Source organism: Rhinopithecus roxellana, chromosome 5 (assembly GCF_007565055.1).
Source record: "Rhinopithecus roxellana isolate Shanxi Qingling chromosome 5, ASM756505v1, whole genome shotgun sequence".
In the NCBI taxonomy this organism is placed as follows: Eukaryota; Metazoa; Chordata; class Mammalia; order Primates; family Cercopithecidae; genus Rhinopithecus; species Rhinopithecus roxellana.
In genome coordinates this window covers 88,427,004-88,498,719 of record NC_044553.1, presented here as the reverse complement: position 1 = coordinate 88,498,719, position 71,716 = coordinate 88,427,004, and the positions used below count along the sequence as shown (strand labels likewise).

The 71,716-nt window shown below is 43.2% G+C and overlaps 2 protein-coding genes and 1 pseudogene across 3 annotated transcripts; all 3 read left to right on the top strand.

The window, feature by feature from the left end:
• Nucleotides 1–2,732: 2,732 nt before the first annotated feature.
• Nucleotides 2,733–5,509, top strand: HSPA2 (heat shock protein family A (Hsp70) member 2). The gene has a single exon (XM_010383699.2). It carries the CDS (start codon nt 3,111–3,113, stop codon nt 5,028–5,030), a length of 1,920 nt encoding a protein of 639 aa, XP_010382001.1. The 5' UTR covers nt 2,733–3,110; the 3' UTR covers nt 5,031–5,509.
• A 5,944-nt stretch (nt 5,510–11,453) lies between these two features.
• PPP1R36 (protein phosphatase 1 regulatory subunit 36) lies at nt 11,454–55,715 on the top strand. Its single transcript, XM_010383700.2, has 12 exons — nt 11,454–11,612; nt 12,476–12,540; nt 14,359–14,406; nt 27,837–27,923; nt 28,443–28,540; nt 28,726–28,792; nt 32,027–32,125; nt 38,825–38,959; nt 53,152–53,194; nt 53,510–53,688; nt 54,429–54,620; nt 55,469–55,715. Exons 1-12 carry the CDS (start codon nt 11,544–11,546, stop codon nt 55,653–55,655), a joined length of 1,269 nt encoding a protein of 422 aa, XP_010382002.1. The 5' UTR covers nt 11,454–11,543; the 3' UTR covers nt 55,656–55,715.
• Nucleotides 22,070–22,665, top strand: LOC115897403 (annotated as a pseudogene). Its single transcript, XR_004057190.1, has one exon. The product of XR_004057190.1 is annotated as a thymosin beta-4 pseudogene (transcript).
• Nucleotides 55,716–71,716: the final 16,001 nt, after the last annotated feature.

The window sequence follows — 71,716 nt, the reverse complement described above, 5'->3', positions numbered from 1 at the left end:
GTCTTGCTCTGTTGCCCAGGCTGGAGTGCAGTGGTGTGATCTCAGCTCACTGGAACCTCCACCTCCCGGGTTCAAGCAATTCTCTGCCTCAGCCTCCCAAGTAGCTGGGATTACAGGTGCCCGCCACCATGCCTGGCTAATTTTTGTATTTTTAGTAGAGACAGGGTTTCACCATGTTGGCCAGGTTGGTCTTGAACTCCTGACCTCGTGATCCACCCACCTCGGCCTCCCAAAGTGCTGGGATTACAGGCATGAGCCACCGTGCCCGGCCTTCCTAGTATTTTCTTTAAAAGGTTTCCTTTTTTGAAATTTTTTCAAATTCATGAAAAGAGGATAGGAATTACGGTTAAAACTAGTACTAACTGATGACACTAACCAATTAATAGCAAATTATGTTCTTAAAAACTGCAAATGATATACACCACTACATAAAATAATCTTAAATGTTCATTGACTGACTTTATAGAATTCTGTCAACGTTACTTTTTGGTCACAGATAACTTCTGGGTTGACAAAAGCTTTTCTTGAGCGCCATTTCATACAGCTTTTACATGGCTGCACATCACTAGCCTGCTTTAAAGGATGGTGGTCCCAGCCCAAAGCCTCAGGAAAAAGGCCATGGCCCAAAAAACTCTGAGATGTATCCTATCCACCCGAAAAGCCTATTGCTTGCCTGTATCCCTCCCTTCTAGTGACACTAATTTTCTGTACAGAAATCCTAGTTCCCCAGCAAACACTGCTCTCATCTTCGCCCATACACAATCTATGTAAAGAATGACTTTCCTACTCTTTGCTGGCGAACTTCAGCTCCCGGCTCAGGCATGCCACCTCTTCCAGGTCGCCCTCAGCAACGCACTTTTCCCTCAGCCTGGTTGTGCTCCCTGTGTTCCCATGGCGCTTTGCTTTCAGCGCTTCTCCTAAATTATGTTTACCGCTTTATTAGACTCTCTACCTCTGAAGACCAGGCCATGTCATTTGGCTTTTTACTGCCATGTAGTAGGTACCCGTTCAGGCTTGATGGAGGAACATCCCCAGCCTCCCCACAAATATTATGTAAAGTGATCGCTGTCTTTGCATCCTCCTGGAGACCATTTATTTTATTTTATTTTTTTGAGACGAAATCTCGTTCTGTCGCCCAGGCTGGTGTGCAGTGGCGCGATCTCGACTCACCGCCTCCCAAGTAGCTGGGACTACAGGGCGCGTGCCACCACGCCCAGCTAATTTGTGTATTTTTAGTAGAGACGGGGTTTCGCCATGTTGGCCAGGCTGGCCTCGGAACTCCTGACATCAAGTGATCCACCTGCCGCGGCCTTTTAAAGTGCTGAAACTACAGGCATGAGCCTCCGGGCCCGTCCAGGAGCCCATTTATATGGAAGCCTGCTTCTACAGATTATCACCTGGTACCGGGGTATTTTCCAGACCTGTCCTCACATTCGTGTTAAACAGGAGGAAGTGAATCGCGCTCCTTTTCACCTATCTTCTCGGAGGGTTTATGCTTTCAATAGTAACCTCAGCACAGCCAAAGAAAATCATTCCATTCCATTGAGCGGAGTCAGAAACATGACTAGGTCACGATCACAACTGCCTGTGTGCCAGGGTGACCGAGACTGACTGACTTTATGGTGTTTCAACGTGTGGGTTTTGACTGATTATATTACAGGTTTTCCAGTCAAGAACTCAAAGCAGTGGATAAAGCACTTGCGACCTAAAATAAGCAATGGAACGAACAGGAAGGCGAAACCAGAGTTCAAAGCGGCAGGACAAACAGGAAAAAGGAAGAGTGAGGCAGGAAGGGTTTAAATGCAGGCTCCTCGGAGGACGAGTCGCCGCCACACCCGTCTGCCGTCCCTCCAGCCGCCCTCAGGCGGCGCGGGAAAACGGTCGGCCTCGCCCTGGGCTCAGGTTCTCTCCGCCCGCCAGGCAGTGGGGCTTTTGTTTGTTTGTTTTATTGTTGTTGTTGTTTTTGAGACGGAGTCTTGCTCAGTCACCCAGGCTGGAGTGTAGTGGCGCGATCTCGGCTCACTGCAACCTCCGCCTCCCGGGTTCCAGCGATTCTCCTGCCTCAGCCTCCCGAGTAGCTGAGACTACAGGCACGTGCCACCACGCCCAGCTAATTTTTGTATTTTCAGTAGAGACGGGTTTCACCATGTTAGCCAGGATGGTCTCGATCTCTTAACCTTGTGATGCGCCCGCCTAGGCCTCCCAAAGTCTAGGATTACAGCCGTGAGTCACCGCGCCCGGCCCCAGCCAGGCAGTTTTAATCGAGTGCTCACAACCACTGAGACTCAGCGAAGCACGCACCGTAAAACCCCAGGAGGCCGACCGCTGGTTCAAACTTTGTCTTTTATCCCCGTCCAAGGGATCCGCCCTCACCCCCCACCCCAGCCACGCCAAATCCCTATTCCCTCCCCTTGGACGGCGCGGGGGAAAACAAGCTGCTGGAGCCGTATTTCTTCGGTGCAACCAACTCAGAATGAGTTCCTCCGCCCCTGCGTGCTCAGCGAGTCGGCACCCTAGCACTGAACTGCATTTAAAGTCTCAGGAATTGAGCGAACCCTCCCGGGGGCTTTCCTCACCCGGCTCCCCTTCCACGCCTCCTCCCCGTGCCACGCCTCAGTCCGCGCTGCTCATTGGTCGCGTGCCCTGCCATCCGATGCCCATCGGCTAGGGCAAACACAGCGAAAAAGCGCGTACACCTGGCTCTGGGAGCGCGCGCCTAACGCCCGCCAGCAGCAGGAGGCGCGCGAGGCGCCGTGGCCAGGCGGCCGAGAGTCAGGGAGGAACCTCATTTACATAACGGCCGCCCCTCCGTCTCCTGGCTGGGGCCGGAGTCCCGCCTCTCGTCCAACTTGAAATCTGTTGGGCCACGGGCCAGTCACTCCGACCCAGGCAAGCCTGTGGTGGAGCTGGAAGAGTTTGTGAGGGCGGTCCCGGGAGCGGATTGGGTCTGGGAGCTCCCAGAGGCGGCTATAAGAACCGGGAACTGGGCGCGGGGTGCTGAGAGTTGCTGGTAGTGCCCGTGGTGTCTGGTGGGAGGTGACCGTTAGTTAACTCCGCGGAGTTCATCTCCCTGGTTTCCCCATCCTAACGTCGTTCGCCTTTCAGTCAGGATGTCTGCCCGTGGCCCGGCTATCGGCATCGACCTGGGCACCACCTACTCGTGCGTGGGGGTCTTCCAACATGGCAAGGTGGAGATCATCGCCAACGACCAGGGCAACCGCACCACCCCTAGCTACGTGGCCTTCACGGACACCGAACGCCTCATCGGCGACGCCGCCAAGAACCAGGTGGCCATGAACCCCACCAACACCATCTTCGACGCCAAGAGGCTTATTGGACGGAAGTTCGAGGATGCCACAGTGCAGTCGGACATGAAACACTGGCCATTCCGGGTGGTGAGCGAGGGAGGCAAGCCCAAAGTGCAAGTGGAGTACAAGGGGGAGACCAAGACCTTCTTCCCAGAGGAGATATCCTCCATGGTCCTCACGAAGATGAAGGAGATCGCAGAAGCCTACCTGGGGGGCAAGGTGCACAGCGCGGTCATAACGGTCCCCGCCTATTTCAACGACTCGCAGCGCCAGGCCACCAAGGACGCTGGCACCATCACGGGGCTCAATGTGCTGCGCATCATCAACGAGCCCACGGCGGCGGCCATCGCCTACGGCCTGGACAAGAAGGGCTGTGCGGGCGGCGAGAAGAACGTGCTCATCTTTGACCTGGGCGGTGGCACCTTCGACGTGTCCATCCTGACCATCGAGGACGGCATCTTCGAGGTGAAGTCCACGGCCGGCGACACTCACCTGGGCGGTGAGGACTTCGACAACCGCATGGTGAGCCACCTGGCGGAGGAGTTCAAGCGCAAGCACAAGAAGGACATTGGGCCTAACAAGCGCGCCGTGAGGCGGCTGCGCACCGCCTGTGAGCGCGCCAAGCGCACCCTGAGCTCGTCCACGCAGGCGAGCATCGAGATCGACTCGCTCTACGAGGGCGTGGACTTCTATACGTCCATCACCCGCGCCCGCTTCGAGGAGCTCAATGCCGACCTCTTTCGCGGGACCCTGGAGCCGGTGGAGAAGGCGCTGCGCGACGCCAAGCTGGACAAGGGCCAGATCCAGGAGATCGTGCTGGTGGGCGGCTCCACTCGTATCCCCAAGATCCAGAAGCTGCTGCAGGATTTCTTCAACGGCAAGGAGCTGAACAAGAGCATCAACCCCGACGAGGCAGTGGCCTATGGCGCCGCGGTGCAGGCGGCCATCCTCATCGGCGACAAATCGGAGAATGTGCAGGACCTGCTGCTACTTGACGTGACCCCGTTGTCGCTGGGCATCGAGACAGCTGGCGGTGTCATGACCCCACTCATCAAGAGGAACACCACGATCCCCACCAAGCAGACGCAGACCTTCACCACCTACTCGGACAACCAGAGCAGCGTGCTGGTGCAGGTATACGAGGGCGAACGGGCCATGACCAAGGACAATAACCTGTTGGGCAAGTTCGACCTGACCGGGATTCCCCCTGCACCTCGCGGGGTCCCCCAGATCGAGGTCACCTTCGACATTGACGCCAATGGCATCCTTAACGTTACCGCCGCCGACAAGAGCACCGGTAAGGAAAACAAAATCACCATCACCAACGACAAAGGTCGTCTGAGCAAGGACGACATTGACCGAATGGTGCAGGAGGCGGAGCGGTACAAATCGGAAGATGAGGCGAATCGCGACCGAGTTGCGGCCAAAAACGCCCTGGAGTCCTATACCTACAACATCAAGCAGACAGTGGAAGACGAGAAACTGAGGGGCAAGATTAGCGAGCAGGACAAAAACAAGATCCTCGACAAGTGTCAGGAGGTGATCAACTGGCTCGACCGAAACCAGATGGCAGAGAAAGATGAGTATGAACACAAGCAGAAAGAGCTCGAAAGAGTTTGCAACCCCATCATCAGCAAACTTTACCAAGGTGGTCCTGGCGGCGGCAGCGGCGGCGGCGGTTCAGGAGCCTCCGGGGGACCGACCATCGAAGAAGTGGACTAAGCTTGAACTCAAGTCAGCGTAAACCTCTTTGCCTTTCTCTCTCTTTTTTTTTTTTTTTTTTTGTTTGTTTGTTTCTTTGAAATGTCCTTGTGCCAAGTACGAGATCTATTGTTGGAAGTCTTTGGTATATGCAAATGAAAGGAGAGGTGCAACAACTTAGTTTAATTATAAAAGGTTAGTTCCAAAGTTTATTTTTTAAAAACATTATTTGAGGTTTCTCTTTAATGCATTTTGCGTGTTTGCTGACTTGAGCATTTTTGATTAGTTTATGCATGGAGATTCGTTTGAGATGAGAAACCTGAAGTTTGCACACTTGTTCTATAGAAGCTTGGAAACAAAATAAATAGGAGCTTAAATTGTTTATTTTTATGTACTACTTTAAAACTAAACTGAACATTGCAGTACTGTTAAGGACAGGTATACTTTTTGCAAACAAATGCATAAATGCAATGTAAAGTAAAGCTGAAATTGATCTCAAAGTTACTGTCTTGGAGTTTTCAATTTTCCTTCCTTTATATTTTACCCATATTAGTCTTTTAAGATATTAGTATGATGTGAAATTTATCTGACCAATCTTGTTTAATTCCCAGATGAGGGTGCTGCCTTGAATTCCAACAACTTAAGGGGGAAAGAATCTGGGTAAACTTCACCCACCCTTAAATACGGAAACCTGACTGGGGGTCTTCCTAGTGTACCCAAACTCCTACAACTTAAGTGTCTAAATGAAAATTCACCTGAATATTCCAGGAAAATATGAGCTATATTCTGGGGTTAAATGTAAAATGAGCCTTTAACAAAAGCTGGGCAGAAGTTGTCTTATAATTGCCAAAGAAAGTATGGAAACAAGTTAATTTTGTGACATACAGAAGCCTGAAACAAAAGACAGCAGGCAAACTTTCAAGTGATTTAGTAGTGAGTATAAATTTAGTCAAACTTGTTTAATTTTCTAGTAAAACAGCTCAACTTCTGAGCTAATGGCAAATTCTAATAACATGTTTCCTGCAGTTAGAATTACTTGGGTAGGGAAACACAGATTATTATTTTTTTTTTTTTTCTGGTTTGGGGATCATAATGCTTTTGCAATACTTGCCTTAAATCACTACAATAGATTTCTTTTTTAAAAGGCAAACTGTACTAGATAGTCTTGTATTTTGTTAATATACAACTTGTCCATTTTCCTCCATATCCAATTTGAGATTGTTATAGATAGGAATATTGCAACCCTTTGGTGATCCACTATCCTGGACTTAATCTTTAAAATTCACATCCTTCAGAGAAAGGAACTCATTTTTATTTTTTAGTGAAATGACATGACTACTCTTTTCTTACTTTCTTTAAGGAGAACTTGGGAGACACTCAGTAAAACCAATAGGAAAATGCTTAGTTAACCTAATGTTTTTACTGCACATAGACATTTTGATATCTTTCCAAATGATATAGGTTTGCTTCATGTTGCTCATAAGACAAGTTATGAAAGCTTTATCTTCAATTTAGTAGTGGACCCATCTATGTCATTCAGAGAGATTAATTTTATGAATAATGGAATGAGTAATAATTCCATCGCGGGGTCCCCCAGATCGAGGTCACCTTCGACATTGACGCCAATGGCATCCTTAACGTTACCGCTTAAAACTAGGTAAGAAGTTAGCCTAAGAATACTGGCCTTTGGTAATGGCCCTTTCATATAAGAGTTGACTCTTAAGTACAGATAAGGTTTTTTTTTTGTTTTTTATTTTCCTTTTTAGCAAGCTTCATTTGGGTAGAGGGGAGGAAGATAAATAGCCAACAGTGAAATTGCTTCAAAATAAACTTAAAAACCTTTTTTTTTTTTTTTTAAAGGAAACTGCTTTTTATACTGTGAAAAGCTAAAGGTAACTCCAATTTATCAGTGCTGGTGCCACATTGGTGGAAATTTTTCAGCAACGAGCATTATGGTGTTTCATGGACTACAGGCATAAATATGTGACAAACTACTATGGTACTACAAAATCAGGTTAATTGTAGCTTTAGAGTGACGTTTACTGTGAGTTTTACCAAGTACCCCTTCTGTCACCCTTTTATTAGTCCTTTATTTGTTGAAAGTGTTCATTCCTTACTCTAACTTCAAAATATAATGGAGTCCTTCTGTAAATGTAGTTTGGTATGACTCACTTTAGACCTCACTTAAGAGATTGGTTTCTAAAGTATCAGAAAATGACCGTTGGTAGTTTTTGATCCTACGGCCTGGCCTCCGGTAACTTGCTATAATACTAACATCAATCTGGGCAGATACTTCATTTTCTATTTTGAAAAGTAATTTGTAAAACTCCTGGCATTCTTGAGAGTGTTTCTTATTTAATTCTCTCTTTTAAAATTTACCTAGATTTGCATATTACTAAGATAAAGCCACCAAAGTAGCCATTCACTTTCCAGGGGTCAGTTGAAACTGGTAACCTGATAACTCCTGGGAACTCCTTTGCAGATGTTAGATCAGCCATAGTCAAATAACAGTGGAAAAGTACTTGATGTTAGGATGCGGCTAAATTACAGTTTAGGGAATAACTAGTATCATTTGAACTTAAGTAGTGGGTTATGTTGGGGACTAGAGGTCATGACTAAAGCAAATTCAATATATATAGAGAGAGAGAGCGAGCGAGCGAGAGTATGTTAAGGGATGGAGGAAGTACATTTCTCCGACAGGCACTTATATAAAATTCTTTTTTTTTTCTTTGAGACAGAGTTTCACTCTTGTTGCCCAGGCTAGAGTGCAATGACTCGATCTCGGCTCACTGCAACCTTCGCCTCCTGGGTTCAAGCAATTCTCCTGCTTCAGCCTACCGAGTAGCTGGGATTACAGGCACGCACCACCACGCCCGGCTAATTTTGTATCTTTAGTAGAGATGGAGTTTCTCCATGTTTGTCAGGCTGGTCTCAAACTCCCAACCTCAGGTGATCTGCTCGCCTTAGCCTCCCCAAGTGCTGGGATTATAGGCATGAGCCACTGCACCTGGCAAAAGCCCAGTATTTATTCTTTTTTTTTGAGACAGAGTGTTGCTCTGTTGCCCAGGCTGGAGTGCAATTGTGCAATGACTCACTGCAACCTCTGCCTCCTGGGTTCAAATGATTCTCCCACCTCAGCCTCCTGAATAGCTGGGACCATGTAGTAAAGACAGGGTTTCACCATGTTGACCAGGCTGGTCTGGAGCTCCTGACCTGAAGTGATCTGCCCGCCTTGGCTTCCCAAAGTACTGGGATTACAGGCCTGACTCACCATGCCTGGCCCCAGTGTTTATTCTCGATATAGCCATTTTTTTTTTTTTTTTTTTTTTTTTTTGAGTCAGAGTCTTTTTCTGTCACCCAGACTGGAGTACAGTGGAACAATCTCTGCTTACTGCAACCTCCGCCTCCTGGGTTCAAGCAATTCAAAGCAGTTCAAACTCAGCCTCTAGAGCTGCTGGGATTACAGGCACCTGCCACCACGCCTGGCTAATTTTTGTATTTTTAGTAGAGACGGGGTTTCACCATGTTGGCCAGGCTGATCTCGAACTCCTGACCTCAGGTCATCTGCCCGCCTCAGCCTCCCAAAGTGCTGGGATTACAGGCCTGAACCACCGCACCCGGCCTTGATATAGCTTGATATAGCTTTTGAAATGGAAATATTTTAGGGTATATGCATTTCTGAAATTTAATAGGGTGATGCTTAATGTTGAAATGTCTTTCCCTTAGAATATACCAAGATGTCATAGGCCCTTTCTTCCCTGGTCTTTCAGTGTAGATTAGGTTGTCTGTTAATTGAAGGTTTAGTAAATAAACAATCAAAAATGGAGCTGCTCACCCAGCGTGGTGGCTCACCCCTATAATCCCAGCACTTTGGGAGGCCAAAGTGGGCAGATCACTTGAAGTCAGGAGTTCGAGACCAGGCTGGCCAACATGGTGAAACCTTGTCTCTACTAAAAATACAAAAATCAGCCAGGCATGGTGGCATGCCCCTGTAGTCCCAGCTACTCGAGAGGCTGAGGCAGGAGAATCACTTGAGCCTGGGAGGCGGAGGTTGCAGTGAGCGGAGATCATACTACCGTACTCCAGCCTGGGCGACAGAGTGAGACCCTGTCTCAAAACAAAACAAACGAACAAACAAAAAAACAGGAGCTGCCATCTCCAGATGTATAGTGTCAGAAAAAAAAAAAAAAATTTTTTTTAAAGGAGTTGCTAATTCAAAATTTTGCATTGCTGTTTTCTTCTGTGGAAAGTTAATTTTTAAAGGTAGAATTATAAAACCCTGTCCATTGGCTGGGCTTGGTGGCTCATGTCTGTAATCCCAGCACTTTGGGAGGCTGAGGCAGGCGAATCACGAGGTCAGGAGATCGAGACCATCCTGGCTAACATGATGAAACCCGTCTCTACTAAAAGATACAAAAAATTAGCTGGACGTGGTGGGGGTGCCTGTAGTCCCAGCTACTCAGGAGACTGAGGCAGGAGAATGGCGTGAACCCGGGAGGCAGAGCTTGCAGTGAGCTGAGATTGATTGTGCCACCTCTCTCCAACCTGGGCGACAGAGCAAGACTCTGTCTCAAAAAAAAAAAAAAAAAAAAAAAAAAAAAAAAAATTCCAATATCTTTTTTATAGAATTAGCATGTATTATATTCAGTTAATGTCTTGGACCTAAAATCTGGGACTAGCAATTTAGTTATATGCTCTTAGATAGTTATATGACCTTAAGGTTCTCTTAATTAGGCAAAAAAAAATTCCCTCACAGGACACTTGGAGTTATCAAATATTTAGAAAGTACTTTCATCCCTACTTTAAATATCATCAATTGTGTTTTTTTCTTTAAAGGGAAAATCATATTTCCAGTTTTAGTTGTTTCTAATGTCATTTAAAAGTAAACCTAACTGGTGAAAAATGTACCTTAGGAAATGGGTGGGTCACTTTTTAAAATAAGTACTGTAATGATTTAGAGATGTAAAAACAATCTTTTCTTCCTGCTTTTGTTTGGGGTAAAGTGATAGAGAAGTATAAGATTGTCCCTTCAGTGTTACTGAAACTTTCCTTTAAATATTATGTCCCTCTATCACATGCGAAATAAATTCTCCTTTAATTTTTAAGTAGATATTGTTTTGGACTCTCAACTTTTATTTTTACCTAAGTTTTGTACATTAGACATCCTAAGTTTATTCTGTGATAAGATATATAGATCTTAAGTTTTCTATCAGCACTTCTCCACATATTACTGGGATGAACTGAAGAGGTTTACTGACCATTAGTGTGGTCTTCCCGATAATGATTGTGTAGTGATTGGATGCCATCCAGATTCCTTGGTCTTTCTTCATCTTTTCTGGAGCTTTACCTCATTATTTCCCTGTCCTGTCCACCCCAAGGTATGTTCGCTACTTGGTGAAAAGCTCTCGGCATATGGGATATTCTCCTTTTCAAGCGTGTCATCATGTAGTAAGAAAGCCTTGTCTGCAGCCAGTATATAGGTGGGTTTCCACATATCTGGACCAAATGAACAGCTGCCAGAATGGACTCAAGTGAGCAGAACATGAATCTAGATGATTACTATTTAATTGCTGTAGCCAGAGACTGTGTATTACCAAGCAGTGAGACTGGGAGGGTGGGTATAGAAGAAGCAGTGGGATGCCTACTGACATAATTTAAAAGTTTATGGGAGTATATACCCACTACTTACGAGCCTCTCATGCCAATTATGCTGTGGTGATACAAAAGAATATACTAGGCATTCCCAATCATGTTGCATCATCTAGCATTGCTCACTCAGAGCTGGGAGGAAAAAAAAAACCAGAATCAGCATTATCAACTCAGTTGCAAGAAGGAATTACAAGACATATGATTTGAAAAGTGTAAATGTAAAAACATCAATTGAATACCCATTGACACTAAGCAATGTTCTTTGTTTTTGAGCAACACTAATTTTGAGTACTTAAGACTGGTGCTTTACACACACCACTCCTTAAAAATCCACATAACCCCTGATTTGGTGTTTTCAGAAGCAGGATCAGAGTAGTCTTGTCCTAGTTTCCACAGCTCGTTAAGCAGCACAACTGTTCTTATTTCCGTACCCAGGTTCTCTTCCACGAGGCTACCCTGCTTCCCCACCTCAAAGCCCTGCTCTCCCCATAAACCTAGGTCCATCCTGGATTTGAACTTAATAATAGTGCTAATCACGAAAGTTTGGAAGAAATGGATCTTTCTTCCCTTAAGACTGAATGTAGTTACTCCAATTAAAACAGTAAAGTGAATAACTTCATGAAGTTTACGGTTGGAATGCCATGAAGCATTATGCCCTGGGCGGCTTTTCAATGGATAGGCCAATAAGTCGCCACGGCTTTTAAGACTGGGAAACAGGGCACCAGGCTGGGCTTTGGAAATCGCGGGAGGAGCCTGCGTGCGGCCGCAGCCCGCGCGGCCGAGGACGGAAGCGACGCCCCGCCCCGCTCCGTGCCCCTGGCCGCCGGGTGCAGGCGCCTGCGAGCGGTATCCGCGGCGACGCCGTGTGGCGGCCAGGGCGAGGCCATGTACCGGGTGCCCGAGTTTTATGCGAGGAGGAAGCGGTTAGATGGGCAGACGCCTTACTTAATGGATGTAAGTGAGCCTTGGTCGCCCCCATACCGGGGCTGGGAGCAAGGCAGGCCCTGCTGCCCCCAACCGGCTCTCGGCGCCGCGCCCCTCGCCCTCCTCCAGAGGCGGGTCGTCGCCTTCGTCCCGGGCTGGCGGTTCTCAAAGACACCTGGCCATATTTGCCTGGAAAAAAAAAAAAAAAAAACCTCTGGTGTTTTTGACAGATGGTCAGAATTGAATTCTGGCTCCCTGCGCAGGTAGTTAGAATCTATTTACGAAATCCCACCTCACCACCTCTAATTGGTTGGCTGCAAAATAAGGATACCTACTGCGGGGGAAGCAGCCCTGCTCTGGGTAGAAAGGATGGTGGGGTGCTAGCTTCCACTGGCGAAAAGGGTGTACTTACTTTTTGCCACTGCCTGTGAAGGGCAGGCTCAGTGTTGGAGCCCGGAAGGCTCCAGAACTAGGCAGCTGAGGTTGCCCTGGGCATCAGTTTATTGTCTGAATTCCAATTAATTGGTAAATTGCTATGATGAGCTATATGTAGCCTCAATTTCCTTCCTTCCTTTTGCCCTTCCCTTCCTCCTCTTCTTCTTTCCTCTTTTCCTACTTTCCTCCCTTCCTTTCTCCCTCTCCCTCCTTCCTGCCTTTTTACTAAAACCACACCTAAAATCAAAGGGATAAAATCCTAGTTTCAAGTTTAACACTTTAGGATTCTACACTGTTATTGGAAGGGTAAAGAGGAACTAGTAGGAACCATTGTTTTTTGTTTACTTTTTATTACTTAAAAGGTGTGTTAGTAAGTAGGAATTATTGTTAAAGGTTTGTTGTGGCATGTGGATTGTAAATTGAGCTTTTAATTTTGCTGCAATCATTTCGTTTTACAGCAGTTGGGATTACGATTAGGGATGTGGTACTGGAAAGATGAAACCAGAACTCTTGAATTCAGAAGGTAAATTTTAACAACACTTTATTAAGAGTTTTTATAAAAATTTCATGTGCCTGGGGGGGAAAAAAGCAACACAGAAGAGTATAAAGGATAAATACCCAGTGAAACCTCACCATCTGGAGACAATCATTTCAGTGAACGGCCTTTCTCTGAACACTTACCAGCTGCTTCATATGGACCAGATACTGTGCTAACCAGTTTACCAACTCTTTGAAACAGCTGCCTGTTAACCAGTTTATAGATGAAGAAACTGAGGTTTCAAAGGGTTCAGCGATTTGAGGAAAATTAAGTGACTTAGCCCAATCACACAGCTCAGAGGTGACTAAGATTGTTTAAATGTAGGTCTGTTTGATTTACAGAGTCCATATTTTTAATTACTTTATAAAATTGCCTTTTTGAGTTAGAGAAATACAGTTTTATATTAATGGGACCATATTATACCTGCTGCAATAGATGGTGAATCTCACAAGATAAAATTACTAAATTAGGAAAAACTGATTCTAATCTCTGTTAAGAAGACACTGACTCTTACAAGTGTATAGCTAAACTAATACTAGACACTATCTATTGGGCACTGATTATGTGCCAGATATTTGCATATTTTTCCAATTCTTAAAACAACTGTGGAAAGTGAACATTAATGTCCTCATTTTATAGATGAAGAAACAAGGCTCAGGGAGATTAAGCAACTGAACCAAAGTCATACAGCCAGTAAGTAGCAGAACTGATAGTTTGAACCAAGATTTGTCTAATGCCAAAGCCCTTTTCATGTACTCACTGTCTCCCTCAACTAGACAGTAAGCCCCTCAGTGGCAGGAACTGTCTTATGCATCTTCACGTCTCTGGAGCCATCTACAGAACTTCTTAAGTGGGTACTCAATAAATATTTATTGAGCATGTTCAAAGAATCTGCTAGATTCAAACAGAGGAAGAATAGATGCAGGTGATCAAGTAGAAGGCCAGTTGTAGGATTACAGATAATTATATAAGTAACCAATAGCGAGAGTTAGAATTAACTCCATGTTGGTAAAAATAGAAAGGCAAAGGACTAAGAAATACTTAAGAGATAAGATTGACAGGATGTTTAGATAGGATGTGGGGACTGGATGTGAAGGGAGAGGGAAAAGCAAGTGTTTAGATTGGCTCCTAGTTGTGTCTGACTTGGGTAATCAGGTGCCTGGGATTGCCCTTCACCCATATAACAGCATTAAAGTGACAAAACTGGCGGCCGGTTTGGTGGCTCACGCTTGTAATCCCAGCACTTTGGGAGACTGAGGCGGGCAGATCACTTGAGGTCAGGAGTTTGAGACCAGCCTGGCCAACATGGTGAAACCCCACCTCTACTAAAAATACAAAAATTAGCTGGGCGTGATGGCGGGAGCCTGTAATCCCAGCTACTTGGGAGGCTGAGACAGGAGAATTGCTAGAACTGGGAAGCGGAGGTTACAGTGAGCCAAGATTGAGCCACTGCACTCCAGCCTGGGCGACAGAGAGAGACTCCATCTCAAAAATAAACAAATAAATAGCATGACAAAACTGGCCGTGTGTTTCAGGTTGCTATGACTTGTTCACATTAATATGTCTTGGGCTGTTGGACAAATGGGGCTGGAGGTCAGGAAAGGAGTTAGCTAAGCAGACATATATATTTACACTAGTAGTTTATAGTTACATTATAAATATAATGACGTAATTAAACAATAATTCAAAGGCTTAACATTTTATTACAGTCAAAATCAAAAGTTTACATTTTATAGAATATATATTTGAGTATTTCTGAGTAACCCATCACTTCAAAGCAGTAATTTCAGTTTTCTTTCTCAGGTTTGCCGCAGAAGATTCTGTCCAGTGGCTCCTGAAACATCACCCTCAGTGAGTGTGAGATAGACAGTGAGATAGCTTTGGATTAGAGAGACAAGATAGTTACAGGAGTCAAAATACATGTTAAAGCACAAGAGAATGTGTATATAAATATTAAATGCCAATTTTTTTTTTTTTTGAGATAGAGTCTCACTCTTGTTGTCCAGGCTGGTGGACAGTGGCATGATCTTGGCTCACTATAGCCTCGACTTCCCAGGCTTAGGTGATTCTCCCATCTCAGCCTAGTCCCCATACGACCATGCCAGGCTTGTTTTTTGTATTTTTAGTAGAGACAGGTTTTCACCATGCTGCCCAGGCTGGTCTCGAACTCCTGGGCCCAAGTGATCCACCCTCCTAAGCCTCCCAAAGTGCTGGGACTACAGGCGTGAGCCACTGCACTGGCTGACAGTATTTTTCAAACTAATTTTCAGTGCTAATCTGACGACCCACCCCAAATGGTGCTATTTCATATTTGAGCCTACTAATAAGTTCGCGGCTATCAGTTTCATATCATCTTTCATATCTGTAAAATATTCATATTCATAAACTAAAGTTTCTTTTTGTTTGTTACCAAATTGTTCTTAAACTGTGGCTTGATTTGATTTCCACTAATTTTGGAGAATAGCTACGTGATGTTATGATTTAAAATGTAGGTTATATGACAAAATATAAAAACATGAGCAAAAGAGGCCAGACCCTAAAATGTAAATATTGCATGATTACATTTGTATAAAAGTTTTAACAAGTAGGCAAAAAATAACTTTAATGATAAGAGTAAGTAAATAGTGGTCACCTTTAGGGGGTTATCAACTGGTAGCAGTGGGAGACAGTATAAGGAAACCTTCTGAGGTGGTAGAAATGGTCTATATGTTGATCTGGGTGATAGCTTTTGGGTAAGCTTTTGGGTATATACATATGAAAAAATTCATCAAGCTGCACACTTTAAGATTTATGCACTTTACTACGTGTAAGTTATAACTCAAAAAAAAAAAAAAAAAAAAAAACTCCAAACCCCAGACTATGTGGAGTACACAAACTGGGGGGCCATTAAGGGAGGTGGAAAAGGAATATTATGAAGAACAGATGGGGGTGAGCCAGCCCGTTTTTGGTAGAGCTGCTTTGTGTTTAAGTAACTTAATGTGGTGAGCCTTATAGTATCAGGATTACCTTGGGCATCTACCTGCTCAGGTAGAGGAAGGCAGACCCTTGTATATTTTAGGTCAGAGTTGGTATTTGGATTCGTTGGAAATATAGGTATTGGTTCCCTGTTAAAGTCTGAGCATATTCCATCACAATTTTTTTGTTTGTTTGTTTGAGACGGAGTCCCTCTCTTGTTGCCCAAGTTGGCAATGGCGCGGTCCTGGCTCACGGCAACTTCCGCCTGCCGGGTTCAAGCGATTCTCTTGCCTCAGCCTCCCGAGTAGCTGGGATTACTGGCATGCGCCACCACACCCAGCTAATTTTGTATTTTTAGTAGAGAGGGGATCTCTCCATATTGGTCAGGCTGGTCTCGAACTCCCGACCTCAGGTGATCTGCCCGCCTTGGCCTCCCCAAGTGCTGGGATTACAGGTGTGAGCCACCGCACCTGGCTTCATCACAAATTTTAACAGATAGGTTTGAAGTCAGAGAGGACTCTTTAACTGGAACATGCTTTTTCTGTCACAGACAGTGCTACTGGGGACTTATGTTACTCCAGTTGGTAGTGAAGGGGCAGGGCTGAGGCAGAGGTAGTTGAAAGTAGACGGTGGTAGGGATGGAAGCTGCAGAGGTAGCAGGTGTGTTCAGTGACTGCTCTCATACCTAGCAGGGCAAGATTAGAACTAGGCAGACAAGACAATTATGCAGCAATCCAAGAGGGAGGTGACTAGGACCCAGATGAGCTCTGGCAGGCGAATGGAGAGATAAGCAGGGGTGGGGAGAGCCAGTAAGTGTGTGGAGTGGGTAAAGGGCAACAAGCTTATTTTTTTAAATGCATACTATTCAAGGTGCCTGCCAATAGGACCCCAGGGTAAGAATGCAGTAGGCAGGAGTTTGGCCCTTAAGAGAAAGGCAAGTGCAAAATTAGAGTGGGAAGTGTAATGATTGAGGCCAGAACCCTAGGAAATACCTTCTTAAAAAAATTATGAAATATTTTTTTAAATCATACTATTTAACCATTTTCTTGTTTGCCTAGAGAATACTCTCCAGTGGCGATTGCAGCTACAGCGTTTACCCCGAGATAACTTTGCCATGAAATATCTCACTTTCCTTATTATTTTCTCATGGTTCTAGTATATTGACTTTGGAAACAAAAGACATTCTGTTTATAGCATTCGGTTTTTAGTGGTATTACCACTTACGAAATATAGTAATTGTCTATTGCTGACAATTTCAAATCCTAGAAAACGTAGCATTCCTACACATGATGTTAACATCGTTCTCGAACAGTTAGCCAAAGATTCAATTGATGAATATGATTGTTCTGAAATAGACGATTCTGATGATTGAGATGATTCTGATGTTAGTTCTGTTGAGAAATAACTCTAAGAATAGTTTAATATTTTATTTTCACATGGAGAATCAGTCAAATTTGCTTCAGCCTCAAAGAGGGTGTTTATGTAAAATTAAATGAATGCTGGCAGTGAGCTACACTTTTTTTTTTTCTAAATAGGAAAAGGGTTAAAAACATCAGTGAGTGCCTGTAGTCCCAGTAAGTCGGGAGGTTGAGGGGACAGGATTGCTTGAGACTAGGAATTTGAGGTTATATTGTGCCATGATCACACCTGGGAATAGCATCAGCCGCTGTACTGCAGTCTGAACAACATAGCAAGACCTCGTCTCTTAAAAAAAAAATTGCAAAATACTAATAAGCAAAAACAAAGCACAGTCCCACCCAGCAAGTAACTGTTAATATCTTATGGTATACATATATAGCTTTCCAAATCTTCTTCTGATATTCCCCTCTCTCTCTTTCTACACACACACACACTCTCTTAACATTCTGCATTTCCATCATTTCATATCTTTTTCCTCATTAAAAAATTGTACATATCTACTGAAAAACAAGTATATAAATGTACAAAGCAGAAAGTGAAGATTCTACCACAGTTGTATACCCAAAGACCACCAGTGCACCAATGTTAAGAGTTACCATGTTATTTTTATTTTGTGTTTTCAACATACTGGTTACATTTACTTTACATTTTGTGACTGATAATTCCAAAATCTGAAGTCTTTGTAGGTTCAGGTTCATTTTTTTTTTTTTGAGGCAGGGGTTCACTCCCATTGCCCAGGCTCACTGCAGCCTCCGCCTCCCAGGCTCAAGCAATTCTCCCTTAACCTTCCAAGTAGCTGGGACTACAGGCAGATGCCACTGTGTCTGGCTAAATTTTGTATTTTTGTAGAGACAGGGTTTTACCATGTTGCCAGGCTGGTCTCAAACTCCTGAACTCAAGCGATCTGCCTGCCTCATGCTTCCAAAGTGCTGGGATTGTAGGCATGAGCCACGGTACCCTGCCCTGCAGGTTTCATTTTGTTGTCAATTTTATTTTTCTTGCAGCATTATTTTAAAAACTTTAAAAAAAAAAGTATAAATAGGCTGGCTGTGGTGGCTCACATCTGCAATCTTAGCACTTTGGGAGGCTGAAGTGGGAGGATTGCTTGAGCCCAGTAGTTTGAGACCAGCCTGGGCAACATAGTGAGACCTCTGTTACCACAAATTTTTTTTTTTTTTTTTAAATTAGCTAGGCCTGGTGGTATGCACCTGTAGTCCCAGCTACCTGGGATGCTGAGGTGGGAGGATTGAGGCTATGGTGAGTCATGATTGCGCCACTGTGCTCCAGCCTGGGTGACAGAGTAAGACCCAATCTCCAAAATGTGTGTGTGTGTGTGTATGTGTATGTGTGTGTAAACATTTAAAACTTTTTATTTTATTTTAGAATTTTAGAGACAGGGTCTTACTTTGTCACGTAAGCTGGAGTACCGTGGCATGATCTTGGCTCAGTGCAGCCTTGACCTCCTGGTCAAACGATCCTCCCACTTCAGCCCCCACCACGCCCACCTGCTGCCCCCCAGCAAACAGCTGAAACTATAGGGACATGCCACCACGCCCAGCTAATTTTTTTGTATTTTTTTTGTAGAGATGGGGTTTCACCATGTTGCCCAGGCTGGTCTGGAACTCCTGAGCTCAAGCAATCTTCCTGTCTTAGCCTCCCAAAGTACTAGGATTACAAGTGTGAGCCACCATGCCTGGTCACTTACAACTTTTTATATTAGAAGATTTCAAATATATAAAGGTAGGGAAGATGTTGTAATGAACCCCAACCAACCCATAACAGAGCATCAACAAGTACCAAATTAAAGTCAATTTCACATCTATACCTCTGTCTACCCCACTCCTCAATTATTTTGAAGCAAATCTTAGGCGTCATATCATCTGTAAATATTTCAGTATGTATCTCAAAAAATAAGCACTATCTTAGAAAACACAACCGATGTAGGTTGGGAGTCCCAATATATAAAATAAGAAGAAGAAGGAGAACGAGAAGGAGGAGGGGGACAGAGAGGGGGAGGAGGAGAATACAACTGAATTACTATTTATATACCTAAAAATACAAATGGTAATTCCTTAATATAATATATTCAATTATATTCAGTCGGTATTCAAATGTCCCCTGTTGTCTGATATTTTTTAAGTTTGTTTCAATCAGTCTTTAAAATAAGGTTTGTACATTACAATTGGCTTGATATATGTCTTAATTATTGTATACATTTTAAGCCTTTGATCAATATCTTCATACTGCTCTCAAGAATAGGAGACAGGCAAAGAAAGAGGAATTGGCCAAAGACAGAGAAAGAATGGGCCGGGGGTGGTGTCTCACGCCTGTAATCCCACCACTTTGGGAGGCCTAGGTGCTGGATCATGAAGTCAGGAGTTCGAGATGGTAAAACCCCGTCTCTACTAAAAATGTAAAAATTAGCCAAGTGTGGTGGTGGGCGCCTGTAATCCCAGGTACTCAGGAGGCTGAGGCAGGGGAATCGCTTGAACCCAGGCGGCAGAGGTTGCAGTTAGCTGAGATTGTGCCACTGCACTCCAGCCTGGGTGACAGAGTGAGACTCCGTATCAAAAAAAAAAAAAAGAGAGAGAGAGAAAGAGAAAGAATGATTAGAAAGATCAGAGGAAAAACCTTGATACAGATAGGCCTCAGGGGCAAAAGAAGGTTCTCCAAGAAAGAGGATTGGGCAAGGAGGGATCAGCAGTGTCACAGGCTGGAGAGTTCTGAGGTGGGCAAATACTGCAGAGGCCTGTGGATTTAACAAGTTAGGGATCTCTAGGGACTAGGTGAGACGCAGCTTCAGGAAGGCTGTAGGGTATACATCAGATGACAGTAGTTACAGGTGAGAATCTGAGATAAAGATGAAAAACTAGCAAAAATAGAGCACTTAGCCGGGTGTGGTGGCTCACTCCTATAATCTCAACACTTTGAAAGGCCGAGGTTGAGGGTCACTTGATCCCAGGAGTTTGAGACCAGCCTGGGCAACATAGCAAGACCCTGTCTCTCCCGAAGATGGACAGAATTAGCTGAGCATGGTAGTGCATGCCTGTGGTTCCAAATACTTGGGAGGCTGAGGTGGGAGGATCGCTTGAGCCCAGAAAGTTGAGGCTGCAGTGAGCCATAATCCTGCCACTGTACTCCAGCCTGGGCAACAGAGTGAGACCCTGCCTCAAAAAACAAACAAACAAAACCCCCAAAATAGAGTACGCTTGTTTTTTTTGTTCGTTTTGTCTTTTTTTTTTTTTGAAATGGAGTCTCACTCTGTTGCCCCAGGCTAGAGTGCAGTGGTACAATCTCAGCTCACTGCAACTTCCCCATCCCGGGTTCAAGCGATTCTCTTGCCTCAGCTTCTTGAGTAGCTGGAATTACAGACACGTGGCACCACGGCTGGCTAATTTTTGTATTTTTAGTACAGATGGGGTTTCACCATGTTGGCCAGGTTGGTCTCAAACTCCTGACCTCAGGTGATCCGCCCGCCTCGGCCTCCCAAAGTGCTGGGATTACAGGTGTGAGCCACCGTGCCCGGCCCAAGATAGATTACTCTCATCAGTAGGTTTACCGGTGAATGAAGGAAAGAAAGACATAGTAGCCTTTAGTGGATCTGGGAGTAAGGCAAGGTTTTGGGGATTTTTGTTTGTTTTGATTTAAAGGTAGGAAAATCTTAAGTGATTTTGTTATGGCAGAAAAAATGAATAGACAGAGAAAGGAAGGTGGTACTGGGATCAAGATCAGAGATCAGGGTTGGAAGAGAGAGCCGCAGCTTTTCCACTGAGTGGTGGGAAGGAGGTAATGCAGACAGCTTGGGCATTTGGAGGTACAGGCAGGGATATCCATGCTGCCCTTCTTACTGAAAAGAAACCAGACCCTTCTAGGCTACAATCAAAAAGAGAGTCTTTTGTTAGCGGTGCTGTTGAACCGAACTCTTTTTCCCTGAGATTGCTGCTCTGCTTGGGGCTCGCTTACCAGGAATTGCTGCCACTGCCACACTGGGCTGGGCACCAGGGCTGAGGAAAGTTGTATTCACCAAAGTGGCCTGATCCAGATATGGGACCTGGATTTCCTGAAGTCCAGTGGACAGAGGAGACAGAGAAGGCTTCCCAAGGGAGGTGATATCTAAGCTACGACCTGAGGAAAAATAGGAATTGGCAAGGTAAAGGGCCATTTGACTGGGGAGGAAGAGAGTGCATTCTAGGGAGAAGGAACATGGGCAAAGCCCAGACCTGCAAGCGCATGGGCCATAATGTGGGGACTCCAGGTGGTTCATTGGGCTGGGTATACGGTCCCAGATGAAGTAGATTTAAACCAGGGCCAGATTATAAAAGCTCTTGTATACCATGGTGAGGAATTAGAACTTTATTTAGATGGCACAGGGGAGTCATCAAAGCAGAGAAGTCACCTGTGATTAGAATTGTATCTTAGGCCCGGGTACGGTGGCTCACGCCTGTAATTCCAGCACTTTGGGAGGCCAAGGCAAGGAAATACCCCAGGTCAGGAGTTCAAGACCAGCCTGGCCAAAATGGCAAAACCCCATCTCTAGTGAAAATACAAAAATTAGCTGGCATGGTGGTACCCGCCTGCAGTCCCAGCTACTTGGAAGGCCTGAGGCAGGAGAATCGCTTGAACCTGGGAGGCGGAGGTTGCAGTGAGCCGAGATCACGCTGTTGTACTCCAGCCTGGGCAACAAAGCTAGAATCTGTCTCCAAAAAAAAAAAAAAAGGAACCACATCTTAGAAAAATGGCTGGGCCAGGCACAGTGGCTCACACCTGTAATCCCAGCGCTTTGGGAGACCAAGGCAGGCAGATGGCCTGAGCTCAAGAGTTTGAGACCAGCCTGGGCAACATGGCAAAACCCTATCTCTACCAAAAAGTACAAAAATTAGCCAGGCATGGTGGTGCACACCTGTAGTCCCAGCTATTTGAGAGGCTGAAGTGGGAGAATCATCTGGGCCCTGGAGGTTGAGTCTGTAGTTACCATGATGGCACCACTGTACTCCAGCCTAAGCGACAGTGAGACCCTATCTCAAGAAAAAAAGAAAAAAGAAAAAGAAAAATGACTGGCTAAAAGATGGAAAATTGTTTTGGGGGAGACAAGACTGAAGGCAAGGAGATCAGTTAAGAAACAATTGCAGAAATTCAGTTGACAGATGGCTAAAATTAGGATGGTGGCAATGGAAAGAGAGGGAAGTAGCTTAAAAAGATATTAAAGAGAAACTCGGTGGTGGCCACTGCGCAGACCAGACTTCACTCGTTCTCGTGCACCTCGCTACGCTTTTCCTCCGCAACCATGTCTGACAAACCCGATATGGCTGAGATCGAGAAATTCAATAAGTTGAAACTGAAGAAGACAGAGACGCAAGAGAAAAATCCACTGCCATCCAAAGAAATGATTGAACAGGAGAAGCAAGCAGGCGAATCGTAATGAGGCGTATGCCGCCAATATGCACTGTACATTCCACAAGCATTGCCTTCTTATTTTACTTCTTTTAGCTGTTTAACTTTGTAAGATGCAAAGGTTGGATCAAGTTTAAATGACTGTGCTGCCCCTTTCACATCAAAGAACTAATGACAACGAAGGTCGTGCCTGCCTCTCCCATCTATCTGGCTGGCAGGGAAGGAAAGAACTTGCATGTTGGTGAAGGAAGAAGTGGGGTGGAAGAAGTGGGGGTGGGACGACAGTGAAATCTAGAGTAAAACCAAGCTGGCCCAAGGTGTCCTGCAGGCTGTAATGCAGTTTAATCAGAGTGCCATTTTTTTTTAGTTCAAATGATTTTAATTATCGGAATGCACAATTTTTTTTAATATGCAAATAAAAAGTTAAAAAACTTAAAAAAAGAAGATATTAAAGAATTTAGTGATTAGTGAGCCATGAGGGGTGAGGGTGATGGAGGAATCAAGGAAGACACCATTTTCCGGCGTGAGCACCTGGTTTGATGGTGGTACTTATTTACTGAGATGGGGGAAACAGGAGGTGGGCATACACGGTTAAGGGGGAATGTGTTTATTTTGGACAGACTGAGTTTGAGATGCTTCTAAGACAGCTGATTGATGGTGTTCAATAGACTGATGTGTCACTTTATAAGTGTGCAGAAAGATCTGAGCCTTGAATATAAATTTGTGTGTTATTGGTGCTAGTGAAGTAGATGGAATTATTCAGAGGGAATGAGAAGAATAACCATATGGAGTTCTGAGAGGGCCCTCATTTAGGGAAGGAACATTCCTCAGAAAAGGAGCTTTAGAAGGAGACCAATAAATTGTAGCCAGAGAGAGGGGAGGAAAATGGAGTGTCCTGAATCCAGATAATCTGTTTCACAAAGTAACATCTTGATCTCGGGGGCATTCAAGTTTTATCCCATCAACTTAAGACCCTGAAAGTTCTGAGGTTTTAGTCCTCTTCCACCTGGGGTAGGCCAGCTTCTATACCACTAGCCAAGAGGAGTGCTAGACTTCTAGGTATTCTGAAGTTCAGATCAAGAAAAGATGATTCCTTTCCCCTCCCCCAGCTTGAACTCCCTGGCCTCTCTCCTGGTCAAATGACAACAGGAAATCTTACCCTTAGAGACAACCTGGCTCCCTACTCATAGGCAAGTCTTGCCTTACTTTTGCAGATTATACCCTGATGGGGATGGCTATCAGAATACAACAGATACCCATAACCTCCATGCAAGAAATGCCAGGGAAAGGGTGGCCATTATTTCTTTTCTTTTTTTTTTTTTTTTGAGACGGAGTTTCGCTCTGTCGCCCAGGCTGGAGTGCAGTGGCCGGATCTCAGCTCACTGCAAGCTCTGCCTCCCGGATTTACGCCATTCTTCTGCCTCAGCCTCCCGAGTAGCTGGGACTACAGGCGCCCGCCACCTCGCCCGGCTAGTTTTCTGTATTTTTTAGTAGAGACGGGGTTTCACCGTGTTAGCCAGGATGGTCTCGATCTCCTGACCCCGTGATCCGCCCGTCTCGGCCTCCCAAAGTGCTGGGATTACAGGCTTGAGCCACCGCGCCCGGCCGTGGCCATTATTTCTTAAGAGGTAGTTAAGGAAGAGCAGTGGAGAATGGTTCACATCCTAGCTCTGCCCCTTACTAGATGGTTATCAGTTGTCAAGTTACTCAGCCTCAATAATTCTCAGCTCCTTAATCTATAAAATGAAATAATAATGCCTCGTGAGAAGTAAATGAGGGTGCTGGTATAGTTCATCAGCATGCATGCCCATTTCTTATTTGGTAAAGAGATAACACCTTTACTCACAGGCATCATCTAGGTTGGCCCACGAGGCAGACTTTTCTCTCTCACATAGTACCTGTTATCCTTTCCCTTCTTGCTTCAAGTGCCCCTATTCCAAAGCTGGGAGGGAACCAGCGGTCTGCCTGAATCTTTGCCAAGGTCATGGACTCCCCTGAGGACATAAAACCGAGGAAACCCTACTCTTTCGTCATGGCCTGAGAGAAGACTCTGTGAGAACCATCAAAGAGGTCTAACTTGTGTGGAAGCCAAAAGCCCTCTGCATTTACGTGAAGGATTCTAGAGAGAAAATATGAATTGCTTTCCTGTTTACTTCAAGGCAAGGGGAATGACATGAATATATTGTAATATTAGGAAATTACATCTACCTTGTACTCTGGAGGGAGTAGGAGGGTACAGGCTAGCTAGCCCAGACTGTGGTTTGGGCACCAATCAGAGGTTCAATTCACAGTGCAATTTTCAATTATTGGCTGGGTGCGATGGCCCACGCCTGTAACCCCAGCACTTTGGGAGGCCAAGGTGGACGGATCACTTGAGGTCAGGAGTTCGAGACCAGCCTGGCCAACATGGTGAAACCCCTTCTCTACTGAAAATACAAAAATTAGCAGGATGTGGTGGCAGGCACCTGTAATCCCAGCTACTTGGGAGGCTGAGGCAGGGATGAAGAGGGTGCAGTGAACTGAGATCATGCCACTCCAGCCTAGGTGACAGAGTGAGACTCAGTCCCCCCCCCCAAAAAAAAATTCAGTTATTACTAGTGTTGCTTCTTGGTGAGTCCAAATGCATTGAGCATAGGCTGCTTTAGAGCTATAGCAGAGCACTCACTCACAAAGTGGAACCTGTCTCACCGGCCAAGCTAGAGAATGACTTCAATGAAGTGAAAGCCACTCAGACAAGTGTGAAGTAGAGAAGGTGTGTCCAGAGGTCAGAGCATAAAGACTAAAAGCTTAGCAGTAAATGCCAGACTATTTACTGGCAGGCACTACCTACCAGTTTCTAACACTGGGACATGGGTCAGCCTCTCCAAGCCCTAGTTCTCCATCAGTAAAATGACAGCATTATACTAGATGATATTTTTTACTTCTAATAACCCCCAATTCTATGATTTTATGATTTTATTTTTTATTTCATTTTATTACTATTATTTTTTTGAGACGGAGTTTCGCTCTTGTTGCCCAGGCTGGAGTGTAATGGTATGATCTTGGCTCACTGCAACCTCCGCCTCCCGGATTCAAGCGATTATCCTGCCTCAACCTCCCAGGTAGCTGGGATTACAGGCATGAGCCACCACGCCTGGCTAATTTTGTATTTTTAGTAGAGATGGGGTTTCTCCATGTTGGTTAGGCTGGTCTCAAACTCCCAACCTCAGGTGATCCACCTGCCTCGGCCTCCCAAAATGTTGGGATTACAGGCGTGAGCCACCACGCACAGCCTCACTTTTTTATGTATTTTTAGATAGGGCCTCACTCTGTCACCCAGGCTGGCTAGAGTTCAGTGGTGCAATCTCAGCTCACTGCAATCTCCACTTTCTGGACTCAGGCAATCCTCCCATCCCAGCCTCCCAAGTTGCTGGGAACACAGGCACCTACCACCACACTCAACTAAAATTTTTTTGTATTTTTAGTAGAGATAGGGTTTCACTATGTTGCCCAGGCTGGTCTCAAGCTCCTGGGCTCAAGCGATGCCCTGGACTCAGCTTCCTCCCAAAGTGCTGGGATTATAGGTGTGAGCCACCAAGCCTGGCCAATTTTATGGTTTTATAGTTCCAAGTTCATCTGACTTAGTTCATAGACCTGATCTATAATAAATAAGATAGTCCCAAATGTATCCTTTCAGATTTCTTATTTTAAGGCTTTCTTGTCTCAGAACATCTCAGGCAAACTAGTATAGCAAGAAACTTTGAATTAATAGTGATGGGCCGAGAAAAGGGGGAGGAGACACAATTTTATTTGACATTAACTTAGATTTGGTGTTTCTACCTTCTCTCATCTTCTAGAGAAGAGAAACCCAGGAGAGAGCTGGGAGTACCTGGGATTTCTTTAGTCTGTATATCAGTGTTTTGAAAAGTTATGCAGGTAATACATTTTCATAAAAAATTCAAATGATGCAGACGTATACAGATGTGAAATTGAGATCTCCTCATTACCCTCTCTCCTTCTTGTTCCGTCTGATCCCCCAGCCCTCTCTGGAGGTGGGCATCATCAACATTTGGTATCTTTCCATTTCTTTTTCCCTGCACACCTCCTCCTCCAGTATTTTAGCACACCCCGCCCCATGAATACCCATTTCTTGGAGACCGGTGATAAGAGCAGCACCAGAAAGAATGAAAAGCTTAGAAATCATCACTGGCCAACTTGGTGCCAGTCATCTTAAAAAAAACAAAACAAAACAGTGGAATAATTAAAAAAAGATCATTCTCTTGAGGTAATATTGTGTACGTGCTTTTAGGAACTAACCTACAACATGAATATTGCCAGGCAGTTGGAGAAACTCCTGGAAGAAGAAGAAGGTACCAAGCTGACTTTATTACTCTCATGGGGAGGTATTTCTTTAACAAAATTTATTTGTGGGATTTACCAAAGAAATAATAAAGTTGTCATGATTGATATTCGTCTTTAGAGAATGAATAAAGTTAAGGGGAAGTGCTTCTATTACTGCATCTGCATCTCAGCTTAACAGAGGGACACATAACTTTGGGCAGAGGGTAAATTTCTGCATTGTGTTATCAATGTGACATTGTTATAACCCACAATGGGTTTGACAGACACCACAGTTCTCCCAGAAACTGTACTATCTATAAGGCAGGAACCTCGTCCTGTTAGTCTTCAAAACACTTTTCTCTGTTTTTCTGTTAGCATTTGCTGAGACTCTCGAAAGTCTGTTCAATGGCTCTGATCAGAAACCATCTTATTTCCAATGTCATAGCAATTCCTAACACATAGTAGATCGTCAGTATGGATTTGTTTGTTACTTAATTGGGTTCCTGTGTTAGTCAAACTCATTATGGCTTAGTAGTGCTCGTACAACACGCTGAGAAACTCTGAGTTAAGTAAAAGGTCCTGAAACCCACCTGGAGATGGAGAAGGCTGAGGCCTTTAGAAGAGTCCACAGCAGTGAATACTGAGATTGCTGTTTGGGAGGCAGGATTGCCTGGTGGCTCAGCACTCGGCTCTGTGGCTAAAAACCTAGGCACCAGTCGTGACTTTGCCAGTTGCTGTTATTTTAGTCAAGTCACTTAATTTCTTTTTAAGTTTCCATTTTTCTTGTATGTAAAGATGGTGATCATATTTTGTGTTAGAGTTTCCATGAGGGTTAAATGAGATTGTGCCTAAAAGCACTTGTCATATAACAAGTACCTCAATAAATAATCTTTTCAAACTTGCCAAGAGCTTTCTCTTTCTTACGAAGTTGCTACAAGATTTTTCAGATACTCTGTGTGTGGTGGTGTTCTGGAGACTGCTGATGGTTAGAGGCTGAATGTAAAGTCTGAAGTTTTAATTTTTCTCTAGATAAGTGTTCCATATGTAAATATATGAATTGAACACTGCTGTGTCTCAGATTCTCTTCAGCCTCTGCTGAAAATATATCCTAGTCCAAAGATTATGAGCTATGATATGATTTGACTTGTTTTCCCCTGGAAAAGGTGAAGTGCCTAATTATCTCATTTTTATTGCAGTTTTACACCTGCAGTAGAAGTCAAGGAAAAAGGAAAGAAAGGCAAAGCAGTTCACTTTGCAGAAATTGATGGTCCAGCTTCAGACAGGTAGATTAACTTCCCAGTCATGCCAGAGTTGCTGATAGCATCTCTCAGTGGCATGGCTTCAGCCTTTACAAACTACGAAAATACCATTCCTATTATTCTAGTTTGCAATGCGAATACCCATCAAAGAAAGAACATGTACTATTTCAGAATTATGGTGGGAATTACAATAGTCCCGATAAATGTATTCTGTTAACCTGGCTGTTAGCACATCTTCAACTTTTTACAGTTTTTTAAAGTTTGAAAATGATAGGTACACCAGAACAGATGATATAAATGATCTATTTTGGATGGTATTTGTATAAACATTTTATATCAGGCAGTGAACATCCCTTTTGCCTTAACATAGTAAATAAAATGTTTAATAAAAAGCATTCCAAAATGATCTTACATCAAACAAAACCCATGTATGACACTCAGGCTCTTATTACTTTTTAATAAATGCTTTCTGCACCTCAGGATAGATTGAATACAACTAAAATATATTAAACCACTACTGGCAACTGTTATATTCCAAAACAGGTTGACAGATAAAAGACTTGCTGCAAGAGATGATAAGTCAGCTAAAGCTTTAGAGAAACGAGGTCAACAGGGCACCATTACACTGGATGATGTTAAATGTGAGTAACTGTTTCTTTATCCATACATAAACATTCATCTGTACATGCATACATAAACATCCATTCATCTATCCGTACATAAACATCCACCCATCTATACACAACATCCATATGTAAACATATCTTGTGTGACTCTCTAAGGCAGCTCTTTGTCCCTCTCTCAATTGTCCATTTCCTCTTTTCAGTTGTTGCTTTGCTTTTGCTACAAGATACTGAGATGCAGCGGATCTGTTCTTTTACAACATTTATGAGGTATATATTGCTTATGAGGCATTTTAGATCTTTTATCCTTTATTTTTCAGTGACTTCATCTGATAAGTGATGACAAATCTGATTTTTAGAGGAAGAGTGTGAGACTGGCTCTATGCAAGCCATCCTAGTCACAAAGACTGCGACCAAAGAGTTGGAGAGAGGAAGCCAGAAATCATAGAAACCCCAAATAAAATCCCAGGGCAAGTAGTATGGAGAGCATGCTGTCAGTGTCTCACATGGACTGTGCTATTTTTATATAATAGTTAAAGGATATACCCATTTGCTGACCGGGTGCGGTGGCTCACGCCTGTAATCCCAACACTTTGGGAGGCTGAGGCAGGCGATCACAAGGTCAGGAGTTCGAGACCAGACTAGCCAACGTGGTGAAACCCCATCCCTACTAAAAATACAAAAATCAGCCGGGTGTGGCGGTGGGTGCCTGTAATCCCAGCTACTTGGAGACTGAAGGCAGGAGAATCACTTGAACCTGGGAGGCGGAGGTTGCAGTGAGCTGAGATTGCGCCAATGCACTCCAGCCTGGGTGACAGAGCAAGACTCCATCTCAGAAAAAAAAAAAAAATACAAACATTAGCCAGGCATGGTGGCAGACGCCTGTAATCCCAGCTAGTTGGGAGGCTGAGGCAGGAGAATTGCTTGAACCTGGGAGACAGAGGTTGCAGTGAGCCAAGATTGTGCCATTGCACTCCAGCCTGGGCGACAGAGTGAGACTCCCTCTCAAAAAAAAAAAAAAAAGATCTACCCATTTACTGAAGATCACTTTTCTCTACTAGTTATGTTTGGCAGCCCCAGGATGTGCTAGGTGTGTGACTCTGGGTGAGTTTCTTGACATTTATTTATTTATTTATGAGACAGAGTCTTGCTCTGTCGCCCAGGCTGGAGTGCAGTGGTGCTCCGCCCCCTCGGGTTCACGCCGTTCTCCTGCCTCAGCCTCCCGAGTAGCTGGAACTACAGGCGCCCGCCACCATGCCCGGTAAGTTTTTTGTATCTTTTAGTAGAGACGGGGTTTCACTGTGTTAGCCAGGATGGTCTCGATCTCCTGACTTCGTGATCCACCCGCCTCGGCCTCCCAAAGTGCTGGGATTACAGGCGTGACCGTGTCTTGACCTTTCTAAGCCTCAGTCTCCTCAGCTACGAAATTGGGAAGTAATTGTGTAATTGTGTCCCCTTTGTATGGCTGTGCGTGGCTGTGCCTCACGTGGCCCCTGCACCACGAACGCTCAGTGAGAGTTGGGTGCCCGATGCCATTTGCACCCCTCCCCATTCCCTCAGCATACACATGCAGGCTGCTTGTGGCAACTGCCTGAGACTCGGCCTGAAGGCTTCATTCCACCACAGGCACACACTCAGCCTGACTGCAGGGCAAGCTCAGAGCTAGGGAATCAGTGCCCTAGAAGCAGCCCTTATTCAATGCCCTGCTGGAGGAGGAGTTGGTAGGTAAATTCTTGAGATGTTTTCTACACTGTCTCCCGGAGTCCCCACAGGACTGAACTCCACTTGCTTGTTAACACCCTCTTTGTTGGCTTCTTTTCCTGCCTCATTTCCCCACTTTCCTACTGATGTTTCCTGAGATCACTTCCAACTAAACTGTTCACTTTAAAGTCTTTGGCCCAGTGTCTGTTGCTGGGGAAACCCAACCTGAGACAGGGAGTTATTAATATCTTGAAAAGAAAATCTGTAATGCTCACCCTCATCCTGCTCTTTAGGTATAGTTCAAGAAAGCAATGCCGGAGAAATAATTTCCATTTGGGGCCACAAAGAAGGCAGCAAAAGTCTTGAAAAAATATTTAGAAAGAAAACAGTGACTTCTAGTTAAAAAACAAATGAGACAGCATTGTCAATCAGTGCAGCCATTTCAGAGAGCGAGGCACATACACTCTGTGGTAGCAATTTCACTTCTGTCTATAATATTTTTTTAAAAAAACTAAATACCCACAATAGAAGACAGTTAAATATGAAGTATAGGATATTCTATTCAGCTCTTTAAAAGAATGAAGAAAATCTACATATAATATCATAGAAAGAGGTCTATGCTACACAGAAAAGTGACAAAAGCAAGTTGCAAAGAATTGTATATATAGTATTACCCCACTTATTACCAAAAAACATTTTTTTTTTTTTTTGAGACAGAGTCTGGCTCTGTTGCCCAGGCTGGCGTGCAGTGGTACGATCTTGGCTCACTGCAAGCTCCGCCTCCCGGGTTCAAGCCATTCTCCTGCCTCAGCCTCCCGAGTAGCTGGGACTACAGGCTCCCACCACCATGCCCAGCTAATTTTTTTTTTGTATTTTTAGTAGAGACGAGGTTTCACTGTGTTAGCCCGGATGGTCTCAATCTCCTGACCTCGTGATCCACCCGCCTTGGCCTCCCAAAGTGCTGAGATTACAGGCATGAGCCACCACGCCTGGCTACCAAAAAACATTTTTAAGGCATGTAATCTTATACATGTGTATATGTTGGTGGAGGAGGATGAGGAGGATGTTATATGTGATTGTCTATGTTTTAGAAAGTTTAGAAAGGATTCATACCAAACTCTTTTTTTTTTTTTGAGATGGAGTCTCGCTCTTTTGCCCAGGTTGGAGTGCAGTGGCACAATCTCAGCTCACTGCAACCTCCACCTCCTGGGTTCAAGCGATTCTCCTGCCTCAGCCTCCCAACTAGCTGGGATTACAGGGATGCACCACCACGCCCAGCTAATTCTTGTAATTTTTAGTAGAGATGGGATTTCGCCAGGCTGGTCTCGAACTCCTGACCTCAAGTGATCCACCCGCCTTGGCCTCCCAAAGTGCTGGGATTACAGGCATGAGCCACTGTGCCTGGCCCATACCAAACTCTTAATAGTGGTAACCACTAGGGAGTAGGATGGTGACAGATGTAGGAGGAGAGAACTTTTTACTTGATACATTTCTCTATATTTTTTAAACAATGGAAATATGTTGTATAATAACTTTTTAAAAATGAAAATTAATTAGTAAGCACAACTATAAGAATTTAGTGTCTGACCTCTCCAAAAATTTTACTTACAAAAACCAGATTTCTTAAATCTTTAAATATATAGTAGATAGAATTTTAAGTGGTAAATTAGTTCTTTGATAGGCATGATAACATGGTTTTCTATTTATTCTTGTGTTGTGTGCTCAATTTTTTTTTTTATGAGAAATCTTATGTTTGAAGTAGGTTAGCATTGACTCTTTTTGTTGTTTCAAATATCCCCATAGGAATAAGAATCTTGATAATTTCCTCATGGCATTATTGTATTATTTAGCTCGTTACTTGGAAAAAAACTCACTGGAAAAGAAACCCAAAAGCTATATGGTGTAAGTAAGATTTTATAGTGTGCTTTAGAGTTTTTTTCACTGCCAGTATTAAAAGTAACTTTTGTCTAGGATAAAGAGATGATGGAAATTTTTAAATCTTTGAGACGTACTGAGACATTTTACATGGGATGAGTGTGTCAGTTTTTAAAGCTCACTGGATAATTTATATGTGTATTCCAGTAACAAAATATTCCAACTGATACAGACTAGCATTGCACAATAATGAGATAATGAAAGCCATGTATGTAATTTAAAATTTCTGGTAAACATATCTTAAAAATGTAAAAAGATACACGTGAAATTAATTTTAATAGTGTCTTTTGTTTAACCCAATGATGCAAAAAATATTATCATTGCAACAGAAGTTGATATTAGGAAGTTATTAATGAGATATGTTACTTTTTTGTAGTAAGTCTGGTATCTAGTTTATACCTATAATGTAGCTCAATTCATACTAGACACATTCTCAGTAGCCACATGTGGCTAGTGGCAGCCATCTTGAATGGTGCAGATATAGTTGTTGTTTGTGTGCTTTTTATGCTTACAAAGTTCTTGCTAAAGGGCTTGTAAGCATCCAATTAAAAAACATCTAAGAATTAAAAAAATTCATAGATTTGGCCAAAGTGGCATTCCACATCACAGGAAAAAATCCAAGGTTTCTTAGGCTACTTATAAAGAATTTAAATGCTTTAGCTTTAGGCAGAAGTGGCACAGAGGTGTACACCAGGGCAAGAATCTGGGAACTCAGAGTACAGAGCAGAACAATGCCTCTCAGCCTTGGTGACCTTTTGCAAACCATGGAACTTTCCACGTGCCAGGCTGCCCTCCCCAGTAAGTGTGGAACCAACCCAATGATTTAGCTGTTAGGAATGCTGGGTAGAGTAATTAACTTGTTGCTGCAGGATGTTTTCAAAACACAAAACCCTGTATACAGTCAAGCAGTTGGAAAAACATCTTATGGACGGAATAAATGTATCTGGATGGCAGTTTTGTAAAGAACCAAATAAATAATTTAAAAACTCTTGTTCCTGTAAAACCATCATAATATACAACATCAGTGTTATTTTGGGACTGTATTTCACAACAGGGCAGCCAGAGCATGAAATGTTTCTATGGTAGCAAGCAAAAGGGTTTAAAGCCAGCTGTGGACTTAGAAGGTTTGAAGATTCTTACTATTTCCAAATAGAAGCTTATTAGACATTTTTGGCACTTTGGCTTATTATATTTTTTATGGTATTTCCTCTTCTGAGGCTTATTGCTAATCTAGCAAAAAGATTTGTTTAATTTTTTTCTTTTTTTTTGAGATGGAGTCTCGCTCTGCCACCCAGGCTGGGGTGCAGTGGTGCAATCTCGGCTCACTGCAACCTCCACCTCCCAGGTTCAAGCGATTTTCCCAACTCAGCCTCCTGAGTAGCTGGGATTACAGGTGCCCACCACCACGCCCAGCTAATTTTTGTATTTTTAATAGACATGGGGTTTCACCATGTTGGCCAGTCTGGTCTCGAACTCGTGACATCAGGTGATCTGCCTACCCCAGTCTCCCAAAGTGCTAGAATTACAGGTGTGAGCCACCATGCCTGGCCTACTTTCTTAATTGATAAGAATAGATAATAAGACAGGTTTTCTAGTTAAAGATGCAAACAAACATACTAGAACACAGTGGTATAAGGTAGACTGTTCCGTAGAAGGAATCAGTTACTCAGATTGACAAAAACAAACCAATCAAAGCCTTAAAAGTATGAATTTTGGCCGGGCGCGGTGGCTCATGCCTGTAATCCCAACACTTTGGGAGGCTGAGGTGGGTGGATCACAAGGTCAGGAGTTCGAGACCAGCCTGACCAACATGGTGAAACCCCATCTCTACTAAAAATGCAAAAATTAGCTGGACATGGTGGCACACGCCTGTAATCCCAGCGCCTCAGGAGGCTGAGGCAAGAGAATCGCTTGAACCTGGGAGGCAGAGGTTACAGTGAGCCGAGATGGCACCATTGCACTCCAGCCTGGTGGACAGAGCGAGACTACGCCTTAAAAAAAAAAAAAAAAAAAAAAAAGTATGGATTTTATGGTGTGATTCTAAAAATAAAAATTACAACTCTTTATTTTCAGGCTTCCTGTGGTCAGTTGGTTTACTTACTATAATAGAATTAAATGTTGATTGCATTGAGGTATCTGCACAGAAGAAAAAAATTGATTTCAAATACCAAGATAGAGCATAGGGATAGTAATAGCATTTAATTCACGGAGTTATTATACAGAAGTAGATGAGACGGTGTTTCTTAACCCAGTGCATGGCACTTGGGAAGAAAGTCTACAGCCATGAGAGGAAAGCAGAAAAGGGTGAAGATGGATGGCAAAGGTATACTTAGATGATGTCAGGTGATTAAAAGCCCTACTTCCAGAAGAAGAAGTCTTATCCCTGTTTTACAGGTGAAGAAATTAAGGCTCACAGAGGTTAAATAGTTTGTTGGGGATTACGTACTATACCTAGGAGATTACATTATAGTTCCTAGGTGGAACTGATGTTAGAACCCAGGTCTGTTTAACTCTAAGGCTTGTGCCTGAACCACTGCACAACATGCCCAGCACTTCCCACCAGTCAGCTGCACTGTTTTCCAGAGTTTATCTGTCCATAATTAGAATTTTTAGCTTCTGAACAATTATGTGTGTACTGTCTGTTTGTTTGAGGCAGAGTATTGCTCAATCAACCAAGCTGGAGGGCAGTGGCACAATCTCGGCTCACTGCAACCTCCGCCTCCTGGGTTCAAGTGGTTCTCCTGCCTCAGCCTCCTGAGTAGCTGACACTACAGGCATGTGCCACCATGGCTGGCTAATTTTTTATATTTTTGGTAGGGATAGAGTTTCACCATGTTGGCCAGGCTGACCTTGAACTCCTGACCTCAGGTCATCCACCCACGTCAGCCTGCCAAAGTGCTGGGATTATAGGCCTGAGCCACTGTGCCCAGCCTGTATGTACTTTTAAACATAATATCATATGTACTTTCAAGTTATTATAATCTTCATAATTATAATTTTTAATGGTAGCATAGTTTTCCATCAAGCCAATGTGTGTGCATTGACTTACCTACTAAGAGGCAGTATATTGTAGTGGTTAAGGGTAAAGATTTTGATGCCTGGGCTACATCTCGTGGGAGACTCACTCATAAGTTAGGTTAATAAGCATCAAGTACTTAAACAATATCTGACTGTATTGCTGCTCCCTTTATCCTTCTGTATTAGTCTGTTCTCATGGTGACATACCCAACTGGGTAATTTATAAAGGAAATTACCAACTGGGTAATTACTAATAAACACATACCCAACTGGGTAATTTATAAAGGAAAGACATACCCAACTGGGTAATTTATAAAGACATACCCAACTGGGTAATTTATAAAGGAAAGAGGTTTAATGGATTCACAGTTCCACATGGCTGGGGAGGCCTCACAATAATGGTGGAAGGCAAATGAGGAGCAACGGCACGTCTTACATAGTGGCGGGCAAGAGAGCGTGCGCAGGGGAACGCCCCTTATAAAACCATCGGATCTCATGAGACTTATTCACTATCATGAGAACAGCACGGGAAAGACCTGCCACCATGTTCAGTTACCTCCCACTGGGTCCCTCCCATGACACATGGGAATTATGGGAGCTACAATTTAAGATGAGATTTGGGTGGGGACATAGTCAAACCATATCACCTTCTATTTTATATATTTTGGCAATTTCTAGTTTTTCTGATATATAAATAATGATTGCATTGAATGTCCTCATGCATAAAAATTTCCTCCTAATTTTGGATGATTTTTTTAAAAGAATAAATTTCCAGGAGAGATGATATTGGATCAAAATTTATAATAATTTCTATGGCTCTTGAAATTATTTTCAGTTTTTTTCCCAAAGGATTATGCCAATTTTCTTTTACAAGCAGTGCATAAGCACATCCATTTCAGCAAAATTTTGTCAGCATTATTGTTTGCATTTTTAAAGAATGTGCTTTAAAAATGAACCACTAACTGGGTTTGTATTTAAGGCAGTTTTACAAAATTAGATGAAAACAGTATGGGGGAATGGTTTCCAGACACAGAAATGTGGTGCAAGCAGGCCACCTCTGCCTGGAGTTTTGTATATAGGTTAGCTTCTCTTGAGTATTTTTTTTTTTCATAGCTTTTTCCTTTTTTTCCCTTTCAACACATCAGTCCTTTATGTATATGTGCATATGTGGTCTAGGGACCTGCTTGCCTTGGAATCATTTGGGAAGATTGTTTTAAATTTCCTGGGCTAGACCCAGACTCCTGAGCCAGAATCTTGGAGAGAGGATTGCACTGGGAATTTGTACTTTTAGCAAGTATCCCCAGTGATTCTTTCATAATTCATAGGTTTATTAAAACCTGAGAAGCGGCCGGGCGCGGTGGCTCAAGCCTGTAATCCCAGCACTTTGGGAGGCCGAGACGGGTGGATCACGAGGTCAGGAGATCGAGACCATCCTGGCGAACACGGTGAAACCCCGTCTCTACTAAAAAAATACAAAAAACTAGCCGGGCAAGGTGGCGGGCGCCTGTGGTCCCAGCTACTCGGGAGGCTGAGGCAGGAGAATGGCATAAACCCGGGAGGCGGAGCTTGCAGTGAGCCGAGATTGCACCACTGCACTCCAGCCTGGGCGACAGAGGGAGACTCTGTCTCAAAAAAAAAAAAAAAAAAAAAAAAAAAACTTGAGAAGCATTGGCCTAAAAGCTTCAAGGCATTCCTTGGTGGTTGTAGTTTGATTTAGTTGTTTTCTACAGCAAAAGAAGAATATTAGCTACTGGCAGCTCTGGCAGAGCAGAGTGACCAGTGAGGGTGGGGCTGCTGAAGGAAACAGGCACAGGGGTGTGGCCACTGGGGTGCGTCTGGAGGGGTGTGTTTGGGTTATATGGCATTTGGGCACTTAACATTGGAGCTCACTTTATTCCAGAAATCCATTTTATTCCAATGACTCATAAGCCTTTTCATCACATGTGATAACATTTTCTGCTTTGAAATGTTTATATTATCCTTAAATACACCCCCTTCCCCTCATGGCATATCTTCATGGAGTCAGTCTAATGGTTATATCAGAAGGGGCAGTCATTTGTCCCTGTTTAGAGTAAATATCATTTGGTGTCTAGTGACACCTCACTTTTAAATAAGAGTACAACTCACTTTTCAATAACGTTGGAATGTATCATCAGCAATATTGTTTTCTACTGTATTGTACAGCAGAAACTTAAATTTTGGCTTCAGACTTGCTGTAACCTAAGAACAGTTTGTCTTTGAGAAAGTTCATTTGCAATTCAATTGGAACTGCGGCTGGTTTCACAGGGAAGCAGTGTTATTGTAATTGATGCCACATTTCCCAGAGTAGTAGTCCACAGATGCCTCCTTAGTAAACACAACTACACTCAGAACTGAGAGTTGGTCCTTGTTCACATGCTGAGCCCCCAAGCTCAGTAGTGACATAGAGAACACAGGGGAAGCTGAGGTACATAGCCTCCACGGTTGTTTTAGGAAAATAGCAGGAAAGTAGGCTGCTAACTGCCTCAGCAACCAGTATAGATAATTTGTTAGTTGAGCTGTTCTGTATAAATTAGGACTACCTGCATATAAAATTGAGGGTACATAACATGAAGTATAATCTAATAAAAAAGCAAAAATAGGCCGGGCGTGGTGGTTCATGTCTGTAATCCCAGCACTTTGGGAGGCCAAGGTGGGTGGATCACTTGAGATCAGGAGTTTGAGACCAGCCTGGCCAACATGACGAAACCCCGTCTCTACTAAAAATACAAAAATTAGCCAGGCATGGTGGCAGGCACCTGTAATCCCAGTTACTCGGGAGGCTGAGGCAGGATAATTCTCTGAACCGGGAGGTGGAGGTTGCAGTGAGCCAAGAGCATGCCACTGCACTCCAGCTTGGGTGACACAGCGAGACTCTGTCTCAAAAAAAAAAAAAAAAAAAAAAAAAGCAAAAATACACCGTAAACTTCAGATGCAGATTCCATTGATTAAATACGAAGGGACTTTAAGGATTTTCCTATATCACTGCTTAAATAAAATAAACTTGGGGGGAGGGGGGAGGGATTGCATTGGGAGTTATACCTGATGTAAATGATGAGTTGATGGGTGCTGACGAGTTGATGGGTGCAGCACACCAACATGGCACAAGTATACATATGTAACAAACCTGCACGTTATGCACATGTACCCTAGAACTTAAAGTATAATAATAATAAAAATAAATAAATAAAATAAACTCATTGGTAAGTGAAGTCTGTTGACTCACTTGTATTTCTTTCAAAATAGTTTATGGCTGGGCACACTGGCTCACGCTGCCATCCCAACACTTTGGGAGGCCAAGGGGAGGATCACTTGAGTCCAGGAGTTCAAGATCAACCTGGACAACATAGTGAGACCCTGCCTCTACACAAAATAAAAAAAGATTAGATAGGCATGGTGGCGTGTGCCTATAGTCCCAGCTACTTAGCAGGCTGAGGCAGGAGGATTGCTTGAGCCCTGGAGGTTGAGGCTGCAGTGAATTATGATTGCACCACTGCACTCCAGCCTAGGTAGCAGAGCAAGACCTTGTCTTAAAAGAAAAAAAAAGTTTATAATTCTGACTTTTTGCTAGTTAATATAGGCATTTATGAAAATTAACCCAAATTCTCTTTTTTTTGTCCCCCCCATCAGAGGCCTTGTAGAGAAAAAAGAAATGGAATTGGTTTTAAGTGAATTAGAAGCAGCACAGAGGTACTTGGCGCAGAAGTACTGTATCCTTGTGCTGGGCTTGGCAATGCCGGATAAACATCACATGTGCTGTGGAAAGTAAGCACACATTTACACTTCATTAGGTCATCACTCCATCATAGACCCACACCCTTAAGATGCTTCCATTTGGCTTTGGTTAACTTGAGAAAATGTTCCTTTTTCTGTTGTCCAGAGTAATTGGGCTCAGGTGAGAATCTGTCCCAAACCCTTGTAATGTCTCCTTTGAGAGAGCGAAGTGCATGTGGAAGAAATCTCAGAATCTCAGCTGATATTTTTAAAACTTTCCACTGCTTGAGATTGAATGACATGGTCTCTCAGTGAAATCTTGCTCTCAACCATGAAGGGCTCTTGCTGCCAGACTTGGCTCCCTTGGGCAGGAGGCCTTGTGGGGCTGGTAGTGCAGAGGGATTAGGTGTTTCCCTACCCTTTCACTGCTTATTTTGCAGCAGCAACAATAAGTAGGAGCTGCTGAGGTGTGGATTCTAAGATGGTTTTTTGTGGGAAGATCGTTTTTACCTTAGGATGACTATTTTTACACCACTGTAATTAAAACTTAAAGAGGAGTCTCATCACAGGTTTGGGATCACAAGGTCGAAAGCATCAACCCTTAACTCAGAATCTCCTTCTCTGAGTTTCATAACAGGCCCCAGATCTACATCATGTCAGCCAGAACAGCTTTTTTCCCCTATAGGAAAATAATTTTCCCCTCCATAGGAAAAGAACCTAGTATATGATGTGTCTCTTTCTACATTCTCCACATTTTCAAAGACCAGCTTTGTTAATGAGCATACTTACACAGTTGTTGGTATGTACATTTTTGTATTCTGTATTTCTGGGGTACTTTCTCTTATTATTCTGATTATATGATTTCACTTACCACTTTGAATAGGATTCTGTTATGTAACATACATATTTGCTTAACCATTCTTTTTGTGTACATTTGCATAATTTTAGTTTTTGTGTGTTATAATATTTCTGCATTGAATAGCTTTATACAAACTGCTTTGTTCATTTGGACTATTTCCTTGTGGCTTATTTTCCACAGTATATTTACCTAGAAGGCCCCAAACAGTTTTGTAGCTCTTGATACATACTGCTAGATTGTTCTCTAAGAAGGTTAAGACATTTTGTATTACCATCAGCAGTATGTATATCTGGTTGCGTTGGATTTTATTACTTTAATATTTTTGATAGTTTAAAGGTGTATAAAAAGCTTAAAGATGTTTTATTTGAGTATCTTTTTTTTATTTTTGACGAAGTCTCAATCTTGTCCCCCTAGTCTGTAGTGTAATGGCACGATCTTGGCTCACTGCAACCTCTGCCTCGTGGGTAGTAATTCTCCTGCCTCAGCCTCCTGAGTAGCTGGGATTACAGGTGCTGCTACCACGCCCGGCTAATTTTTGTATTTTTAGTAGAGATAGGGTTTTACCATGTTGGTCAGGCTGATCTCAATCTCCTGACCTCAGGTGATCCTCCCACCTCGGCCTCCCAAAGTGCTGGGATTGCAGGAGTGAGCCACTGAGCCTGGCCTTGACTGAGTATCTTTTATGATATCTTTTATGATGGTGGAGGCTGCGGTCTTTCTGTGTAAAATAATTTGCTGCCTGCCTGTTCATTTAGTTTTAACCATCTATTAAATGGAAACTGGGAATTTGTATAATTTTTTTTTTTTTTTTGAGACAGGTCTTGCTCTGTGGCCCAGGCTAGAGTGTAGTGACAATGTGTGATCTCAGCTCACTGCAACCTCTGTATTCCGGGCTCAGGTGATCCTCTCACCTCAGCCTCCTGAGTAGCTGGGGCTACAGATGTGCACCACCATGCCCAGCTAATTTTTCTATTTTTAGTAGAGATAGGGTTCCTCCATGTTGCCAAGGCTGGTTTCAAACTTCTGGGCTCAAGTGATCTGCCTGCCTTGGCCTCCGAAAGTGCAGGGATTACAGGCGTGAGCCACTGTGCTCAGCCAAAAATTTGTATAATTTTAAAATATGTATCCCTAGCAAGGATTGGTCATTTGTATTTCTAGTTTGTTGCTTTCTTTTTGGTATTTATGTTTTTACGTATTAGGGAAATGTTTCACATTTTTATTTATTTGAATACGTCTACCTTGTTTCTGATGCTACTCGAGAGTCATGCAAGTTCTTGCCATTACTAGGTTAAACTATTTACCTTTCTTTCCTAGTTTTAAACAATAAGGTTTTAAAAAAAATGCTGATCTTTGATCTATTTGAGATTTGTTACAACATATAAGAAGAGTTATGAATCTTAAGACATTTTGTCTTTACTAATATCCAACTTTTCAATACTTAGTGATTTTAGTCTCCACACTCTGTAACATTTCTTATTTATTAGGTGTTGAATTTTTCTAATATTTTAACCCAATTTGGGGAATTCCTATTGAGTTTTATTGATCAGTTTTTCTGTTATAAGTACAGGACTATATGGTTGATATTTTTCCCTAATTTATTCAACTCACGTTGAGTGCCTGTTATGTGGTAGTTATGGTGCCAGGTGCTAGGGTGCAAAGAACATACAGTCTTCAATGAGTGTGTACAGTCTAATGGAGGAGTGATCAAGTAAGGAAAGCAGAGATTGCTGATCAGTACAATAGCGGCATAGACAGATAATGGGCACCCGTAGCAGGAGTGAGGAGTGTCCCTCAGGGACACTTGACTGAGGAGCATAGGTGGGAGCCAGGCAGGAAAGGGTGTGACTTAACGTCTGATAACAAGAGTCACTCCTCTTATCTTTGGAAATGTTCTATCTGGCCATTTTGCCTATTTGAGATAAGTTGCTAGTTTGTCCTAAAGATAAATTCCTTAAACTAGAATTCCTGAGTCAAATAGTATGCACATTTAAATGTGATAGATCATGTGTAAATTTTAAGAGTCTTATTCAAGAACACATGTTGCTATGACAAAAGATAAATGGAAAAACATAACTTGAGGTCCCTTTTTTGGGTTAGTCTTGGTAATTGAAAATGCTTCATGAAATTCTGTGTTTATATTTTGCTGTTCTTACCCTGTTTTTCCAGTTTATTTTTTCTTATTACCCAACTCTTACTAAAAGTTTTGCTTAATCCATGTTTTAATGTCTTGCATTTGAGCATCAATTTCTACCCTCCCATATAATGAACTTTACAAATATGAGATGTGGTTGCAATTTTTTTTTTCTTTTTTCACTTTTTCTGGATGTTCCAATCTTTTCTGCCTACCTGCGAAAAGAAAAGGCAGGACAGAGACTGTATTTGGCTAATTCAGTCTTTTTTTTTGAGATGGAGTCTTGCTCCGTCGCCCAGGCTGAAGTACAGTGGCACGATCTCTGCTCGCTGCAACCTCTGCCTCTTGGGTTCAAGCCATTCTCCTGACAGCCTCCTGAGTAGCTGGGATTACAGGCACACACCACCAAGCCTGGCTAATTTTTGTATTTTTAGTAGAGATGGGGTTTCATCATATCGGTCAGGCTGGTCTCAAACTCCTGACCTCAGGTGATCCACCCACCTCAGCCTCCCAAAGTGCTGGGATTACAGGCATGAGCCACGGCACTCGGCCCTAATTCATTCTTTAGTTGGGTAGATTTTTTTCCAAGTTACCCAGGGTCTGAGGGGCACAGGCATGTATTCTCTAATTTCTTCTTGGCTATTCATAAGGAGCTATATTAGTTTATAAAGTTAAAAAACAGATATACATATGAAGTTTCTCTCAGCTGGAACTTGATATTTATTGATGTTTGCATCGATATACTTTCAGTTCAGGCTCACTTTCTTTGTTTTTTGGTTGTTTCTTGGCATTGTTGGCCATTTCTCTTCTTTCACACCCCTGTTTCTATAGTAGTAGATGTCCTCGATCCACTTCCAAGGCCCACCATCTGTGTGATTCAATTCACCATGTGTGTGTGATTTTTCATGACTTGGGAATACACTCTTAATGTGTATCCCTGACAACACCCATTCTTTATTCTACTACTTCCGTTCTGCAGGTTTCAAGTTTTTGCTGCTGCAGTTCTTTTATGGAGTTGACAAGTTTGGTTCTGCTTTCCAGCATGGGACCATGAAAATGTGGCACTCAGGGAGTGTAACTGAGCAGTGGCCCCAGCTGTTGCACCTGAATCCACCACCAGGTTTGCACTGAGGCCATATGTTTTAGCCTGTTTGGGTTGCTATAGCCAAGAACCATAGACAGGGTGGCTTATAAACAACAGAAATATATTTCTCACAGTTCTATAGGCTGCAGGTCTAAGATCATTATACCAGCATGGTCAGGCTCTGGTGAGGGCCCTCTTCTAGGTTGCAGACTGCCAGCTTCTCATTGTATCCTCAACATGGCAGAAAGAAGATGACAGAGCTTTCTGGGGTCTCTTTTCTAGAACACTAATTCATATATAAGGGCTCTATGTTCATGACTTAATTACTTCCAAAGGCCTCACATCCTGATACCATCACACTGGGAGTTAGGATTTCAACATATGAATTTTGGGAGAACACAAACATTCAGCCCATTGCACCATTCCCATAGACTGCCTCCTGCCAGTGTCTGAGTGCAGCAGGCCCATTCCTCACAGTTGCGGGACTCCTCTGACTGACAGCTTCAGCTCGAGGACTCCCCTTTGGCCTGGTCAAAACTTTCCTAGAGCTTTGCCACTGTCTGAGTTCCTTCCTACCCAGGCCCTCCTGCCTTTCCTCTCTCACAGGGTCAGACATGCAGTGAGGTGTGACGGCGCTCCTTGCCTTCTCCAGTTCTCTCATTTTCTGTCACCATCGTTTTCTCCAATAAATCTCATGTCTAGTCCTGTCTTGGTGTCTGCTTCTGATAACATATCCAATATCATAGCATTTTTAAGCTTTGCTGCCATGATTACTTTTTTTTTTTTTTTTTTTTGAGACGGAGTCTCACTCTGTCACCCAGGCTGGAGTGCAGTGGCGTAATCTCAGCTCACTGCAAGCTCCCCTTCCTGGGTTCACGCCATTCTCCTGCCTCAGCCTCTCAAGTAGCTGGGACTACAGGCGCCCGTCATCATGCCCTAATTTTTTGTATTTTTAGTAGAGATGGAGTTTCACCATGTTAGCCAGGATGGTCTCTATCTCCTGACCTCGTGATCCGCCTGCTTTGACCTCCCAAAGTGTTGGGATTACAGGCGTGAGCCACCACAACTGGACTTTTTTTTTTTTTTGAGACGGAGTTTCACTCTTGTTGCCCAGGCTGGAGTGCAATGGTGCAATCTTGGCTCACTGCAACCTCTGCCATCACGCCTGGCTAATTTTTTGTATTTAGTAGAGACGGGGTTTCACCGTGTTAGTCAGGCTAGTCTTGAACTCCTGACCTCAGGTGATCCACCCGCCTTGGCCTCCCAAAGTGCTGGGATTACAGGTATGCACCACCGCGCTTTTTGTGTCTTTTAAAAGTACAGTCAGTCCTCGTCTTTTATGCATTCAGCTTTCTACAGCCTGTTGTTCTTTCTTACAATAATGTTCCTAAACCAATGTTTTTCAAAGTACAAGTTACAACACATTAATGGATCTCGAAATCAATTTAGTAAGTCTTGAAGAGAATAGACTAGAACTTTAAAAATCAGAGTACATCATAAACAGTAAAAGTAAGTATTGTTTTAGGAGACTTTTGTTTCAGTGTGTATTGGGGACTCTATTAAATATATTTCTTTCTGTGGGTTACAGTAAAAAATAAAAACCACAATGAGATACTATTTCACACCAGTCAGAATGGCCATTATTAAAAAGTCAAAAAATAACAGATGCTGGCGAGGTTGCAGAAAAAAGGGAACCCTTATACACTGTTGGTGGGAGTGTAAATGAGTTCAACCACTGTGGAAAGCAGTGTGGCGATTCCTCAAGAGCTAAAAGCAGAACTACCATTTGACCCAGCATTCCCATTACTGGGTATATACCCAGAGGAATGTAAAGCATTCTGCCATAAAGACATATGCATGCGAATGTTCATTGCAGCACTGTTCACAGTAGCAAACACATGGAATCAATGGAATCAACCTAAATGCCCAACAGTGACACACTGGATAAAGAAAAGGTGGTATATTTATACCTTGGAATATTCTGTAGCTATAAAAAAGAACGAGATCATGCCTTCTGTGGGAACATGGATAGAGCTGGAGGCTATTATCCTTAGCAAACTAGCACAGGAGCAGAAAACCAAATACTGCATGTTCTCATTTATTTGTAAGTGGGAGCTAAATGATAAGAACTTATGAACACAAAGAAAGAAGCAACAGACACTGGGGTCCACTTAAGGTGGGAAGGGTAGGAGGAGGGAGAGGAGCAGAAAAGATAAGTATTGTGTACTGAGCTTAGTAATATGTGATGTGATAATATGTACAACAATCCCCCGTGACTCGTGTTTATCTATTTAACAAGACTTCACATGTACCCCCAAACCTAAAATTAAAAGAAAAAGGAAACCCAAAAGGACAAGAGCATATATAAAATAATGAAATTGTTACATTTAATATCTCTGATGAGTGAGGTATAGTAGTAGATATAACATAGAGATACTTAGAAGATGGGGATGTTTCAGCATCAAAAATACCTTTCTGTGATCCAAAAACAGGAAGCTTTTGCCAGTATCTAGGGCTGTTGGTGGAGGTTCAGCTTGCTGTAGACTTCATTGTTTAGAAATAAGTAGTGTTTTCTCTTGACAAAGTTTTTAAGAAAAGCATTATGATAAAATTACAGTCATCTTTACAATTTCCTACTCAATCATTTACAACATCACTATTGACACTGATTTCTTTTGTCTTAAAAGTGTCACTTCTAGTTAGAAAACTAGGATTTAAAGTTAAAAAACCTGCTCTTGGGCTGGGCACGGTGACTCACTCCTGTAATCCCAGCACTTTGGGAGGCCAAGGCAGGCAGATCACGAGGTCAGGAGATCGAGACCATCCTGGATAACGTGGTGAAGCCCCGTCTCTACTGAAAGTACAAAAAGTTAGCCGGGCATGGCGGCGTGCGCCAGTAGTCCCAGCTACTCGGGAAGCTGAGGCAGGAGAATGGTGTGAACCTGGGAGGCGGAGCTTGCAGTGAGCCGAGATCGCGTCACTGCACTCCAGCCTGGGGGAAGAGTGAGACTCCATCTCAAATAAACAAAAAAAAAACAAACAAACAAAACAAAAACCTGCTCTTAAGAAATGATTTTCGCCAGGCACAGTGGCTCATGCCTGTAATCCCAGCACTTTGGGAGACTGAGGCAGGAAAATCACTTGAGCCCAGGAGTTCAAGACCAGCCCGGGCAACACAGTGAGACCCTCTCTCCAGAAAAAAATTAAAAAATTAGCTGGGCATGGTGGTGCATGCCTGTATTTCCAGACACCTGGGAGGCTGAGGTGGGAGAACTGCTTGAGCCAGGGAGCTTGAGGCTGCAATGTATCGTGATCGTGCTCTTGCACGCTAGCTTGGGTGACCGAACAACACCCTGCCTCAAAAAAAAATTTTTTTTTAAATTTCTCATACTTAATGTTTAATCTTTAAAAACACATATACATTGCAAACTAATGTTGGGATAAAAAGCAAACTATAAACAATTATACCACAATTAGAGAATTTATAATATTTTTTAGTTCTCGGCATAGAGCCTCCACTGAAGTAATTGTACTTTTTCCAAGGCAATTTTTACATAAACCTTTAAAGGAACGCATATGTTTGAAAGTAGGTGATGGCCTCTGTTTAGCACTAGCTCATTTCCAGATGGTGCTGGTCATTTTTCCACTGTGTGCGACATAACCCATGTTTCCTCTGCCTGCTGGATAGCAGTTTATAGAAGAATGAGCGTAGATCTCACCACCCACATAACAAATTCCATACAGGTCAGACGCTGAACAAAGGACATAGAAGACAGACTGGAACACGTTTTTGCCATGATTCAGAAGTTTATATTGTTCTTTTGGTGGCTTTTACGTAGAAGGAGATGAGGACAATGTTTTTGCCAGTTATGGTAATTAACTCATTTTAACATTTCACTTCTTTCCGATTTCAGTAAGCTAATATTTGCGTGTGTATTTTCTGATTTTTCTCTCTCAGGTATGTGTTACCGAAGTGAACTGGGGTCTGCTTGCCTGATGCAGTCAGGTGAAACATTCACACCATGGTTTGTAATATCAGGAGAAAGGAGAGCATTTATTTGCAGGTCCCAAGCAAGTAGAATCAGGCAGCTCTCGCTTAAGACCTGACCTCTCTGATGGCTTGCAAGCAAGGGTTTTTAAAGGCAGGAGTAAATTTTAGGAAAGCAGAAGTTACAGGCAAAATTGTAAATCAATACATGGAGGTTATATATTGGTTTGGACTAAAAGGCAGGATATTTTGAAGTGGGGCCTTACAGGTCATAAGCAGATTCAAAGATTTTCTGATTTGGTTAAGGTAGAGCAGCTTTGTTTAAAAAACTTGGGGTCTGTAGGAAGATGTGTTAGGTCTGGCTCATGGACATGACTTCTTCTAGGCCTCTCAGGAAGAACTTTAAAACAATGAATGCAGTCAGAGTTCAGTCCTTAATCTCCCCTAATCTGAGGTCTACATGCCAGTGGACCCATTTGGTGGGGGTCTGAGTTTCTAAAAAACAACGCAGGGACGTATGTTAAAATGTTATTTTTACTTTATATAGAGAACCAAACATCTTGTGACTCTAACTTCCTTGGCTGTCTTTTAAGCTACTGTTACCTTCTTGCTTATCAAGTTGCTCATTTACTTCTCAGAGCTAGCTAGGTACCTGGAATTTCCCTTAAAGGAACTCAAGGCTTTCCTTTATTTCCATGTTTGGGGGTGGGGGTGGGGTGACAGATCCCTAAGTGTAGGGAGGTTGGTCCCTGTTTTGTCTCATGCACACTTAATATTGGACTACAACACGTTATGCTATTTATCTCTAGGATTAAAGATTTTAGTAGAACCAGCAGTTTAGGTGCTGTTAATTTAGTGCTTTCATGTCTCTTGAGAAGTAGAAGCATGTGCCTTTAAATGTCTGAGGAACCCTGACATCCCAAAAGCTTTGGCAGAGTTTTGATGAACATGTTCAGTAAAAGTTCTCTGTGTTTTCCAAGTTAAGATATGAAAATCTCCTTGGTGGCAGGCACATGCCATAGTTAGATCTTTTCTTTGGTGATAGCCAATGCTGGCTCCACCCCTACCTCGACCCTAGCATTTATACCTTCTTCCACTGTTCTCAGTGCAGCTGTCACTTGATGGGCGACCAGAGAGGCTAGCGGTGGGGCTGACGGGGAAAACGGGAGTCTTTTTGAAACTCAGGTGTATAAATTATCCCTAAGCCCTATTCCTCTACCTTTACCCCCCGTCACATGCTGCACCAAAGCCTCTTTCCCCTCCCCTAAAATACATCCCTTTGATACTGGCTTGTATAGAGCAGACCTTGCCCTTCATTGAAACCTGATTGTACCTACAGCAGCAGGTACAGGGGCAAGTAGGGGAGCACAACTTTTTTTTCTTCCCAGCCCAGAAGTCTGGGACTAAACTTTGTTTCCCTTTAGGAATGACAAATCATAAAATATACTTTCTTCATTTTGATTTGGAGCCAAGAGTCTAAGTTAGCAAGAAGGAATAAGAAAGCATCGGCCGGGCGCGGTGGCTCAAGCCTGTAATCCCAGCACTTTGAGAGGCCACGATGGGCGGATCATGAGGTCAGGAGATCGAGACCATCCTGGCTAATATGGTGAAACCCCGTCTGTACTAAAAAATACAAAAAACTAGCCGGGCGAGGTGGCGGGCGCCTGTAGTCCCAGCTACTCGGGAGGCTGAGGCAGGAGAATGGCATAAACCTGGGAGGCGGAGCTTGCTGTGAGCCAAGATCGGGCCATTGCACCACAGCCTGGGCGACAGAGCAAGACTCCGTCTCAAAAAAAAAAAAAAAAAAAAAAAGAAAGCATCATAACAGGCCACTAAAAATCTCTAGATTTACTACCAGGCTGGCTTTCCCCTCTTTCCTTTGGGTTGTGTCCTCGAACATGGAATGCATGGCATCCGTGCTCACCAGCATGGTGGCCACTTGCCACATGTGGCTGTTGAGCACTTTGAAATGTAGATAGTCCGAATTGAAACATACTGTAAGTGAAAAATAAGCACTGTACACAGAAAGTCTAAAAATGAATAAAACATCTCAGTACTTTAGAAATATTGCTTCTATATTGAAATGATAATGTTTTGGGGGGGTTGGATAAAATATATTATTAAATTAGCTTCACTTGTTTCTGTTCACCGTGGCTACTAGAAAATTTAAAATTACGTTTATGACTTGTATTATGTTTCCATGGATTGTATTGTTTAAACCCCATTTCTATTTGCAGACAATTTTGGGAGGCTTAAATTTTGTTATTTTAATTTTTTTTAATTAAATTAAATTTATTTTTATTTTTTATTTTTTTGAGATGGAGTCTCACTTTGTCACCCAGGCTAGAATGCAGTGGCACTATCTCGGCTCACTGCAGCCTCAACTTCCTGTTCTCAAGTAATGCTCTCACCTGGCCCCACAAGTAGCTGGGACTACAAGGTGTGTGCCACCACTCCCAGCTTTTTTTTTTTTTCTGTATTTTTTTGTAGAGATCGGGTTTTGCCATCTTGCCCAGGCTGGTCTTGAACTCCTGAGCTCAAGCGATCCTCCTGCCTTGGCCCCCCAAAGTGCTAGAATTACAGGTGTGAGCCATCATGCCCAGCCAATTTTGTTATTTTATAATAATAAAATTTTAAATTTATAATCAATTTAAGTATATGTACTTAATATAAAAATTATAAAATACCAAAAAAGACAGGAAAACAACTCAAAATATACCAGCTAGAAATAAATTTGTCGAGCTTTTAACTTTGAAGTCCCCAAATGTATTCATTGTATGCACCCATTTCCTGGGCACATTTCTATTTCATATGCAGGGCTAAATCAGAATGGTAAGAAGAAACCCATGACATTCTGTACTTAATTTTTGCAGCATGGGTTACATCAGTTTGCTTTGGGCATTAAGAGAGGAAGAGTTAGGCCAGGCGCCATGGCTCACACCTGTAATCCCAGCACTTTGGGAGGCCGAGGCAGGCGGATCACCTGAGGTCAGGAGTTCGAGACCAGCCTGAACAACATGGAGAAACCCCATCTCTACTAAAAATACAAAATTAGCTGGGCATGGTGGTGCATGTCTGTAATCCCAGCTACTTGGGACGCTGAGGCAGGAGAATCGTCTGAACCTGGAAGGCGGAGGTTGTGGTGAGCCAAGATCGTGCCATTGCACTCCAGCCTGGGCAACAAGAGTGAAAGTCCGTCTCAAAAAAAAAAAAGAGAGAAAGAGTTCCAATGTGTATGGCAACTTGAGAAAGTGGAAAGAGGTTCATGTTACCTTCTCTTCTTCTTTTTTTTTTTTTTTTTTTTTTTTTTGAGATGGAATCTTGCTCTGTCGCCCAGGTTGCAGTGCAGTGACGCGATCTTGGCTCACTGCAACCTCCACCTCCTGGGTTCAAGCAATTCTCCCTGACTCAGCCTCCTGAGTAGATGTGATTACAGGCAACTGCCGCCACGCTCGGCTAATTTTGTATTTTTAGTAGAGATGGGGTTTCTCCATGTTGGTCAGGCTGGTCTCAAACTCCTGACTTCAGGTGATCCACCTGCCTCGGCCTCCCAAAGTGCTGGGATTAAGGCATAAGCCACTGCGCCCAGCCTTACCTTCTCTTCTAATGTCTAAAAAAAGAACCCAGAAAGAAAAGGAAAGTGTGTTTCCTGGGCAATCACTCTCATTTCAAAACCGTGCTAAGATGGTGCTGGTTTGCCTTGTGCTGATGTGAGCTCTGCTCTAGATCTCCCAGAATGCAAGCTGACTTTATTCCCAAAACAGACTTTGGCTGGTTTTCTTGCTTCAGCTTGGCAGGTGTTCATGGTCTCTGGTTTCAGCTGGCAGAAGATTTACAGTTGGTTACGGAAGAGGAGCTTTGAAAGGGCAGAAATTTCACATCAGCACACCCCTCAGGTGGAGGCCTCAGGTGGCACAGAAAAGAAATGCTGAGGGTTGCTCCGAAAAGTTTCCGCTGAGCTCTGTTGTTCAATATGTTTCTCTGCAAACTATTTTAAAGAAAAAAGCTTATTCTCCTCACATTCCAGTTATGAGAACAGATGTGGGTATCTGACAGGCCTGATTTTTAGTACAGGATCTGCCCCTAATTAAATATATGTCTTTGGACTTACGTCTCAACTTCAGTTTCCTCAGTTGAGAATTGGGAATAATAATGTTGACTATACCATAGGGATGTTATAAAGACCAGATATGATAACACGTGTAAAGGGCTTAGCATGGTGCGGGATGTTATGAAAACTAGATATGATCATACATGTAAAGGGCTTAGCGTGGTACCTGGCACATACTCCATACTTAATCCATGTTCACTGTAATTGCTATTGCCGCAGTTCTTTACTGAAGACTTGCACATGAATAAACCAATATATAATGAAGAGAATCTGTAGGAGGGGAGGGGCAGGCCCCAGTAACCACCTCTTCGGCCTCATCCCCCAAGCGAAGGGCTAGTTTGGGCCCATTCAGACCAGGAAGTCCTTGTGAGAAGGCCGAAGGTCCTGTGAGGTTTGGGTCATCTTTCCCAGACTGTGGGAGTTCAGGATGGTTCTGGAGAGCCTGGTACCAAGGCCAATCCTCAGAGTCACAGTTCCTCCAAGGAAGGCTCCAACAAAAGCAGAAGCAGGTCGGGCACCTTGGCTCATGCCTGTAATCCCAGCAATTTGGGATGGTGAGATGGGTGGATAGCTTGAGCTCAGGAGTTCGAGACCAGCCTAGCCAACATGTGAAACCCCGTCTCTACAAAAAATACAAAATTAGCTGGTCATGGTGGCGTGTGCCTTAGTCCCAGCTACTTGGGAGGCTGAGGTGGGAGGATCACCTGAGGCTGGGGAGGTCAGGGCTGCCGTGAGCCATGATCATGCCACTGTGCTTCAGCCTGGGTGACAGAGTGAGACCCTGTATCAAAGAAAAAAAAAAAATAGCCAGTGTGGTGGTGTATACCTGTGGTCCCAGCTTCTTGTGAGGCTGAGGTGGGTACCAGGCTCTCCAGAACCATCCTGAACTCCTACAGTCTGGTGGGAGGATTGGCAGGTGGGAGGATTGCTTGAGCCCAAAAGGTTGAGGCTGTAGTGAGCTATGATCACACTACCGCACTCCAGCTCTGTCTTAAAAAAGAAGCAAAACCAGGATCAGCCTTGAAATGTCCAGGGTCTGGCCTTGGCTGCTGTGACTGATCAAGTGACTGCAGATGCATAGCCCCCTCAATCAACTCTCAAGGGCTCCCCAGACCAGGTCTGGTTTCCTAATGCTGGGAGTCAGAATCAGAATTGTTAGGAGGGGAGGCCATGTTCACTAATTGTGCCCATGCCAGTTTAGTATGTTTTTTTTTTTCTTTTTGAGATGGAGTCTTGCTCTGTCACCCAGGCTGGGATGCAGTGGCACAATCTCGGCTTACTGCAACTTCTGCCTCCCAGGTTCAAGCAATTCTCCTTCCTCAGCCTCCCGAGTAGCTGGGATTAGAGGTGCTCGCCACCACACCCAGCCAATTTTTGTATTTTTAGTCGAGACGAGGTATCACCATGTTGGCCAGGCTGGTCTCAAACTCCTGGCCTTAAGTGATCCTCCCACTTCGGCCTCCCAAAGTGCTGAGATTACAGGCATGAGCCACTGCGCCTGGCCAAGTATAGTATTCTTAACATTGAATTTGTGTTCCAAGGACTCCTGGTAAGAGAGAAGACTCAGGTTTGCCCATGCCCATCAAAAGGAGGAGCACACTACTGTTCTCAGTCTATTGGTTGTTTTGGCATAGATCTTTGTGGATTTTGTTTCTGTTTCTTTTTGTACCCAATAGCCATAACTATTGTTTGCTAATTATTTTCCTTTTCTTTATTGCAGCCTTATCTTCTAGTTCTCTGCTTCCTCTTTATCACCTTTCCACTCTCCTTACCTCCCCAACACTCAAATTACTGGAAGTCTTTGGAAGAATACATTTCCTCACTGGTTTGTTTACCCCAAATTTATATCGATTAACTTTTTACCATTCTAGGGATTTTGATCTGGGTAACATAGGAAGTTGAAAAAGAAAGTATTGAGACTCTTTATCCAGGCCTTTTGATAGCATTTGTGTAACTGAAAATAATCTTGGGGCCAAGATAATGACCCTAACTTTAGAGGAAGATAAGGACTAGGTCCCTGAAAGATTGAACTTCCCTCTCAACCTATAGTTGTGACTTGTTATGTTACAGGGAGAAAATATCAGATACACAGAAAGACTGGAAGTTCTTTGAGGTGAGTTACTTATGTTTTGGTGCTTTTTGATATGAAACAATTTATACCAACAACCAATGACGATTTGTCAGACACTTATTTTTAGCGACTATCCTTTCTAAAAAGGATGCTAACAAGCTATGTGCTATACCTTAAATTGTTGGTCTGATTTTCCTCATGCAAAAGTGAGTACATGTGTAATTTTGCACAGTGTTTCAGGGATATTGGGAAATTGGGTCATCTGGGTTTGTGTCTGCTTAGCTGTGTTATACAGACAGGTGGGAGTTTTCCATTTCACAGCTGAGGATTGTGATTCTTGTCTATTTTTTGTTGTAGTCCTTTTACACTTTCTGTACATATGTGGCTTGGATTGTCTTCCGACGTCAACACTTGACAGAGATTGAAGAAGAAGTAGGGAGACTCTTTCGTACCAATATGTTCAACATTCCTCGCAGGAGGCGTGAAGATGAGGAATCAGGAGGGGAAAAGAAACGCATGACTTTTGTTCAGTTCAGGTATGACCTTTTGACTTCCTATGCTCAAGGATATTTCTTTTCTTCCTTTCTTCCTTTCCTTTCTTTTCTTTTCTTTTCTTTTTTCTCCTCTATTTTATTTTATTTTATTTTTTTGAGACAGAATCTTGCTCTGTTGCCAAGGCTGGAGTGCAGTGGCACAAGCTTAGCTCACTGCAACCTCCAACTCCTGGTTCAAGCAATTCTCCTGTCTCAGCCTCCCGAGTAGCTGGTATTACAGACATGCCCCACCACGCCTGGCTAATTTTTTGTGTTTTTAGTAGAGACGGAGTTTCACCATGTTGGTCAAGCTAGTCTCGAACTCCTAACCTCAGGTGATTCACATGCCTCAGCCTCCCAAAGTGCTGGGATTACAGGTGTGAGCCACCGTGCCTGGCCTCCTCTTCTTTTTTTCAGACGGCATCTCATTCCGTCACCCACGCTGGAAGGCAGTGGCATGATCATAGTTCACTGCAGCCTCAACCTCCTAGGCTCAAGTGATCCTCCTATATAGCTAGGACTGTGGGCATGCTGTCTCGCCTGGCTAATTTTTAAAATTTTTTGTAGAGATGTGGGTCTTGCTATGTTGCCCTGGCTGGTCTCGAACTCCTGGGCTTAAGTGATCCTCCCGTCTTGACCTCCGAAAGGGTTGGGATTACAGGCATGAGCCACTGCACTTGGCCTCAAGAACATTTCTAGAAAACAGGGTTGTATGACCTAAATGTCACCTTCCTCCCCGACAGAAGAATGATGGCAAAACGCCCAGCAATTAAAAAAGCCATCAACATGCGTTCTCCAGTCATGTCTACTCTGCTGCCATCTCTCAGAGAAAAAGCTCAAAATGTCTTTGAGAAAAAGTATCATCAAGTAGACGTCAGGTTCCCAGCTGAGATGCAAAAGCATGTGGGAACTCTGGACTCTGTGCCCATGCCAGTGTAAGTGGCTTGGCAAGAGAAACAGTGCCTTGAGGTGGCATCCCAGGTGGGGCTGGAAGGGGCAGGGGCCCTCTACCAGGGAACTGAGCCATGATGACAGCCCCCATTTTCTTACTTTTGCCCTGCTGCCCTTCTAGTTTCCTTTCTAGAGCATCTTGAGGTACACCCATCTAGACCAGAAAAAAAATTGCTAGAAAGTGGTGCTAGACTCCAAATAGTTCTAGTTTCGAGGAGTGAGTAACTGATTTAATTATTATTGTTATTATTATTATTATTATTTTTTGAGACAGAGTCCCTCTTTTGTTGCACAGGCTGGAGTGCAATGACGCAATCTCGGCTCACTTCATTCAACCTCTGCCTCCCGAGTTCAAGTGATTCTCCTGCCTCAGCCTCCTGAGTAGCTGGGATTACAGGCATACGCCACCACGCCTGGCTAATTTTGTATTTTTAGCAGAGATGGGGTTTCTCCATGTTGGTCAGGCTGGTCTCAAACTCCTGACCTGAGGTGATCTGCCCGCCTCGGCCACCCAAAGTGCTGGGATTACAGGTGTGTGCCACCGCGCCCGGCCCTGTAGCTGAATTTTTTTAAGGCTGAGGTTTTTCTGTTAGTAGAATCATTTTTGAGAAATGTGGGAAGCACTACTACAAAATCTTGCTAAGGATTTACTTTTGGACTCATATATTAGACTACAGTAGTAGTTCATGGAAACAGGGAAAGTTTTTAAAAAGGGAGAGAGTGTATCTTAGCTTTAGTGTACATACACACACACAACCACAATCACAGTCGCAACTCTCCACATCAGTCTTTGGCCTCACCACTTCAGCTGTCCCAATAATTCTTTTCACAGAGTTGGCATCTTGGGGGAGCCTCGATGTCTATTCAACCCCCATACGCTTCACCCCCTTGATCCAGAAGAAAACACAAAATCATTTGGGAGACATCCTTCCCTGATGGAAACAAATAACATAAGGATTCAGGATACACTGGACTTGGTCATGAAGACACTGTCCTCTCAAACATCATGCCCTAAGTAACCTGGTACATTCCATTTCTGTGATAAGTCCCTGTATCTCAAGTAAACTACTTTGACTTTATAGAAGATGGTTATTCGTTATTATTAAGCTTTAAAAATTTTTCAGATTGTCTGGTTAAAAGTTGAACAGCAGACAAAGAATTCCTGAAAGCTCTTGAAAAGCTCATTTTCCTATTTTTAGTAGTTTACTTTATTGTTTATTTATTTATTTGAGCTCTATGTGACTACTAAGAGTAATGTATTAGAACATTTAGTCAGTGCTCTAGTGTACTAGTGAAGAAACATTCTGTTTATTTATTTTTCGATTTTTTTTTTTTTTTTTTTTTTTTTTTTTTTTTTTGAGACAGAGTCTTCCTCTGTAGCCCAGGCTGGAGAGCAGTGATGTGATCTCGGCTCACTGCAACCTCCACCTTGGTCAAGCGATTCTCCTGCTTTAGCCTGAGTAGCTGTGATCACAGGTGTGCGCCACCATGCCTGGCTAATTTTTTTGTATTTTTAGTAGAGATAGGGTTTCACCATGTTAGCCAGACTAGTCTCCAACTCCTGACCACAAATGATCTGCCTACCTCGGCCTCCCAAAGTGCTGGGATTACAGGTGTGAGCCACTGCACCCGGCCTTGTTTGTTCATTTCTAAGTTCATTTTTGCCTTATGAGATGTCTTCTTTGGTACACGGGAAAACAGAACTTCATAATCAAAAAGGCAAATTAATACTTTTTAACTTTAATCTCTTTCTATGACTATATTATTATTGTTATTACTGGCATTGGGATTTAAACTGTATCAGATTCATTTAGAAGCCTTTTAACATTCATTCTTTCATTCAACAAAAAATATATATTAAGCCCCTATTCCATCCAGAGCCATGTACTATGTTATGTAGGAAAAAAGATGAAGACAAAGACAATATCCTCCAGGTCTATGTAGCAGAGAAGATAAATAAAATACATCATCACAATATAATATTAAATATGTTATTAGCCACAGAAGTGATAAACACACAAAGTGCCTCAAAAAGACAGAGCCATGGAGCAGTCAATTCTGAGGGCAGCAAGAGAGTTCTGATTTGAACTTAGCTTTGGAGGGATTCGGTGGTACTGAAAGGGAACTTGCAGTTAGAGGAAGAGCGCTTGCAAAGGCACAGAGTTGGGAAAGTGGACCCTGTGACTGCGGAGTGCCAAGAGCATGGTGTCTGCAGTAGGCAGGCCTGAAAGGTCAGCAGAGTCCTGGACATCCAGCTAAGGAGTGAGTTGGATGTTATCTGGTAGGCAGTGAAGATAAAGAATCACTAATAAAACGAATTCACTAGATGGAATACAGAGCTGTTGATTATATACTACTATCATTTTAAAAGTCTTGTAAGGGTACAGAATTTAGTCACCTGAAACAATGGGACTAAATTTGCCAGGCCACAGGTTTATCCTCAGACTTCAACATCCTCCTTTTGGCATTCAGCTTCATAGAAAAACTGGACACCTTTCCCAGATTCAATAACCAGGGCAGAGGAACATCAATTCCAGCCTGTTGATATTGGGGCAGCCTTTTTACATGCACTCTGTCTTTACCCTCTCATCCTTTATTACCCATGTCAACTCCTGGACCATCGGCTAACCCTGGTTGGCCTTTTTTTTAAAGTGAAGAATTAGATTATAATAAACTCTGTTATAACAAATTTTTAACTAGAATATGTTGACATGGTTTTTTTGTTTGTTTTTTGAGACAGAGTCTCGCTCTGTCAAAGAGGCTCCCAGCCTCGAGTACAGTGGCACATTCATGGCTCCCTGTAGCCTCCACCTCCTGGACTCAGGTGACCCTCCCACCTTAGCCTCCTGAGTAGCTGGGACCACAGGCACATACCACCACACCCAGCTAATTTTTGTATTTTTTGCAGAGACAGAGTCTCACCATGTTTCCCAGGCTGGTCTCGAACTCCTAAGCTCAAGCAATCTGCCTGCCTTGGCCTCCCAAAGTGCTGGGATTATAGCTGTGAGCCACTGCACCTCCTGTTTTGTTTAAAAAGTCTTTTTTTTTTTTTTGAGATGGAGTCTCACTGTGTCACCCAGGCTGGAGTGCAGTGGCGCCATCTCGACTCATTGCAAGCTCCACCTCCTGGGTTTACGTCATTCTCCTGCCTCAGCCTCCCAAATAGCTAGGACTACAGGCACCAGCCACCACGTCTGGCTAATTTTTTGTATTTTTAGTAGAGACAGGGTTTCACTGTGTTAGCCAGGATCGTCTCCATGATCTGACCTCGTGATCCGCCTGCCTCAGCCTCCCAAAGTGCTGGGATTACAGGCATGAGCCACCGCGCCCGGCCCATTTAATAAGTATTTTAAAAAGAAAATCCTGGAATTATGAGACTTTTGTAACTATCTTTACTAGGCTTTTCTCTCCCTCCTTTCTGAACTGTGAGGCTTGGATGTATTTATTTATTAATTCATTCTTAAGTTTACATTTTTTATTCTACAATTACTATGTCCCCACTCTGTGCTAGGCACCACATTAGGTGCTGGGAATTCAGTGTGGATGAAATAAATATAGCCTGCTCAGTTATGGAACTGACAGTCTTGAGGGAAGACAGGCATGAAACAAATACTCATATTATGAACAAATTGCCATGGTGATGAGTGCTGCAAAAGAGAAGAAGAGGATGCTGTTAGAATGTATCATCAGAGGCCTGCTGGTATGGGGGAGATTGTCAGGGAAAGGGAAAGTCATCCCCGAGGAATCAACATTTAAATCTGAGAACTGATGACTCAAAGGAGTTGGAGAGGTGGAAAGTTAGGAGGGGAATATTCCTGGTTGTCTTCATTATCTACTGCTGTATAACATTACCTCAAAACATTGTAGCTTCAAACAGCAACATTTATTGTCTCACAGTTTTGGTAGGTCAGGAATATGGAGGCAGTTAGCTGACTCCTTTCACTCAGGGTCTCTCAAAAGGCTTCAAAGTGACAACCAGGGCTAAAGTGAAGTCATTTAAAGGCTCAGTTGGGGATTGACCCCACTGCAAAACATCACTGAAATAAATTAAAGAAAACCTAAATAAATATGAAGACATCTTATGTCAGTGGATTGGAAGACAATATTGTTATGATGGCAGTAATCCCCACATTAATCTAAATATTCTATGCAATCTTTATCAAAACCCTAGCTCAGTCTTTTGTGGAAACTGACAAGATGATTCTAACATTTATTTATTTATTTATTTATTTATTTATTTATTTATTTATTTATTTATTTATTTATTTTGAGGAGGAGTCTCGCTCTGTCGCCCAGGCTGGAGTGCAGTGGCGTGATCTCGGCTCACTGCAAGCTTCGCCTCCCGGGTTCCCGCCATTCTCCCGCCTCAGCCTCCGAGTAGCTGGGACTACAGGCGCCCGCCACCTCGCCCGGCTAGTTTTTTGTATTTTTAGTAGAGACGGGGTTTCACCGTGTTAGCCAGGAGGGTCTCGATCTCCTGACCTCGTGATCCACCCGCCTTGGCCTCCCAAAGTGCTGGGATTACAGGCTTGAGCCACCGCGCCCGGCCAGATTCTAACATTTATATAAAATTGTAAGGGTTCCAGAATAGCCCAAATAATCTTGAAAATGAAGAACCAATTTGGAGGACTAACACTTTCTGATTTCAAACTTACTACAAGCTTTAGAAATCAAGACCGTGTGGTACTGGCATAAGAACAAATATTTAGATCAATGAAATAGAATCAAAAGTCTAGAAATAAACCCATGCATGTATTATGGGCCATTGATTTTTTTTTTTTTTTTTTTGAGGTGGAGTCACCCAGGTTGGAGTGCAGTGGCACAATCTCAGCTCACTGCAAGCTCTGTGCCTCCCGGGTTCATGCTATTCTCCTGCCTCAGCCTCCTAAGTAGCTAGGACTACAGGCATCCGCCACCATGCCCAACTAATTTTTTGTATTTTTAGTAGAGACGGGGTTTCACTGTATTAGCCAGGATGATCTTGATCTCCTGACCTCATGATCTGCCCACCTTGGCCTCCTAAAGTGCTGGGATTACAGGCGTGAGCCACTGTGCCCAGCCAGGCCATTGATTTTTGATAAGGGTGCCAAGATAATTCAATGGGGAAAATAATATTTTCAACAAATGGTTCTGAGACAACTAGATATTCACAAGCAAAAGAATGAAGTTGGATCCATACCTCACACCATATGCAAAATTGAACTCAACATGGATCATAGACCTAAATATAAGAGGTAAAACTAGACTATTAGAAGAAAACATAGGAGTAAATCCTTATGTTGTTGGGTTAGGCAGTAGTTTCTTGAATATGACACCAAAAGCACAAGCAATCAGAGAAAAGTTGGTAAATTGGACCTCATCAAAATTAGTAACTTCTGTGCTTCAAAGGACACTATTAAGAAAATGATGGTGATGGTTGTATAACTCTGAAAATACTAAAAACAACCAAATTGTTACATGTTAATGAGTGAATTACATGGCATGTGGATTATATTTCAATAAAGTCATTATAAAGAAAAATAAGAAAGTACAAACCCAACTCCCAAAATGATAGAAAGTATTTGCAAATCACATATGTGAAGAATCTAGTATTCAGAATGTGAAAATAACTTTGATTTCACAAGAAAAAAGACAATATTTAAATGGGCAAAGGATTTGAACAGACATTTATCCAAAGAAGTTGTATAGCTAACCAATAAGCCCATGAGAAAATGCTCAACATCAGTAGTCGTTTAAAAAATGCAAATCAAAACTACAAGGAGATACCACTTCACACCTACACCTACTAGGATGGCTGTAAGAAAAACAACAACAACAAGTGTCGGTGAGGATGTGGAAAAATTGGAACCCTCCTAACATTGCTGGTGGGAATATAAAATGATGCAGCCACTTCGAAAGCTAGCATTTTCTCCAAATGTTAAGCATAGAGTTACCAAATGACCCAATAATTGCACTCCTAAGTACATCCAAAAGAAATGAAAACATTATGTTTGTGCAAAAACTTGCCCACGAATGTCATGGCAGTATTATTCATAACAGTCCCAACATGGAACAACCTAAATGTCCTTCAGTTGATGAATGGATAAACAAAATGCAGTTTATCCATATAGTGAAACATTATGCAGCCGTAAAAAGGAATGAGGTACTAATTCATGCTACAAGGTGAATGAAATTTGAAAATATTATGCTAAGTGAAAGAAGCCAGACACAAAAGGACACATAATGTGTGATTCCAATTGTGTGAAATGTCCAGCATAGGCAAATCCATAAAGACAAGGTATTAATAGTGGTGCCAGAAGCTGCTGGGAGGAGGGAAAGGGCAGTGACAGCTAACAGGTGGAGTTTTTTTTTTTTTTTTTTGAGATGGAGTCTCGCTGTGTTGCCCAGGCTGGAGTGCAGTGGCGCAATCTCGGCTCACTGCAAGCTCTGCCTCCCGGGTTCACGCCATTCTCCTGCCTCAGCCTCCCGGGTAGCTGGGACTACAGGTGCCGCCACCTCGCCTGGCTAGTTTTTGTAGTTTTTTAGTAGAGACGGGGTTTCACCGTGTTAGCCAGGATGGTCTCGATCTCCTGACCTCGTGATCCGCCCGTCTCGGCCTCCCAAAGTGCTGGGATTACAGGCTTGAGCCACCGCGCCCGGCCTATTATTACTTTTTTAATTTTTAGAGACAAGATCTCCCTATATTGCCCAGGCTGTTCTGAAACTCCTGGGCTCAAGTGATCCTCCTGTCTCAGCTTCTCAAAGTGTTGGGATTATAGGCATGAGCCACCACACCTGGCCAATTTTAGTTTATAATAATGTTCAATATTGGTTCATTAACTGGGCAGACGTACTGTACTCATATAAGATGTTAAGAATAGGGGAAACTGGGTGTGGGGTGTATAGGAACTCTCTATACTATCTTCCCAATTTTTCTGTAAATCCAAAACTGTTCTAAAATAAAACATTGACTTTAAAAAATATTCAGCAAATATTTACATGGCACCTGGTTTGTGGGTGTAGAGGACAACGTGCAGTCATTTACTCAAGTTGCTCTCTGGGCAGAAGGGTGAGGATAAGACAAATACATACTCAAAACGGAGGCCAAAAGTCAGAAATAAAGAAACACAGTGCCTAGGGCTTAAAGGAGAGAGCCTATGAGCGGGGATGGAGGGATGGGCATAAGGTTGGCTCTTGAAGATGTGTGGGGCCTTGCTAGGCAGAATCGGGATGGGGATCAGGGAATGCTTCATGATGTCTTTACAGGGTTTGAAACTGGGTGGCCATGTTCTTTGGAGCTGGACTGTGGGGTTGGTTAGAAGGTAGTGAGGACTTCTCCCTTAAACAGGAAAGATAGGGTCTTACTGCTTAACCTTTTGCCAGTGGCTGCAGAAGTCTCTTTGTTTTAAGGCCGTCTACTCCAGGCTCCTGTCACACTTGAACCATCACCCTCTTCTGAGATTCAGCCTGCCCCACTGTGTCAGCATTTCCATCTTCACATCTGTTTGGGGCTTCGATTTCATCACAGATACAAACCATCCTATTTAGGACTTGACATGTAGCATTCTGATCTCTTAGGTAATTTTTATACTTTATTAAGAAAGAAAAGTAAATTGAACTTCTCCAAGACCCATTACCATTCATCTCTCCTCCCTCTGAACAAGTTTCAGGTTGCAGAAAGAAGTTTCAGGGAACCGAAAGCATGGGATGGGCTCCCACCCCTTGTTTTATTTGCAGATCTCTCTGCTTTCATCTCTGGAGCAGTCTGTGCCTGGCAGCAGGTTCATAAAGTTGTTCTGTGTCTGAGTTTGGGGACATGCTGGTGGCTGTCCCTGTGGGGTGATGCCTCAGGCAATCTAGGTGAGCCATGCCAAGAGGCTTGGTGTCTGGGGCCACTTCCTTTGCGTCTTGGTCTCCCTCCTCCTTGTGCAGAATAATTTGTTCTCATTTCCTTTACCTCTCCTACCTCTAACCCAGAGGCTTACACAGAACACAAGGAAAATGCCCTGGGGCTGAGGGCCTGGGCCCTCACCCTGAGAGGTCAGGTCAAACTGAAATCTGGTACAAGAGTGGTAACCTAAGCCTAAGACCTTGGTTGGGGATGTCATTTCTCCCACTTCAACTGGCCAGTGTCAGAACATTGGCTCTATTTAGAATCAAATTCTTAAGTCTATTTGTGGTTGCCCCATATCAACCAGTACTTCTCTTGAAAACCATTTTTAATGACATCTTCCCCACTACTTCACACAAGTAATACTTGTTCAGTGTAAAAAACCTTAGAAAAAGCACAAAGAAAAAATTAAACACTCATAATCTCCTGACCCAGAAAAACTTATTGTTAATATTTTGGTGAATCTCTTTTCAGACATTTGTGTGCATATATGTACAAGCAAAAATGGGGTCATACCATGTACCCTTTTGACAGTCTCCCTCTTCCACATGGTAATACATTGTGAACATTTTCCTACATCAGCCAATATTCTTTTAAAACATGATTTTAATTGCCCCACAGTATTCTATGGTATGATATGCCACAGTGTACTTGTCCACTCCACTGTTTTTTGTTTGTTTGTTTTTGTTTTTTAAAGGGACTGGATCTCGCTATGTTTCTCAAGCTGGACGTGAACTCTTGGGCTCAGGAGATGCCCTGGCCTCAGCCTCCCGAGTAGCTGGGACTGCAGTGTGCACCACTGCAGCTGGCTTTCAATCCCCTACTTTCTTTTACACACACGTTGCCGCTCAAATTACTGGTTATTTCCTTAGAATAAGCTTCTGCAAGTGATACTGGTGCATCAAAGGGCAGATTTATTCTCAAGAATGTATTAGTGTCAAATTTTCTCTCAAAATGCTAGCTCCAAAGCATATTACCTGCATCTCTGTATGAGAATGCCCACTTTCTCGCCACGTGCAAACTCTGGGCATTATTTCTTAGAATCTTTGCCAAGTCTATAATAGTAAAAAATGGAATCATATGTTTGTTTTAATTTATGTTTCCAACTAACAGTAAGGCCGAATACCTCTTCACATTGGCCATTTGTGCCTCTCCTTTTGTGAATAATCACCTATTCATACTCTTTGCTTATTTTTCTATTAACAAACTATCATTCTCTTATTGATTGGTCATTCTTTGAAGAGATCACAAAGATTCTTATGAGGAAAACAGGTTACAGAAAAGCTGAATAGAATAAGATCCTGTATATGTGAAAACACCTACACTTACATGTTTAGAAGATCTGGAAGGAAATAACTATTTACTAACAATGGTTCTGAGAAGATTAAAAGTTATTTTTCTTTAAGCATTTTTTACATACATGTATTTTTTTCTCCTTTTTTTCTCCCCCGAGACAAGGTCTCCCTCTGTTGCCTAGGCTGGAGTGTAATGGCATGAACCCAGTTCACTGCAACTTCTGCCTCCCAGACTCAAGTGATTCTCCTGTTCAGCTGCCCGAGAAGCTGGGACTACAGACACATGCCATGGTGCCTGGCTAATTTGTGTATTTTTAGTAGAAACCAGGTTTCACTATGTTGGTCAGGCTGGTCTCGAACTCCTGACCTCAGGTGATCCACCTGCCTCAGCCTCCCAAAGTGCTGGGATTATAGTAGTGAGCCACTACACCTGGCCGTATTTTCTTCTTTTTGAAAAACAGTAGATAATTGTTTTGAGAGTGTCCTGGAATTCATGCATTGTGGCATTTAGCACCCAGTCCCACCCAGCAGTACACAGGGACCTCAATGCAGATGAGTAAGAGGCATGAATAGGTAATCAACCGCAAAAGGAGGAACACAAATGGCCAATGGGAAGAGGGGTTAGTTCTCGCTACTAACTGAAGTATAAACTAGAACATATAATGGGCCGGTGTGGTGGCTCATGCCTGTAATCCCAGCACTTTGGGAGGCCGAGGTGGGAGGATCATCTGAGGTCAGGAGATCGAGACCAGACTGGCCAACATGGTGAAACTCCATCTCTACTATAAATACAAAATAATTAACCAGGCGTGGTGGCAGGTGCCTGTAATTTCAGCTACTCCGGAGGCTGAGGCAGGAGAATCACTTGAACACGGGAGGTGGAGGTTGCAGTGAGCTGAGATTGCGCCATTGGACTCCAGCCTGGGCAACAAGAGTGAAACTCCGTCTCAAAAAAAAAACAAAAAACAAACAAACAAAAAACACCAAAAAAAACATGATTCCATTTTTTAACCTATAGAATTGTAAAAGATTTGAAGGAATGATAATGACTGTTGGCAAGCGGGTGGGAATGTGAGCATCCTCATGCACAGAAGGCAGGGCAGGAGTGTGCTCTGGTGTGAGCGTCTGGCAGGCAATCTGGCAGTAACATATTACCTTTGGAACATCCGTGTGTTTTGCGTATTTATTTAAGACTGGTTCAAATATCTGGCTCCTTCATGTTGATCTGGGACAGTGTTGTTCATTATTGATTTAAGACTTATTGAGGGTTGGAACTATGTCATTCCATCCAGCCCTGTGACCAGATAGACACTTCAGAAGTGCTTGTGAGAATTATTATAAAATAAATAATTTATCACTTTGAATTTACAAGCAGTCATTCATTGATAGGCGACTCAGTGCTCAGTGCCTTGTTAGGGCTATGAGGGACTCAAGAAGTATAAGGTGGGGTTCTGCCCTCATAGCTGAATTTAGGAGTCGGGACAAAGCTCAATAACAGAACAAAGGAGCAGGCAGGTGAGGAATCGCGGAGACTAAGGGCTTACCAGTCAGCCAACTCATAATTATCCATGCAGAAGTAATAGGGCCCCGCAGATTAGACGATCTCAAATCTCATTTCCATTAGTCGCTCCCTCCTCCTCCTGTATCAATGCCTTGAGGAACACTCTTACCAAGTAGCCCAGAGGGTTCATCTGAGTTTTGCCTCTTTTCCCTGGCTTTTTCTACCTCTCAAGTCTGAAAATGGCACATATTGATTTCCCTTCCAAATTGTACCTCAGAGCGACCCAAATAATTGATGAGGGAAATTTTCTCTTTATAGAAATATTCCAGGTAATAAATTAAAAAGGAATGATACAGCTAGACTATCACCATTTTGAGAACTCTTAGTGCAATAATGGATCTAGGTACTGATGATCAGTGGCAGCTGACATCTTGAGAGACACCTGGGCATCAGGTGCCCCCGATGGGACTTTACAACACACCTGGGCATCTATGAGTTGCCCCGTGTATGCACTGGGAATAATTAGGAAATGTTCTTGCCAAAAAAAAAAAAACCACCTGCACCAGACTGAGCCACTAAATCTAACAACCAATCTATAGGAAATTCAGGGAGGGAGGAACATGTTAAATAGCACTACAGGGATGCAATTGAAACATTCAAAATGAGAACTCTACAGAAAAAGTTACCCAGTTTCTTCAACAAATAGCAAGGGGATAAAGGGCTAGAAGGAGAACTTTTAGGTAAAAAAAGAAACAAGAGACATATTGGCCAGGCATGGTGGCTCATGCCTGTAACCCCAGAACTTTGGGAGGCTGAGGTGGGAGGATTGCCTAAGGCCAGGTAGCTCAAGACCAGCCTGGTCAACATAGCAAAACCCTGTCTCTACAAAAGTTAAAAATTTAGCTGCAGTGAGTCATGATTACTCTAGTGCACTTCAGTCTGGGTGACGGAGCAAGACCCTGTCTCAAAAAAAAAAAAAAAAAAAAAAAGCCGTTATCAGTCAAATATAATGGGTAGACTTTGTTTAGATCCTGATTTGAACAAACCAACTATTTAAACATATATAATTAAGGAAATTTAATACTAAGGGGATATTTGATGTGAAGGAATGATTGAAAATTTTTTTTATTATTTATTTATTTTTTGAGACAGTCTCACTCTGTTGCCCATGCTGGAGTGCAGTGGCACGATCTCGGCTCCCCGCAACCTCCGGCTCCCAGGTTCAAGCGATTCTCTCTCCTCAGCTTCCTGAGTAGCTGAAATTACAGGTGTGCGCCATCACGCCCAGCTAATTTTTGTATTTTTAGTGGAGACGGGGGTTTCACCATGTTGACCAGGCTGGTCTCGAACTCCTGACCTCAGGTGATCTGCCCACCTCAGCCTCCCAAAGTGCTGATTACAGGTGTGAGCCATCGCGCCCAGCAATTTTCAGATGTAATAATGTTATTGTGGTTTTCTAAGCCATCCCTCCTTTTTTCAGAGGAACAAACTTAAATATTTACAGATGGAAAAAAAAGGCAGACAATGGAAAAGAGAATGGGAAAAAAATGAGTGGATATCAACTCTCCATAAACTGCCAGGATGTGGTTGCAGGTTGACGATGAGTATTTCATTCCCTTCTCCAATTCTTTCACTTTGCAATAAGCACAGACCAATGCATGTGTGAGAATGTTAAAAAAAAAAAAAAATGCCCTCAAGAAAAAAAAAAATGCAGTAAATCCTCTACATGCTCAGACAGCTCAAATCAGTGTCAGCTTGTGCCTGCAGCAGGGCAGAGGACTCACGTGGATGTGGCAGTGGCTTTACTGCACGCTTTTTAATTCAGGGAAGCGTGTTCCTTTGTGTGGTTTCTCTGAGCCACTGACTCTCTTTAAATGTGCTGGTTGCTACCTGAATACAGTCGCTTCACCTGGAAATAATTATCTCATCTCCTACACTCTTTCCCTTCACACACATCCTTCAATGTGTACTGATAATCCCACACTGACGCAGACCTGAAAGGTATAAATTGAGCATTTGCTGGAGGCCTCCAGAGTCTTGTATCACTGCCTACAAAGAACAAAATGAGGAGGAGCCCTAAATGTCATCAGGGTACTCAAACTGTAACACATACCCATTAAAGAACTATTGTGTGGATTTTTAAAACCAGGCCATTTTTTCCCACTACTTCTCACAGCAAACCAGAAGGCATGGTGGTTATAGACACTGGCTCTTCAAGTCAGGACCCTGAGGTGGAGAGCTGTTATTACCAATGTTGAATTTTAAGTTTCTCTTACTAAGTCATCGATTCACTGATTGACAAACAAATATTTATTGTGCACCTGCTGTACTGAACCCTAAGAATGCCCCCATGACTATGCAGACATGCTCCATGCCATTCTGGATGAATGAGAAGGAGTTGGTGGGAACCAGATGCTTTGTGTTTCACAGGTGTGTAGGGTGTTGGGATTTTACACTAATTGGGTCGGGAAGCAGATGGAGGGTTTTAGGCAAAGAAGTGTTAGAAGGGGCAGAGGAGGAGCAGATAAAACACACTAAGTTCCCTTATGGTCTCCAACAACCCAAATCGGCTTCAGAATGTGCTAACAGCCAGCAAGATATCAGGAAAACCCAGAGTGTGGGGAGTCATGGGACCAAAAAACTGTGTCATGAAGTAGACAATGGGAAGCTGAGTAGAAATGCTGCAGAAAGAACCAGTAAGGTGAGAAGAGAGAAGCGGCCCTCAGACTTGGGAATGTGGCGGTCAACCATGCAGGCTCAGAGGTGTGCAGCCTTCCCGAAATGGGGTGAGTAGAGAAAGGCAGGTGAGAAAGCAGAGACCAAGACTATAGACAAATCAATTCCATAGTCCTTGGATTTGCTGAGCAGGGAAGGAAAGAAATGGCACAGTAGCTAGGAGGCATTGTGGGTCAAGGAGGCGAGGAGTTTGGGGGGTTATTCTGGTTTTTGGCTTCTCAGAGACAGGAGATACTAGAATACATTTGTATGCTGATGCTCATGACCTAATGGAGGGGGTGGGCGGGGGGAACTGCTGATGCAAGAGAGAGGGGATGCTTGGAGGAAATGAGACGTTGAGGAGGCGAGAAGTTTGGGATGGGAAGCACAGGGTGGGGTTGCCTTGAATGGGAAAGCAGAGCAGGTGATGCTCTTTCTCAAGTTCTCCTAAAGCTCTTAGATGCCCAGGGGCCCCCTCTATGTGCATCACTTGAGCAACACCCAGTCCTTGAATTTTCAACAGAAGAATCCCAGGTAGCAAAAATTCTTAACCCAAAGAAGTGCATCACCCCTAATGGTGGACTTTCAGAGACTGCATAGCGAAGACATAGCTGGGCTGTGAAATATTGTTTTTATTTTCTTGAAGCCATATTTTCTGGATGATCATCTATCACACTTACATGTTAAGACCAGCCCTGAAAGTTGTATTACTATTTTCTCAGGATCCCATAACCAAGTCATGGATTGTGTTTTTGTGTTTGTTTTTGAGACAGAGTCTCACTCTGTCACCCAGGCTGGAGTGCAATGGCACGATCTTGGCTCACTGCAACCTCTGTCTCCAGGTTCAAGTGATTCTCCTGCCTCAGCCTCCCGAGTAGCTGGGATTACAGGCGCCTGCCACCATGCCCGGCTAATTTTTGTATTTTTAGTAGAGACAGGGTTTCACCATGTTGGCCAGGCTAGTCTCAGAACTCCTGACCTCAAATGATCTACCCACCTCGGCCTCCCAAAGTGCTGAGATTACAGGCGTGAGCCCCCGTGCCTGGCCAGTCATGGATTATTAAGCATTAAAATGAACAGCATCTGAGCTCTTAGCCTGCTTAGCCTCTGTAGACCTTATTTTGTGCTCTGCAGGTTATATTTTAAGACTAAGATCATCACTCTTTCAGAATTGACTTCCAGGGGAAAGATTGTCTCTCCTAAAAATGTACCATGATTATTTTGATCAGAGAACAAGAATATAAAACCTATCGTGTTTTCTTCTTTTTATTTTGCAGCAACAAATTTAATACTTAATCATAAGAGCTTAGTGTTGCTTAGATTTTTAGATTTTTATTTTTTTATTTGTTTTTGAGACGGAGTTTCACTTTTGTTGCCCAGGCTGGAGTGCAATGGCATAATCTCAGCTCACTGCAATCTCAGCTCACTGCAACCTCCGCCTCCCAGGTTCAAGTGATTCTCCTGCCTCAGCCTCCAGAGTAGCTGGGATTACAGGCACATGCCACCACGCCCAGCTAATTTTGTATTTTTAGTAGAGACGGAGTTTCACCATGTTCGTCAGGCTGTTCTTGAACTCCCGACCCCAGGTGATCCACCTGCCTTGGCCTCCCAAACTGCTGGGATTACAGGCATGAGCCACTGTGCCTGGCCTTTTTTTTTTCTTTTCTTTTTTTTTTTTTAGACAAAGTCTTGTTCTGTTGCCCAGGCTGGAGTGCAGTGGAGCAATCATGGCTCACTGCAGCCTTGACCTCCTGGACTCAGGTGCTTCTCCCACCTCAGCCTCCCTATAAGCTGGAACTAGAGGCATGTCCCATCACACCCAGCTAATTTTTCTTTTTAAATTTTAGTAGAGATGAGGTCTCACTGTGTTGCCCAGGCTGGTCTCAAACTCATGAGCTCAAGCGATCCTCCTGCCTCAGCCTCTCAAAGCATTTATATCCTTTTTTTTTTTTTTCGAGACGGAGTCTCACTCTGTGTTGCCCAGGCTGGAGTGTAGTGGTGTGATTTCGGCTTACTGCAAGCTCCGCCTCCCAGGTTCATGCCATTCTCCTGCCTCAGCCTCCTGAGTAACTGGAACTACAGGCGCCCACCACCATGCCCAGCTAATTTTTTGTATTTTTAGTAGAGACGGGTTTTCACTGTGTTAGCCAGGATGGTCTCAATCTCCTGACCTTGTGATCCGCCTGCCTTGGCCTCCCAAAGTGCTGGGATTACAGGCGAGAGCCACCGCGCCCGGCCTTGTTTCCTATTTTTACAGCTTTATCTTGCTTATACATTTTCATTTGTTTCTTTTTTAAACTTTTTTTGAGATAATTACTGATTCACATGCAATTGTAAGAAATAATACACAGAGAAAATCCTGTGAAAGCTTTACCTGGTTTCTCCCAACGGTAGCATCTTGCAAAATTATAGCACAGTTTTACAGTAGATATTGATATTGAACCAGTCAAGACACAGAACATGGCAGGGCATGGTGGCTCATGCCTATAATCCCAGCACTTTGGGAGGCCAAGGCAGGAGGATTGCTTGAGCCTAGGAGCTTGAGACCACCCTGGGCAATATACTGAGACCCCACCTCTACTAAAAATACAAAAAAAATAGCTGGGAGTAGTGGTCCCAGCTACTTGGGAGGCTGAGATGGTAAAATCACTTGAGCCCAGGAGGTTGAGGCTGCAGGGAGCTGTGATCATGCCACTGCACTCCAGCCTGGGTGATGCAGTAAGACCCTGTCTAAAACCACCACCACCACCAATAACAACAAAAAACCAAGAGTCCCTCGTGTTTTATAGCCACATATACTTCTTACTTTAAGAATGTTACATGCATGGATTCATTTAGCATGTAATTTACTGGGATTGACTTTTTACTCAGCATGATTCTCTGGAAATTCCACCCAGGTTGTTGCATTTATCAATAGTTTACTTTTGTTGCTAACTAGTATTCTATTATGTGGATGCACCATAGTTTGATTTGTCCTTTGTAAGTCATCCGGGTTATTTCCAGTTTGGGGCTATTATAAATGAAGCTGCAGACATTCATGTACAGGCTTTTTTGTGTGTGAACATAAGTTTTCATTTCTCTGAGCTTATACTTTTTATAGTGAATTGCATTAGGTAGATATATATAACCATAAATACCGCCCACTTTCTTTGTATCATGATTGTTATGAGCATGCTATTTTCCTTCATCCTCAGAGCCTCCCAGTCTCTAACTCCTCTGTGGCCTACAAGAAGCAGATGAAACTTACAAGCGTTACATGGTTTGTTTGTGGTTCCAGCAAAGCCAGAATTCTGCTGTATATCCCTGATTCCTGGCTGAGTATGAAAACCACTGCAATTATTAATATATAGGTGCTATTTGCTTTGTCTCTCCAGAACCCTGGTCAATATGAGCCATGTTTTGTTTCAAGTTGCTTGCTTAAGAAAGGTTCAGAGGTGTGATTGGACATTCTTTGATATGACAATTAAACATTTCAATAGAGGTAGAAGTTCAGTTCACCCCTAGTCCCACTTTATCTGGACCTAACATTTGAAGTTAAGATAATAACTTCATGGAACTATAGCTTTATAAAAATCTCTGCTAAAAAGAATGCTCAATTTAGAGAAAGGGACAGAACTAGTCTACCACGAAACCCAAGCCATACATTTTTTTTGAAGCCACATCTGACAAGCCTTCAATGGAAGAATAGAGAATGAGAAA

Bases quoted from the DNA above. Each gene is read 5' to 3' on its own strand.
- HSPA2 (XM_010383699.2), top strand. From the start codon at position 3,111: ATGTCTGCCCGTGGCCCGGCTATCGGCATCGACCTGGGCACCACCTAC.
- PPP1R36 (XM_010383700.2), top strand. From the start codon at position 11,544: ATGTACCGGGTGCCCGAGTTTTATGCGAGGAGGAAGCGGTTAGATGGG. The intron at 14,407-27,836 runs GTGAGTGTGAGA...TTTTTATTGCAG, and splicing joins CTCCTGAAACATCACCCTCA to TTTTACACCTGCAGTAGAAG. The intron at 53,195-53,509 runs GTGAGTTACTTA...TTTTTGTTGTAG, and splicing joins AAGACTGGAAGTTCTTTGAG to TCCTTTTACACTTTCTGTAC.